The 72089-nt window shown below is 40.8% G+C and overlaps 1 protein-coding gene, 1 long non-coding RNA gene and 1 other non-coding gene across 3 annotated transcripts; all 3 read left to right on the top strand.

Moving 5' to 3' along the window:
• The first annotated feature begins 25908 nt into the window (after nt 1-25908).
• BHLH093 (beta HLH protein 93) lies at nt 25909-28249 on the top strand. The gene is made up of 4 exons (XM_088982926.1): nt 25909-26975; nt 27272-27439; nt 27536-27703; nt 27884-28249. The coding sequence occupies exons 1-4, from the start codon at nt 26373-26375 to the stop codon at nt 27968-27970; spliced, it is 1026 nt and encodes a 341-aa protein (XP_088839052.1). The 5' UTR covers nt 25909-26372; the 3' UTR covers nt 27971-28249.
• A 7429-nt stretch (nt 28250-35678) lies between these two features.
• LOC148876506 (uncharacterized) lies at nt 35679-51148 on the top strand. The gene is made up of 3 exons (XR_016105822.1): nt 35679-35843; nt 35940-36055; nt 50287-51148. It is a non-coding gene; the product is annotated as an uncharacterized LOC148876506 (long non-coding RNA).
• On the top strand, nt 47223-47323 carry LOC148876507 (U6 spliceosomal RNA). The gene has a single exon (XR_016106383.1). It is a non-coding gene; the product is annotated as a U6 spliceosomal RNA (small nuclear RNA).
• Nucleotides 51149-72089: the final 20941 nt, after the last annotated feature.

Below are 72089 nucleotides of genomic sequence, written 5' to 3'. Positions count from 1 at the left end.
TCAGATGTAACAAATGAGAGTGGCCACTTTTTTCAACTTCTTTGGATGACAAGTGCAAGAATGAGGTTTGCGTCTAAGAATGGCAATCTTTTACAAAAAAAAAAGGACACAGTAATGGGGTGAGATCGACAAACAAGACATTAACAGTGGTGCCGCTTGTACGAATCACTGTTTTTTTAACTCTGGATTCAGTTATGTAATGTCTTATTTGTAGCAGATCTGGAGTCCATGGTCACCATTGTCTCTTTTTTATGGATTTTATTAGTAAGAGGGGGAGTGTGCAGAGATGTGTTTTTCCCTCTCCCTCACCCATGATGAGCATTTTTTGGCAGCATTCTCCATTTCTGTACATCTTCTGGAAGTAATGTGGAGTAGTAATTACTTTGTTTCTTGAAATGTTAATATATTTGCCTATATTTTCTGTTGTCATTGTTTTATAGGTATTATCCACATCCAACGATTAGATGTTCCTAAAAATTGGAAGGAAACAACTTTTGGTTTTCCAGTTCAATCAGCTTAACCAATCCAAATTCAAGAATTATGTCAGAGAAATGAGGATAAGATCCAATTAGAAGCTATCTACTTGATCACCTCATCCGTCTTGATATAATAAAATACAACTCCTCCTTGGACAACATGCAGTAAGTGAAAGCAATTAAAGCAATAAGAATTCCACTTAGCAAAAAGAAATATGTATCCAAGTATAGGTTTCAGAAAAATTCTAGAATTCTAAGTTCAGCTTCCATTTTCCCATTCATCCAGACATAAACATCAATCACTTGCTTCCAAAGCAAGACAGCAGAATGCTGAGCACAAAAAAAAAAAAACTTTCCTGTTAATTGATCTTATTTTTGAATTCCGTGGCCTTCTTTCTACAATTCAAGTGTATGACACAATAAGGTACCAAATTTAACATGGAATTTTGTTAATTGTTTATTCAGCTATTATGGTATAAGAATTCCAAATTTTCTGGACTTGCCTGGAGCTTTAGGCATTGTTGTGGAGGAAAGGCCTTAATTAATTCAGAGCTAACAGTTAAATTTTATGGATAGAAACTTGGTCTTTTCTTGCCAATATATCTACTGTTAGACATTTCCCCAAAGTTGCAGCCCACATCAGAAAAGCAACTTCGGGAGGGGCTACGAAATTCCTGTTTATCACTTACTTATCTAATGTATTAACCAGACTATTGCCCAATCTTTGGATCCACCAAAATGTTACCAGGAACTACCTTGCTAGCAATTATGTTTCTCTCAACATATACCTATAAATCCAAGAACCATTACTGTTATTTTCGAGCCAGCCCACAACTACCATTTACTCCCCTTCCACCACAAAAACTCTATAATCAAGAACTTTTACTAGTCTCAGTCCATGAAACAGCCAACAATTTAGCCCTTGTGATATTCCTGTAGCCTATAGGGCTAGAGAAAATGTGCCATTATATTTCCTTAACTGTTTTTGAAGACTCCACTTATACCAGATGGCTTTGGATTGCATAAATAACACCCATGGAGTGAGGTACTGGTGGAAGCAAAAAGGGTAAATAACGCAAGTGTTCTGGATTTCTAGTGAAAGAGGAGAATGTCACTGCCTGTCCATACCAAATGATATCAACTCAAAATCCAAATGAGTTGTCAGGGAATGTGACTGTGATCAGATAGAGGAACAGATCTGATTTCAGAATTTCTTAGATCAGAATAATTCAAATTCAAAACCAGAAAAATGTCTGTTACCTGATCAGTGATCTCTGGACCCCACTCCAAATAACACGTTCACAAAATAAAGATACATGACATTGGCTATTAAACAAGACAAATTGCAATGAGAGGATGAAGGCACGTCAAGCTACAGATCAAAATTTACATTCTGATAAATTCATTATGCTAGAAATCTATGCATCGGTACCAGTTCAAACCCTAATGCATCAATGGAATTTGAAAAAATAAATGAGAGATGTTGGTTGGTTATACCTGAATACGGTGAAGAACAACAAACATTAATGAGAAAGGAAAGGAGAAAAAGTGAACAGCTAGTTATGATTAGTTATTGTGAGGAGGAGAACATACCTTTTGTCAAAAGTATCGGGAAGCTGAGATGCACAAATTGACCATAAGCTTGGCTTGGAGCTTCTCAGATCCAGATCATTTTGGTCAAAAGTATCTGTTAGTCTTCACTAGTCCTCTCTAGTGTGGCATATAAAGCTGGAAAGATGTTAGATTCACCTTACAGCTTCTTACATCCGTACCATCCTGAATCTTCTTTAACATTAAATCTGGTTAGTGTTTTTTCTAACATCTAAAGCTCTTCCCTGAGAATGTAATCCATCACTTCGAAGTTCCAACAAAATGAAGGCTTATTAAGATCAACTTTGCATTGAACAATTGGGAACCCCCCCCCCCCCCAGTCCCAAGTCAGGGGTCGTATCAGGGTGTGACCTGGTTCAGGGTGTAGACCAGCCTTAAACCGGCCCCTCTGAACCAGTTTTAAAGAAGAAAAAAAGGTGGGCAAGCTTCGATACAGGCGTATCAGCCTGTATTTTCCAGCAATATAGACAGAATTTATTCCAATGTATTTTGTATATGGGAGTGAGCATTTATACTAAGATTCTATATATGCTTCCCAGAGAGCTTAAGATATAAAATCCTTTAAATAATTGTTTCCAATTTCTGATAGGAAGAAAAAGAGGAAAACATGAGAGGTGGTGTAGCCAGGTAGATCTTAAACATTTATTGTGGTATCATTATCTATCAACCTATCTGTCAAAAAAAAATTATATCATTAGAGAACAACACCAGGTACCTTTTCTTTTCCTTCATTTTCTGGTTGTGTTGATGGTATGGTTTCTTGTTTTGTTTTCTTACACAGTACACTAAAACTGTAAGGATCTTCGAGCACCTCTCCATGTATGACATTTTCCATAATTGGCAATTGGCGGTTGTGTCCTCTTCAGTTAAACAGGTGGTGAGGTGACATCGGAATACACCTAATCCAAACTACATGTGACATTAGATTACACCATGGCCTGACAGAGTCAGCTTCAAGGAGCTTGATTGAAATTTTGGACGTATGGGGCTGTGCCAGTGATTGATTGCAATGTAAAACGGGTGAGGCCAGATCAAGATCAGTTTAGGTTTAGGGCAATGTAGATACTTGAGTTAACTGTTAACCCAACTCAGCTTAGACCACTCTTCCCAAACCTAGGCCACAGTGGGTTTTATGGGTTCATGCTAACCTGAAATTCACACACCCATGATGGAGATGATAACTGATAAGATGGATGAGTGGTAAAACAAGAAATGATAAAATAAAAACAAGAATATATAAATAATGCATAGAAAAGGACCTTGATTGGGCCCAAAATGTGACAAGATACAGAAAACTAATTTAGAACAATGATCACATGGATCAGGAATAATAAAAGGCGAGATGCTAACTTGCTGTAAATTGAACAGCCTAAAAGACAAAGGAAAGACCAAAAACTGCAATTGCATTATCCACCTAAACAATGAATAAACCAAGATGTTCGTGGAAGCAAGGCATTTTTCATGTTCTTGGATTCAATTAAGGAATGTTATGAGGCTATAGTGATTGCTAAGTTTTTGTCTTTGATGTACAGTTACATGAAGAAAATTCGCATGGTATGATTGATACTACGATTCCCTTGATAACTTGCACTATGATGCATACAGAGGAGCTTTGCAAAAGGGAAAACTTGGTTTGGCAAAGGAAGTTGGTTTACCTATTTGATGACGATGAAGCTTAGACGACGAGTGGTTGCCACCGGCTTCAAGACTTTTGAGTTCGAAACAAAGTTGACTGAATCAGAGAGGAGCAGGAGAGCTTGGATGAGAGTTACAGGAAGAGGTGAACTGAACTGGAAAGTCTCTCCAAGAGATGAGAAGAAAAGACTGAAGACCTAGCTAGGGTTGGGCATTCCGGAGGAGGAGAAAAGCTCCGGTTGGGCAATCTTCCAGGAGGCCTTAACCGTTCTTGATCTTGATCTTTCTACCTCTGCAGGCGGGGAAGAGCAGAGTGGTGGTATCTGGAGGCTTCGCCCACATTTCTATAGTCCATCAAACTGGCCCGTTCGGTTCTTGGAAACGTTCGTTTGCATAAGGACTGAAGACCTAGATATCTTAGATTGGAAGAGAAAATCTTTTCGAATCTAAACGAACATGATCAAATCTTATATGACCGTTGGCCGTTGCAATGGAAATGCGCGCTAACCCAATTCCGGGTGAAGATGGTAATTATAACGGTTCGGATATCGGGTATTCCGACCCACACATGTTTTCGCATCCAATCCTTTCCCATTTTGTAGTTTTATACTTTTACTAAATGAATCTGATTCCGATTTTGGGTATTTCGGCCCATACCATTTCCACATCCAATCCTTTCCCAATTTTTAGTTTTATTAATATTGTTTTATCATTTATTTCATTAAGTCAAATAATTAAAATTAATCTCCCTCAAATAAATTTGGTCTCAAATAATTTCCATCATTCAATAATGTTAAAAAAATAATAATGGAAAAACTGTAATAATAATAATAATAATAATAATAATAATAATAATAATAATAATACTAATTTCGATTACGTATTCATTACAATATTGTAATTATTGCATAATGGAAAATTATTAATATTAGATTACAATGAAATTATTGCAATGTTTATTATTATTTGTGTTACAATAATTATTGCACTAAAACTTCCTCATTATTTAATAAATTGTTATTAAATAATTATTCACATAATATTTTACCTTACTTATTAAATAACTATAATTATTTAATAATTTTTAAATCCATTGTTTTAAATAATGAATTCGAGAATATATTGAAAACTATTTCACAATATAGTTAAATCATTGAATTATCCAATAATTATTTTGAAAATTATTTAAATAATAGTCAATTAGTCCATCTTTACTATTAAAAAATAATTACTAAATAATATTATTTACAAAAAAATTTCACCTCATTATTTAATAATTATTAAAACCATTATTTAAATAATAGATTACGGAATATACTGAAAATTATTTCAAAATATATTTAAGTTATTAAATTTCAATTTCTTGGAAGAAATTATTAAATTATAATAAATTAATTTTCAGAAAATTAATTTCCCCAACTTATAAAATTTTAATTTCTTAAATAAATTATTTAATTATTTATAAGTATTTCAGAAATTATTTACATAATAGTCCATCTTTATTGTTTAATTACTTACATAATATTTTACCTCACTTAATTATATTTCATAAATTATTTGAGTTATTAACTTTTAATTTCTTGGAATGAATTATTAATTTATAATAAATTAATTTTCAGGAAATTAATTTCCCAAGTTATAAAATTGTAATTTCTTGGGGTAAATTATTTAATTAATTAATAATTATTTCAGAAACTATACATAATAGTTCATCTTTATTGTTTAAAAAAATAATTATTAAATAAAAAATTATTTACATAATATTTTACCTCACTTTTTTAGTAATTATTTATTCAACAATTACAGGAAATTATTTAATAATTATTAAATCCATTATTTAAATAATGGATTCAGGAACATAATTAAGTTTTAATTTCTTGGAAATTATTAAATTGGAATAAATTCGTTTTACCTCACTTATTTTATAATTAGTTATTAAATAAGTATTGAAAGTTATTTTATAAGTATTAAATACATTATTTAAATCATGTATTAGTCAATATATTGAAAACATTTCAAAATATATTTATATTATTAAATTTTAATTTATTCAAAGAAACTATCACTTTCCCTTGACAAATCCCATCCATTGCATTGGTCCCGCTAGTGTGATATATGCCTTAGAAAACACATAAACCACCTCAAAGGATTGTTCTAGATTTCTGGTCATTTTGGGCTTCTTTGAGTTTTTTAGGCATGTCTTTTTGGATTCCTGTCTTTAATTGTTAAACGAAGAAAGACCAAAAAATCTAAAACGGAAAAAAACCACAAGAAAAGACTTGTCAAATGCCCTCCATCAATCCCATTTCCAAAAATCTAAAACTAATCAAGCCAAAAAAATGGGATTGTGTCAATTGGGTTTTGGGTTGTTCATGCCAATTTGACCAAAAAAAAAAAAAAAACAACAACAAAAATGGAGTAAAGTTGGTTTTCGTCTGGGTACGTGATCAGCCAATGTTTGAATCTTAATCCCCCCGCCAAGTTCTCAATGACCCAGGCCGGCCCTAATGCGTTCATTTGGCCAAGCCTATATCAAGGTCTTAACAGCTGATTTTCGCATGGGACATGGGCCAAAAGCTGTACTTAAATTTGTCCAGTTAGAATTCCCAATACCCATAGGCCATAGGGTGAGCCAGCCTGATCAATCTCTCTCACACACACACTTGGAATTTGACTCTTTTATATTGTTTTAATAATTATTGGCCACGTGAACTTGGTAATATCAAACAGAGAGTTTGCGTAATAGAATTGGGTTTACAACCAAGTCTTCACATCAATCAGCTAACTACTATCCCTTCTCAAGTGAAAATGTATCATGTATATGTGAAGAAGATGCGATCTAGAGAGGACAAAGACGACCCCTGATAGCCATTTTTCTTCTCATTTTGCTAAAGTTTTCTGATTTCATCAAGTTCGGTGATACACAATTCATTGCTTGACAAGTTTTGTTGGTATTATATATAGTTTAAAGATTTTGATTTCCGGTGGGACATCCTTTTCTTCCACAATGGAAGTTCGGGTTCAAACCGCGGATAGGCAGTCTCTCCAGGTTGTGCCAGTGGACCCCCTCATTAACCCATTAATTAGGCCTCTCAGTGGGCCCCTATACATCCCGTCACTGATCCATTAATCCATTAACGAGGCATCTAGCGTATAGCACTTGTCCCCTATGGACTATGGCTATGGGGGCTAAGGCTGCCTGGAATAACGGGAAATTCTGCTGACTTCACTAGTCAAGACTCAAGACTTGGCAAAACAAAAGAAAGAATTAATCCTAAATTTTAGGCCCATCTCGCTGACAGACCAATGACCCATTAAATTATTGGAGTCCATCTCAAAGTGGGCCGTTATTCAAATCTGTTGAGTTGGACCTGCCTTTTTGAAATCTTATCAAATTATGCTCCGCCCGCGGAATCCAAAATCCCCAGCTGTTTGGACTTTGGCGTCTTCTGGGGTTGCGTTGATTTCGTGAACAGTCGAAGAAGAACAAGATTGACGCAAGGGTCCAAATTCCTAAGCGTGGTTCAACTGCCTTAGGATGGGCCTTCAGTGTTAGTTCGGGTACCCAATTGGCCATCCGTTTGGCCCTAAATCCAAATACCTAACTGGGCCGAGGCTTGGCATTACAGAAGCTGATAGCCCGACCCATCCATTTGGCCCAAAATCTTTTGGGTAGTTGCAAGAACTATGTTTGTTTGTGTTGCAAATTTAAACCAGACACAAATTTTGCACCCGGTTCAGTCTTTCATTCGCTTGCTTATAACTATGAAATTCGTACCTTTTATTTCATTCATACCAACCAGCAATGCAAATTTTATGTCTCAAAAAGTGATGAAAAATTTGCACCACCTCCCTCCTAAATCAATTGACTCTCATATAAAGTGGGGACCATATTGTCTTGTTTCTTTTTATCTCACTGCCAAATAGATAATCCTTCCTTATCTCCACTCTCTTTCTTTTTTATAAGGTGGGGATATACATTATTTACTTCCGATTTTACTTCTCCCAAACAAAAAAGACAATTGAAGTGGGAAAGAACAAACAAATAAGACAAAGTCCAATGTGAAGCAAAAGCAAACCAAAATTTACACTCAGTCTATGTTTTCCCATGCATTTAAATCAGTACAAATATAATTCATACTTCATACAGAGCCCAAACAACAAAAATATAGTCGCTTAAGATTAAAAAAAAAAAAAAAAAAAGAAAATGTGTCGAGATGATTTTTTAACCACAAATCGGGATACGGTGTGAGTTTCAGGGAACCCAAAACTCTAGGGACCAGGGACATGATAGGGTATTTGAGTTCGGGTTCAGGGATGGGCATGCAAAACCCGGCCCCACCCCGTCCCGTTGCAATTCCTATAAATGTGAACCTTCACAGAAAAAAACTAAAACCTATGGCATAACTCCACAAGGAAGGGCAGTGTGTAAGGTAGAACAGCACTCACATGTGAGAAGAGACGTGTACTGTCCATGGATGTTAAACAAGATTCCAATCTGTACTAGAGAAAAGACTCCCTCATTTGATGGGATCTGTCAACAGTGGGCTCTGTTTCTTTGATTTGGTTGGGACTTGGGACTTGGGACTTGGGATATAAGATGATAATACAGTAGTAGTTCGGGTTGGGCCTGGCGTGGCTTCTGACCCAACCCAACCCAGCGGCCAGAGGGAGGGGGAGTTGGAAGTTGGAGCCCTGTTTGCAGTTTGGATTGAAGTGGTAGTCGGTATTGATATTTGTTTGCGTTTCCATCAATTTCCCTTTGTCTAGCTTTGGACAAACTGGAACTGAAAATGATGCAAAAGATTACTAAGGGAATTGCGAGGCAAAACCAAACTCAGCTGAGAAACACAGCAAGGGAAGAATTTCAGTTTATTCTCATGAGTGTTATGTTATTTGTCCAGCTTTCAATCAATCAGGGGAGATTGCTTCACTACACAAGCAATCATGGGTTTGTCGCCCCAGTGACAACCAACCAACCAACTAACAAAACATCCTTGTTACAATAAGATTTCTCATTTCTTTTAGATGCTCAAAACAGTGAAACGCGTAAGTTAACAATATCCTAATAGGCTAATTTAAGGCTCCTTATTTGAGCTGCGGAAAAACACATTGATTTAACAAGTAATTTGTAAAAATTGCTTTTAAAAATACTTTCAAACCCCAAATATGATCCGAAAATATCGATAAAGGATAAATTCTCATGTGTTGAATGGGATGTATCCACACTTTAAACTTATTTGGGCTGCCGAAAAAGAATGATTAAATACCTTAAAAAATATCAATAAACCAAAGATATGACATATGCCTGATACTTCGAATAGAACCTTGCACCAAAATACAAATTTAAAGTTCCAAACGTAACCTTAATTAATGATGTCCGAATAATTTCAGGCAGAATATAGCTTACACACGATGACACGACTTAAAAAAAAAAAAAAAAAAAAAAACAACAAAAAAGCTTACAGAACACAAGGAGAGTCAAGTAGAATATCTCAGACACGCCATCTCAGATGTATGTACCCTATCAACTAAGCGCGTTGCATGTCAGAGACTCAGAGTCACGCAACCCGTATAGTCACCATCCAGTGATGAAGCATATTGCAGTATACTGATTTGTTCACACTTACCAATAGTCTTAATTGATCCTAAATCTCAAACCGATCTGAGATCTCTAAACTAGTTTGACCGAAAGCCAATGTATTCACACTCCCAGAGGCTACAGATGAGAAGAAATCTACAAGAACGAAATAGGTTCAGTCATGGAGGTCTTCCTGTGATCCAGGGAGGAAAACAATAGGTTGAGCCAGCTACAATCACTCTATAATTGGGGTTTAACTAATTAACAATGGGATATTCAGTTGTGCTGTTTTAATTTAGATCCATTGTCTCCGCTCTGGATTTTGCAAAGCTGAAACCCGGGAAACTCTTTTTTAAATTCAGTTGATTCTCAAGAGTACAGTGGTTAGTGGTAGTTGGGAAATAGTTTATGCTTGTATAATCTTTGAGAAAATCAACTTTCACAGTAGATTTTCTAGTGGGATTTGTTCCACTTTTTTCCATACCATTTATGTTCTCAAGAAGACTGAGATTTAATTTTATGTTCATTGACCATGTAGGAAAAGATAATGGGCTTGGGTTTGACAAAAGAGTATGGGTAGAGATCAGGATTAATTTTCTAAATATAGATCAAACAGTACTCTCTTGGTGGAGAGAAGATCATGAGCGATGGTTTGAAAGATTGTGAATGAAGCAAATGAACTTGTTTAAGCTGGGCTTAATTTTCTATTAGGGGCTTCGTATGAGGATTAGCGACAGTCACGGTGGTCCTGGAGGACACATCTCAAGTCAACAGTCAACGTGATTTGTGATCTCAACCAACCATTCAAGTTATTTCGGTAGTCCAGCAAGTATTGTATACGCGTGGCTGACTAGCTGTAAAGGAAATATCTACTTCCGCTTCTAAATATTTGCACGAGAAGAGCTAAGACATGTCCCCACCCCGAAGTCAAGATATTTTGCCCCGTTTTCAACCTGTTTTTGGTGGCTGGGCATTCATTCTCGTTAAGGATGGATAATCTTTTAATTTTTTTTTTTCTGTTCTAAAGCAATTTTTTAAAAATTATTTATTTTATGAATAATTTATATATATAAAATATAAAAGTTTGGGGTATTTTAGAAATTAAATTATAATATTTATGAAAGTATTTGAAATTTAGGATTTTAAAAATTTAGAAAAAACTTAAAAATATTTTATTAATTTTACGTTAGGATTCAAAACGGATTCAAGAAAATTATATACAAAACTCGAGGGGGGAATTGCCATCTCTAGGCCCAATGTGATTAGTGGACTCGCCCATTTTATTTGGGAATTAACATACGTTGTTAAAAGATTTAGACTGTCTGTAATCTGTATACCTTCTAGGTCGGTGGGCCTGGGCCAAATGACCGATCATGGATGGTGCTTAGCTTAACTGTCGAATCAATTCCTGTTGAGTGGTAGCATGAGCAGTAATAATTGACAGATTTTTATTTATGGATCTGATACTAAAAGTCGTCGTCTTGATTTGACGAGCCTCTTCTAGGTAGTGGATGCATGCAGAAAGCGATCGATTGCGTGGGTAATCTTGATGAGTCCGGATTTTCTGTTCATACAAATTTTGCCTACATCTATCCACGTAACATTACAGCCATATATAGAGAATATCTTATCCTCTTTATAATATTATTTAAGAGAGATATTCTCAATTCAAGAAGGGATAATGTGTTGTGGATAGACGTGGTCAGGACATCAAGAATCAATTTTATTTTATGCTTTTTTTAGTGCATTACTTAACGTTGATGGACTAGCATCTGACACTATTTGATCAATAATGAGTTACAGCCCCACCAATTTCCGAAGCAAGCGGAGACTATGGCCCCTATCCTCCGTGTTCCGGCAGAGTTATTTGCTTAAAGGATAGATTTTGAGGTGGTAATGGGATTTGGGATTTTACAACCAGTATGGGTATGGATAGAATATTCTATTAGGTTAAATCTAATTCTCTCTGACCTATATTGTTGGAAAGCATATAAATGTTATGTATTAATTATTGAATTTAATTATTTTTTGAATTTTATGTGAAGGATAATTTATAGTTTATGTATTTTTTTATATCTTAATCAAATAATTGAAAATTTTGTTGTTCATGTAATTTTACCTATTATTTATATATAATTAGAAATATTTAGATATGTGGATTTTATATCCAACCCGTTTTACCTTTGAATGCAGGGAGGGTTTGGAAAACATATGAATTTTATGTATTAGGTGTTGAATTTAATTATACTTTGAATTTTATGTGAAGAATAATTGATAGTTAATGTGTTTTTAAATGTTTTAATCAAATAATTGAAAATTTTGTTGTTCATGTCATTTTACCAATTACTTATATATAATTAGAAATATTTGAATATGTGAGTTTTATATCCAATCCATTTTAGTCTTGAATGCAGGGAGGGTTTTATATTTTCATGTGGAGGGAGAGTTTGAATTCTCAAAATTCAACCCTCTACAGATTTGGAGAGGATAGGATTGGGGAAAGTTTTACATTTTCATGTACAGAGAGGGTTTGGGTTCTCAAAATCCATTCTGCTATGGGTTTTGGGGCAGGTAGAATCTAGAATTTACACCCTCCCGAACAGGCTCGGATATTCCCACATCCCTACCCGCACGTTATAACATCTGTGTATTGAGAATATCTTCATATGGAGATATTCCTAATACACAACAATGGTATTCCGTGGATAGAGATGTGAGAACATTTTGTGGGTAGCAAATCTGGAGTGCCCCCAAACCTGCTTTGTTGCCATCCATACTCCTGGTCTTCCTTCCGTAGCAAGCTAGGTCATAGCATGTGGGTGTTTGGGCGATGAATCATTTGATCCGTTCACATCATTACAGGATTTCAACTGTTGATTTTTCCTTCCTCTCAACTTGGACGCAGTTAGCTCGAACTCAATTTTAACCCTGTTTGAAAAATTGAACCTAACTTAATTGAGTTAACGTTGAGGCTTGGCCAACCCATCCAACTTGAATTTGACTTCATATTTACATTTATAAATATTATCAAAATATGTGTTTTTGTAAGCAAGTATCTATATATTATATGTGTATTCATGCATTTATGTATATATGCAACATGCATTCATAAATGTATATATCTTTATATTTATGTTTATTTTTTCATTTGTAGAAAAATCGAGCCAATCTGATTACAACTCGAATTCAACCCAAGTCTGACTTAAACCCAACTCGATTTTAAGCCAAACTTTTGGATTGGCTTAGAGTTAAAAGGTTGAGGGTCCAACAACTCGAGCTGGGTTATCGTTGAACACAATCCTGACATAACCCGCCCCAACTTGCATCCCTAGCCTGAGTGCTTGTTCTCTGGGAATGGAACCCCACTCCCAATCTCATGCTACGTCTTACAATGGCCTAGACCCATTCATACGTCCCGTTTGGTTTAACAATTAAATCCCAGTCTTAATGTGAGTCTGGATCATCTGTCAATAAAACATGTTCTAAGGTTGCATTTGGAAAGTGGTGTAAAACATCATCACAGTGAAAGTCCACTGATGATATTTTACACCAAACTATTTGAAAATGTGAACAATTAAGCATAGAAAAGTGTACTTATTGATGTAGTGTTACATTGATTTAATTAATGTAGTTTTTATATCGATAATCGATGTAAAACCTCATCATAAGTAACATTTTACATTGATATAAAACTACATTCCATCCAAACGCTAACAAATCAGAACTGGAATAGAGTTTTACATTGATCTTGATTTATACTCCAAATAAATACGGACAAAACTAAATTAGTGGTGAGGTTTTACACCTCTTCCAAACACAGCCTAAGAGGTAGGAACGTGTTTTGTTGGCAGAGATCCCAACCCTCGTAATGCAACATGATCTATATCGAATTGATCAATCGCATGCCTCAGACAACCCGACCAGCCGGTCTAGCGTGAGTTTTGAAAATTGAAACTTGAATGTACCAATTTGCACTATATTTGTCTTTATATTTGCACTCTTCCCTAACTAACACTAAGCCTAAAATATCTCGCTTCGACAGTTGGAATTTCGTCGTCGGCGGTGACAGCCTTGCCTTTCGGTACCAACTTGATGATTTGCCTTTTAGGGACCAGCGGATTAATTACATGTAAATCCCGACACTAATTATAAATAAACAATTAAATATAAACGGATGACTGATCAATAAGAGGACGCTTAGTCATCAAAAATTGCTTATCTCATTGTTGATACGGCTTTACCCACTTGATCATTAATTATGTGAATACTTTTCCAATCTAATCAATACAATTGGAGTCTGTCTATATTTTATACTTTATTTTGGAAGGATGGAGTCTATGTATGTATTACCTACCATACGTGCCTCCAAAATTGGAGCCCCTAACAAAACTTGCTGAAACCGAGAAACCCTAATCTCTGTACATGCAATGGAACTAATTATCAAATAATAATACAAATACATGATACATTCCAAGGTGATAAGGAATATATTATTTATTTATTTATTTTATTTTTGTTTAACCAACAATTCTACTGTGCTTAGGCACAGTAACGTGTGTTGTACTCCAATTTGCTCTTGGTAGTACAAGCTAGTGAAGCATCACTCCCATTTTAGTACAGCCACTGATGCAAATCCCAGTCATTTGTACACCTACGTTACGTGGGATAAAACTTCTCTAATCAACCCTTTAATCTCCCTCAGCGTTACATTCCCTCCACCCAGAAATAGAAAAATAAAAATAGAAAGAAAAAACCTAATCAGTAGCTAGCATGTTGCGTTTCTAACAGTAGGTAACAAAATGCAAGTCATTTCAGCAGGTTGGATTACTTTTTTTCTTCTTTTGATAATCAAGTGGGATTGTTTTCAGCCACATATTCAATTCTGACCCATTTCAAATCAAACTGTTGCTGATTCAAAAGTGTTTCTTAATTGATTTCCTAGTATTCAAAATTTTCCCCCAAATAAGAAAAAAAAATTTGCTTATACCCTCATTCTTAACAATGATTTAAATGGTGTTTGGTATTGACGTAGCTTTTAGAAGAAATGGTGCCAGTTCAGCATTGGAGATGTATTTAACAAAAAAAAAAAAAAACCCTAAAAAGTTATTTGGTTGAGTCATTTATCTGATAAATGGCTCTCTCGAAAATTGTGTGAATTGATTATTAAAAAAACGCTAATTTTGACGTTTTTCATTTTCAAGACCGATTTTTCACTCTTTGGCTTATATGGCACCTAATGGCGATGAGATGTAAAAAAATCATACAAAACATTTAAAGCAAATTTTGTCTCGTTTTTCAAGACAAAATCATACAAAACGTTTGTCTTATAAACGTCATCAATACCAAACAACCTCTTAAAAATTAACACAAAAACAGAACCGGTTAGTCTTTAGATCAACGGTTTGTCTGTCTAATCCGAATGGGTCAGACCATGAAATTTTAAAACAATAAAATAAAAAATGACTCTAAAAACTATTTTTTGGGCCTAGTAAGTTGACGGTTAAACTGCCCTGATCAGTAGGTCATTGATTAATTTAACGTTTTATGAAAAAAAACACACAAACTAACAATTTGGGTTGAAACATAATGGGATAAGCTAAGCTGATGTGCATTCTTCAACTTTGATATTTAATATAAAAGCACATGGGCCAATAATTTTGTAAGAAGTTGCTTTTCCACTTTAAAATCGAAGGCGTTGCAGTTGCACCTTTTTCACTCCCATAGTTGTTGTGGTCGTAGTCGTACACTACGTGCTTCACTTGCCGCACCACAACCCAATCCAGCAATGTTCACTTGATTCACAGATTCTGTCATCGTTACCACTAACTAGGCTAGGGGCTGTACTAAGCATACAGGTACTCCATCAGAGATCAGACCAGCTACAAGCTACGGGCTCAGACTATGTAACAAGTAGATACAATATAACCTAAACATCATTTCTTGTTCTCGACCCAGGCCCGGCCCATCTCGTATCGGTATTGTGAACTATGATAGCTAGGGTCCTATATAAAGGTTGGCAAGCGTGGGCCGTGACTGAGCGTGGCCCCTAAACGGCGAGGGAAAAAGGAAGGGAAGCAGCCCTGCTGTAAGGTCAAAATCCGGTTTTGTCCAAACAGCACTAGAAACAAGCAAGTCCATTATTAATTTCGTCTCATGCACCAAAAACCCAATACCCATTATTTCATTAATTCATAACTCCATCTAGTCGCAATCAAAAGCTTGTTAATCTAAAAAGCTTCAACTAGAGTTCAAACTTCGAAAGGGCTGTGACCTGTGGGTTCCAGCCTTCCAGGTTACTGACCAGAAAGCACAAGCAGCAATAAGAAAGAGAAACCGAGAAACAATTGTCTAATAGTTGATGCTCACGGCTTTTCTTTTGGCTGCAGATGATCACGGCTTTTTATGGCGTTCGAGTTTCCCTCGTTTTCTTGTGCTGATTTGACGCATGAGAGACGCCATGACGCCTTTTTATTTTTTTTCTTCCCGGCCAAAGACTACCGACGTTTACGGAGGTCGTAGTCACCCCCTTCCTTCAGTATCTCGCTTTCGCTCCGTCTCTTTCCATTTTTCCTTTGTAAAATATGAAAAATAAAAAGTTGGGTGAAAAGGGTAAAGATCTCGTAGAGGAAATGACACAGTGTAACCACCACATCAACATTGTTTTGTTCGTATTATTTTTTTATTAACCCTAACAACATCAAGACTCGCCACGTGTACAGTTAATGGATCCCACCTAGATTTGCACAAGTACTCTTAGCAACATTACTCAAATAAAAATAAAATTACAAAACAAAACTAAAAAAGTACGCTTATGTGTAGGTGTACTCTTCTGTGTAAAGCCGGTTTCCTCCTTTATGTTATTGTTGTTAACCAAGCGCGAGAGAGACGAGACAGTGAAAAGCAGTTTTAAGGGATGACTCAGCGTATGAAAACCACTCTGGAGGGGAGAAACCGCTCCATTAGAGTGTTGAACGAAACCACCATTATCCTCTCGTGGTCTTGTCTGGACTCACAATATTTTATTAATTAATTTATTTGCGAAAGGGAGAGGCCTTCTAGTCGGTCGTTTATGTACCATCGCTAGACGACAGGTTTTGTTGGATGTTCGAGCCACGTGGAGGTGGTTTAATATTGCCAAATCAAACCGGTCCAGCAGGGTCCGGATTTTTAAGTCGTACAATTATTTTCAATTTTATATTTCCAGTAGCCAAACACCATTTGTGCGATCCTTGGAATCAGAATAGATCAATCAAATTCTGATGGTCTTCTGACTAGATTTGTCGCGTCTCCTTTTAGTCACTCCTGATATATATCTTCTTAGGGTAAGGTATAGTCTAGCTCAGTTCCGTAGAAGGATACGGTCTTGTTTCGTACCCGGATCATGTCTATTGCTGCTAGCGTGCCACGTAGTTGTTTGCATAAAGGTTAGGGTATTTTGGTCATAAAAGATAATTACCACTAATCCCCTTTTGGGTTAATGAACCTCCCCCTCCCAAAAAATAAATAAATAAATAAATAATAAAAAGCCTTTCTTGAGTCCCAGCTCTTGTTAGGTCAAATAGAAGGTACTCGGACTTTCTATAGCCACACATTCATAGTTTCCCGACAAAGACCCTCACAACAACCTCGTGATGTACATCCATTGGGCTAAAACTAAATGGAGCGGACCCTTTCCGTATATCCATTCAATTATTTAATTGTTAATTAACATCTCAAACTTATTTGTTTTTTTCAAGGATAAATTTATTAAAGTTTCCCTTAAATTTTTACGAAATTAACTTATTCATCTCTACTCTTAGAAAGTAGGGGCGCTCACGGTTAGGTTGATTGTTTTTTAAATCAAATTGAGGTTATCGGTTTTTGGAAAATTCGTAACTGAAATCAATCGGTTAATTGGTTGATTGGTTTGATTAATTGTTAGTTTGGTTCACCAATTTTTTGGTTTTTAATTATTTATAATATATATAAAGAAAAATAAATAAATATATAATAAAACACTAGAAATATATATATAATATTATTTTTTAAATAGTATATTATAAATATATATATTTATATATAATGAATATTTATTAATTTATAATGTATATATATATATATATATATATATATATATATAATATACATAAAATATATATAAATATATGTATACCAGTCGGTTTGGTTAAATGTCGATTTTCTATTTTGGTTAAACAAAACAAAACCGATACTAATGGTGCATGATCTAGATGCTCCTAGCTGTAAAGCAGTTCGAACGTCAATTGCCAAGTGGACCAGTCGAACTACAAGAAAGAGGGATCAGAGAACTTGGGGTGGCTAACCCAACGAGGTCACTTTGATGCTTAAGTTAGTACTTAGTAGAGAATGCACTTAATCACGCGTACCTTGTGCCATGGAGGTTAAGCTCCTTATATAGTTGAACTGCCGTGATTCCCAAGGAGTCTCTTCGGGATCTTTGGATCGGGTAATAGGAGTTCATTCTGTTTCGGAAGGTGGTCGATGTGCTAGCTGATAAGGCTTATCGTATCCATCCGATTCGAGCGGGATGAGGATAAGTCCTACGGTTACATAGTATGATCCCGAAAGGCTCGAGGATAGCTGGTGAACTTCTAGAATCCACTACGTGTCACCTCAGTACATGCGGTTATCGAGGTCCCTTGGCCCCGGTTCTATCCGAAGTGACGGAAGTACCTAAGGTCCCCTGGTTGCCAAGGTGGTGGGAAGCACTGAGTCATTGTGTAGTTGGCAGATTGTGCACGTCCACATGTCCTCTATTCATTAGGTCGGGCCAAATCATCCCTCATCAGGTACCTTTGGTTTTTTAAATACTGAATTGACCAATTCAGTTTTTTAGTTTTTCTCGCTCACCCCTACTTAAAAGCATTCTCATTTTTTTTTTACAATTGATTAAAGGAAAATTTTATGTTGCTGAAAAAACATGATACTGGAAAAGGCTTTTGACTAATCACAATATTTTGATGAAAATTTACCTAATTGGTTCCTACTTTTATATATAATGTCAGTTTATTGGTTGTAAGTTTTTCTAGTATCATGTCTTTTTGGTATCGTAGTCTAACCCTTGATTAAATCCTCCCCAATCATTAGTATCCATTAACATAAAGGATGGAAAAGCCTATTTTGTTCATCATTCTTCTTTTAAGTTTTCAAAATGAAACATTTGAATAAACATTTGTTGCAAAGATATATTAATAGGTGAATAGGAGGGATCATCTCCCATCCAAAAACTAGATTTTGAGAATGTCATCTTAGTTGTAGGTATCTCGTTATCCATCTACTTTACTATTACAAGAAACGATGGAAAAATTCCCTTTTGTTTTCTTGTCCTTCAAATGTGTAAAGTTTGAAGGCTATATTCTTATCTACAAGGTGAATGTTGAATTTTATTTTAAAAATTTGAAGAACAATGGAGGGAAAAATCGACCACAAAAGGGTTATATTGGTTTTTCAAAAAAAAAAATTCATGTCATATGGTAGTGAATGGATTGTGATGGAATGCTAACATGCACTAATGGTAGGGGATGATTTAGTCAATTATAGAAAAATTTAGGGGTACTTTAAGACAATTTCTAAACAGTAGGAGTAGAGTTGGTCAATTTCCTAAAATTTACGAATATTTAGAGATTTGTACTTTTTAAAATGAAAATGCTTTTGGAATTTGGTTGTTGTGTTTAAATAACGACAATAATCAGAAGTAATATTATAAAAGAAACCTTAATTTGAATGTTTGATTGATTGAGGGAGAGTTCCTTCGATGTGGTACGTTGAAAAATGAAAAAGCAGAATAAAATTTTGCCAGTTGTCAAAAAAAAAAAAAAATAGACCATTAATTTAAAAGCCTAATTAACACATGCCTCTACTAAGAAAAGAAAACTTACAGTAGGGAATGACAAATAAATACAATGCCAAACACAAAACTAATAAACAATGAATTTGTGCAATTCTTGGAAGCTTTGTCTCACAGACATGGTAGGACCTAAGAAAAGATGCGTAAAAGAAAGTTGAACATGTCTTTTCGTGAAAAAGAAATTTGAGAGTTGCATAAGCCCATTGTTTGCAGGCGTTCCTTATTTGCCACCGAAGACTGAACAGTTGGTTAAAAGTTTTGCTGCAGAAAAAAGCGAGTAAGAAACTCGTGAACACCTTGTCCTTAAGAGGCATGAACTGCCAATTCTGAGATTTCAGTGTTTAGACTAATTAAATTTTTTGCTTACTGGGTTTGACCCTTAATTAAGGATTTTGGTTATTATGTGAACAAAAAAATGGAATTTCCATAGGCGTCTCAGGTACATGCATGCATTGTAGCGAGTTTGATGCTTGATTAACTAAATGGAATACTAGGGGTGAGTGTGGGTCAGTCAATTTTAAGGTAGTACTTGAGACCTACCCTATGGGGGTTGGTTTTAGGTTTTGGAAGTAGAACTTACTTTGTTTAAATTGATTACAGGGTCAGTTCTATCTTTGGTGGTTGTAGGGTCTAACCAAGGACAATCGATGAATTTATTATTTCTTTACCAAAATATTGAATATTTTCTTTTTTTAGAATATAAACATTTCATAATATTAAGAATCCAATTAGATAGCTAATTTGAGTTTAATATAGCGCTATATATTAAGCTATGCATTTTTTTTTATCATTAAGAATTATAAATGTTACATAGTTTATGTAATCGAAAATTGTATCATTGATGATGGTACTATCAATATATATATGATTGATTAGAAATCACAATAATAAAATATATAAACTTGATTTTTCAATAATAATAATAATAATAATTTTGTTATTATAATTTAAATTTTGTAAATACTATTTTTTTACATTACTTATTATAGAGATTCAAATATTAAATTCAAGAAAAATGATCAGTTCACTTAAGAGGCAAAATGGTCGAGTGAGACCATGGTCTTTGCAACCCTATGCTCAGGCAAATGTTCACATTTTCAAAGTATTTTATGATTCATTTTAAGGAAAATTTGTTTCCACCATGTCCGTTTCATTCAATCAAACCAAGGCTGGTTCTCTAGATTAGTTTGGGTCCTTTGGTAGGGTAAAACCATCATGCCCTGAAATAGATTTGGGTGAAAATCAGTTTCAAGAATTTAGAGCCCTTTGTCCCATTGAGTTTCGGGTAGAATCGATCCATTTGCTCAAGAAAGCTTTTCTAAGTTCTTGTCCTTTAATAGCCACATCCCACATGTCGCCATCTCGGGATCTCTTGGTTTCCAGTACGTGAATGGCCGGCCATGTGATTAACTCAAACATTTGTTCTATATATGCATATCGTAAATAGTCTTGATATTGAATTTTTCTGTTTTACAGTTGGACACGTGGATCGGCAAGACCGTGCAGTGCCACTGGAAGTGAATGAGGAGGAGGGGGTCACGTGTTTCTTGGGGTTGGTTGTTGGTTGTGGGATCATATATAACGTCCTTGCAAATGCAAGTCGTGATGCTCCTTGTTTCTGACATGTTCTCCCTCGTCTTCCTCAATTAGTGTCCATACCATATAAATAACAAGATTGTGATTAGTGGAGAAGCCTGCTAATCCCAGTACTGTCGTCACGAGTAGAATACTAAGCAGAGATGTACCCTCAGAATTGTCTTTTCACGTGTCCATGTCAAGGTCGCTTTTGTCTTTTTACATTTGGGGGTGTTTTGGTAATTTCCATTGTGTTGTGTTAACATAGATGGAAAGGGTCTGGTCTGATCAGTGTTGTTCTACAACACTACACTTCTACTTGTACAACTTTGGTTTCCAAGTTAACTTTTTCTATGTATCAAGTGTTCAAAATTCAAAATAATAAATGGAGATAAAAGGGTGAGAGTAGTTACGTTATGACTTAGAGCGTGAAGCAAAGAAGGTAATGTATGTAGGATTCTGTTGTGTGTCTTGATGAACACGACTACTGCAGGTAGTGTGCAGGCAGACTGCAGACAGGGTCAGGGAATGGCGTAAACATGAAAATCACAATATATCATGGGGAGGGGAGGGGCTTGTCGTCGTCGTTGGGGCTTGGGCTAAAATTGAATCAGCCGTTATACTGGATTTCTGAGCTGGCTGGACGACAGTCCAGGTGCCTTTAAATTTGTTAGGTAGACTTGTCTATGGTCGGAAGCTTGCAATGCTGCAGCGTTTCACCCACACGGAAGCAAAGACATACATGATCAGAGATTCAGTTCAGTTAAGCATAACTGCTACGCATATACATTCAGTTCAGCCGCAGAGGATGACGATGATGACACCATATATATACATTCATTCACTCATTTACATAATAATTAACACCACCTCTCTCCCTCTGTCTCTCTCACAAAGAAAGAAAGAAAATTTGTCTGCTGTGTGTCCCCGCTGACTGCCGGGCTGATCAGCTCTTACTTGGTGGGTGCAAACTACAACACTCTTCCCTAGCTAGTTGCCAGACCGACCCTGAGGCTGAATCTGATGTGATCAAGGAGAAATGCTAATGGACAAGTGTTGAGAAAAGAACCGACTCCTTGTATCATATGGCAGAAAGGTTGTGACCTCATGGGGGGCACCCCGCACCCCCATGACCCAACTTGTGGCCAGGGGCCAGGAGCCAGGGCTGACACTGGCTAATTGGAAACGGGGCTCCCCAAATACGTAGAACTGTCAAATCCGGCCAGCATCAAAATCATGGATGAAATGAAACCACAAACCGGACACGGAGACGGAACCTATTTGTATTTGGGAATTGGGATCATCATTATAACTGATCAGGATCAGCTGAAAACTGCAATCTACAAAGGGGAGGGAGGGGGGCCCACAGATCACTTGCTCGGAATTGAATGAGATGGTGGGCCACTCAGGATTCATTACCCTAGATATATGCTATACATATACCAGCATCGAGGGCCTATATATCCGCGTAGACCAATTATGTCCGAGCTAGTCCCACTGTATTCCAGTAAGTATTGTGTTCGTACTGTAGTTGTAGCAGCAGCTTAGGTTAGGCTGCTCGCATTTTATTCATGAGTTACAGTGAACTACATTTACGTACCTATTACTTACTTGCAAGAGACATTCCCCATGATGATCAATTGTAAATTTAGGTGCACCGAACTTCGATGCAAAGAATATGTACGTGATTATTCTTCTTTTATTTTATTTTTCCCTTCAATTCTGGATAAAATCGCTCACAGCTATTGAGCTACAAACCCTAATAACCGAAAGAGCCTTGCAAGCTCAATTAGCCCATGTTTCTGCCATATTTCTTTTATATACTATATTATTTCACTAAACAATTTATTATTTTTTAAGCCTCCCATGTAGCAACCATGTGGCTCAGATTCGATGCCCTCGTTCTGTTTTATCAAAGCTTTTTGATTAAATTGACAAAAGTAGCAGGGAGGAATCCATGGGTTCAGAAAGAGAGATGGTTGAGCTTGTATGATATGGTTCAGTACTTGTTTGGAATCCTAGGAGGAGAAAAGAAATTAGATTTGTTCTTAAGGGCGCAACCAACGTAAGCAATAGCAGACTGCTGGCAACCGTAGATCTGTTTACTTGTTTTTCTATATTTTTTTTAACAGAATTTGACATTAAAAAAGTATTAAAGGTCAATTAGATTTTCTTCCAAGATTATTGCAACAGTTATTTCCTGTAATTTATTAATTACCAATAAGAATGAGAATAAGAAGACGGATTGGGAAGAAGATGACAACGATTAAATTCTTCAGCTACAATAGCTAGCCTAATGTAGTCTTTCTACTGTCTCTAGTCTCCATAGCTGAGCTATCAGCTATCAATTCCTATTCTCCTTATATCTACTCTGATCCTATAACTAATCAAACGGCTATTCTATCCATCACCAGGCCCGGTTGACAAACAAGAAATGTGCTGGGCTAAGCTGGGTGAATCTAATATAAATATATAATTCTTTCTCCTACGAAAATACTAGTCCCCTACACTGGATGCATAATCTTTGATTAAATTAACGTTTTCATTGCTAAATTTTGGTTTCTCCATGCAAGTTTATATTGTTTATTAATCATAAACTAATTGTAATAAAAAATCTCAGCTGATTTCCGTGCAGGTTCGAGTCTGAACTAGCCACCTAGCACTCCGGGTCTCCTACCCACAAACAGTTTCTACACCACATACCCAGAAGACACTAAAGCCATGCATTGGAAACATCTCCCCATAAATGGTAATAAGGGATATATATATATATATATATATATATATATATATATATATATATATATATATATATATATATATATATCTATATTCATTTTAGGCCTCGTTCATTTTCGGGTACCTGGGTAATGTATTTATTTAAGCAAAAGTTGCTTGAATAACTTTGATGCAAGGCTTTCACTTACCCGGATAAGGAGGGAAATAGGAGAGGATTAACGTTCTTGGCAAATGGATAAGCAACTTACCCACCCTCCAGGTAACCGATACTCTTCGAAAATTTACTTTCAACGGGACCCATTACAGTGGCACCAGAACATGAAAAGTTTGTTAATTACCCGATTAACCAACATATCCCCATGAGATGCCATCAAACAAACGAGGCCTTAATGTGTGCTAGTAGTGTCATGTGGGCATGAATGTGAGAATGGTTTGTGGGTAGATGCGAGTTTGCCACCTTTGTGCACGCCCACGCATGCACACACACACACAAAAGGGTACCCTAGATATAGCCGGTGGGAGCCAGCATGCAACCTTGGGTAACGGCCCTTTTTTCAAGTATGGTTTCAAGGTTAGTACTCAATTAGCAGAGGGGGATGTCGTGTCTTGGTTTTCAGCTGGTTTGGTACAAAAAAAAAAGTGGCCCAATTGATCCGGGCTATTTTAAGGGGATGGTGCAAGGGCGAAAGCAACAAGATTGAACAGTAGGATAGGGTGGGGAAGTGGCAGGATTAGGAAGGTAATGACCAAAAGAAAAAAAAAGGGGGCAATGAACAGTGGGTTGATAGCACAGTTGGTAATAATGGCAAGCAGTAGCAAACGTGAATGGACTAAGCAAGTGCAGCTGCAACAGCAACAGTGTTAGAGGACCATGGATGACAAATATTGTGGCATGTCATCTTGTTTTTATTAGTGATATAGCGTGGATCATCTAGGCCCACGTTGCTTCCCTCTTATTATACATGTAATGTAGTAGCTCTGCAATTTCAAGGACATCTCCCCCCCATGTCCCATGGGGAACCCATAGAGATTCCCAATCACCCATAATAATGCTAGCTGCTAGCTCCTCTTCCTGTAGCCCGATTGGACCTGCTTGCCTTAAGGCCCCAACACCTTGAAATTTGTCCATTCCTTCATCCGGATTATTAATAGCTTACTCATTTGATTGATCCCCTTATTAGTTTAATAATACCAGTGATTAGAATAATTAAATGAGAATTACAAGGTAAATAAAGACAACAAACAGTACCCAATGAACTGGCAGTGTTAGCATTTGCAGTGGTTACTGGTACAATTATCCTGAATATTCCCCTCGATAATCATTTCATGTCCTAAATACAACAAATAAATTATTCTACTCATACAAATTTATACCATGACATCCCGGATCCATCGACCCTGTAGCTCGACAGGACGGTACTCAGTATCCCAACCCTCTAGCCTACGGGCCTTGATGATCCCAACTCAGTTTAACAAAAAGTTGGTTGGTGGGGCTGACCATCAAGAACAGTGGAACCGAACCCGACTGGATTTTGAATTCTTTTCTTACTTAAAAAAAAAAAAAAAACTTCCTTTCTTTTCTTGCTCACACGGCTTCCAAGAAAACCCTATACTGAGTTGGGTCGGATGACTTATTAACGGGTATGGAGGGTTATATTCATAAAAAGAAAATCAAATCAGGACCATCTGATTCATTTCATGTTTCAATCTTCATTGATTTTAAGGGTGCTCATTCTCAAGCCTTGACAAGAAAGAATAAAGAAAACGGGTTGGCCGGTTGACCCGAAAGTTGCCACCCTTTACAGTAAAAAGAAAAGGTGTTAATCATATACGAGAGTAAAAACAAGTATACAATTGTAGGTCCTTGACAACATTATTGAAGATGGGATGTGCACAAACTAGAAACACTGTGTGGACAAGTGCCCCTTATCATACGGCCAATTGCCTTATCGACCGCATCCGCCAAAGCTTTGCCTCAGATTAAAAACTAAAAAATAATGGTGAAGGATTAGAATGTACGTAATACGTATTTGTTTGGTGGTGATGGTGAAGTAATTCAAAGAGAGAGAGAGAGATCTAGAGATCAACCACAAGTATTTTCACAATAAAAAAGGATATAAAAAGGACAAACATGTCATTATTCATTAATGAGAGTAATTAATTAATTAGAAAAGAATTATACAAATTATTATTCTTAATTAAGATCAAAAAGTTTGGGAAACAACAAAACGAGCCACCCACCATTTGAAATTGTGAGCTAAGCCAAAGGTGAGAAGCATGGAGAATGGGACCCAACTCAGCACTTCTCCATGTCCAAGACGGAAGAGAGAGAGAGAGATGGGGTGGGGATGTTTTGAGTTCTGTTCATTGCTAATTAATATTTCAGAGGTTGTATATACAAAGAACCTGACAGGGTCTACGATGCTAACTCCATCCTTTTCGGTTCAGACAGATGTGTGGGTCAAAGTTCTCAGAGGATGGGAATTAAATATTAAGTCTGTTGGATTGCAGATTTCGGTGAAAAAGACACGAAATCACCTTAGAGAGAGACTGAGGGCAAGAGCAAGAGATGGAGAGAGAGACAAGAAAACAAAAGGGGGAGAAAGAGAGAGAGTAGAAGAAAAAGCAGATTCCGTTTCAATTTTAGGGTCTAGGTGCTAATGCATATAACAGACCATATTACAAACTATAATCAATTTGTTTATGAGCGACGCTCGTCTTATTATGTGTTTATATATATTCCTTCAACTTGGTGCAACTTCAGTTTATCAAGGTTTCTTCCTGGATTAGCATCCCTGTGAGGTTCCTTTTTTTTATGTTGAGTGAGCGACTGAGTAATAACAGCACCTTGTGTTAGTAGAGAGAGAAAGAGAACAGAGAGCAGAGAGAGATGGAAGTTAACGAACATGGTTTCTTAGAAGAGCTATTAGCTTTTAGAAGAGAGACATGGGAGACTTTCCCTGCTACAGGAGGTATGAGTGAGTTGTTCACTAATGGGTGGAGCTTTGACTGTTTTGATGAGAACCCAGGTCTGGTCGTCGGACCAAATTCTTCCTTCGGAGGACTCGCGGCCGCCGTATCTACTTCTGCCGTGCCTGGTTTCAATGGTCCCTTCAATGAAACCTACTGCCCCTATGCAGATGGATTATGGGTACCAGAGATGGAAGATTCATCATCATACAAGAAACAACACGATACCCCATCGTTCCCGTCTCAAGAAGACTATCCCTCCTCGCTCATGGAGGATGAAGAACACGGTCTGCTCGGCGATGAGCTTCGCAATTTGGAGGAGAGGCCGACTACCTGTAAGATGGAGCCCGTCCAAGCTCCCGAAATCCCAGTTTTCAACATGGGCATGTGCTTAGAGAGGAAGAACCGATCAAAGAAAGTGGAGGGTCAGCCATCCAAGAATCTAATGGCCGAGAGAAGGAGAAGGAAGCGATTGAACGACCGCCTTTCGATGCTCCGATCAGTGGTTCCTAAGATAAGCAAGGTTTATATCATCATTCAATCTCATTTCTTCGATCGGTTTCTTTTCTCAGTTTTCTTCTTTTTATCACAATATAGTTTAGGGTTTTTTTTTTCTCGGTCCATATCGATCGAACCACTTCTCACTGTCTTCTGGTTGGGGGTTGGAATTTTATGCCTCAAACCGGTGGTTTTGGCCAAAATGCTTTCATCCGCTCAGTTTTTTGTTTGTCTTCTTGGTAATGAAGTTTTTTATTCCTCATCAGTCAAGATATAGAAGTTGTGGTTCTGACCACCTAAGTGGGTATTTACGATTACCAGATGGACAGAACGTCTATACTTGGAGACACCATAGATTACATGAAAGAGCTGCTGGAGAGAATCAAGAATTTGCAAGATGAGATTGATGTGGATTCAGATCAGTTGAACCTGATGAGCATCTTCAAGGAGCTAAAACCAAATGAAATCCTGGTTAGAAACTCACCTAAGGTATGGTTCTCTATGAACTCATGAGATCCTTGGAAGAAACAACCCAACAACCCAGTTTTACTAGCGAATTACTGAATCGGGATTTTCCTTTTGCAGTTTGATGTGGAGAGAAGGAACATGGACACCCGGATCGAGATTTGCTGTGCAGGAAAGCCGGGATTATTGCTATCGACAGTAACTACACTGGAGGCACTGGGCCTTGAGATCCAGCAGTGTGTCATAAGCTGTTTCAATGATTTTGCAATGCAAGCTTCTTGCTCGGAGGTACAGTTTAATCAACCCAGCACTAGCAGTTCCTTTGCTTTCTTGTCGTCATCTCTTAGATACCTTAGTGGCAGCTCTATCAGTATTTTCCTTTGTGTTTGTTTTTCGTTCTTTCATGGTTGCCATTAATGATCATCAATTCATGTTTCCTCCCATATGATCGATCTTTCATGGTCTTAGGAAATGGAGCAGAGAACAGTAATAAGTTCCGAAGACATAAAGCAAGCATTATTCAGAAATGCAGGCTATGGAGGGCGGTGTCTGTAGAAATAAAGGGAGCAAGTGAGGAAGAAACAAAATGATCGTTGAAAATGGTCATTCCAAGAAGACTGAAGCCAGAAGGGCTGGAAGGGAATCGACAAATCTCTGTATTTTTTATTTTAATTGAGAGATGGTGTTTGTAGGAATTCTTTTTCTTTTCAATAAGTAGTTGCTACTCATCAGAAACCATCTCATCACGCCCTATTTTATGGTTTTTATTTTAATATTCTGGTTCAATTGGAGACCTTATTATTAATGTAATGAATATATTGCTTGGTTCCTCCATATACCAACTATAGAAAGTCTTTTAGTTTAATTTTGTTCTAATGGCATCGGAATGTTTTGAAATTCTGTGGGACAATTTTATCAGATGAACAATGCCTTGTAAAAGCCTAACCTAGGAAAACAGTGCTTACCCTACCTCAGCTCAGTCCTCTCATCTGTAACCAACCCACTAAATCCTGTCGATCGATCGAGAGAGAGAGAGAGAGAGAGAGAGAGAGAGAGAGAGAGAGAGAGCAAGTGACAACAATAGGCTGAATGTGTCACCATGAAAGCAAATTAAGTTGTTTCTAGCTGGATTTCTACATGTTTGTTTTGAGGAGCATAGAGTTTCATGATTTATGGCATCAATTAAGAAACTTGTACACGGACTTTGTTAACAGAGATGGGCAGCAATGATTTCTAGCTTGTTTGCATATATACCACGTCAATAAACGGAATTATTTCTTTTTCGATTTTGAATAGCCTTTGAACCAAACTGTCATAATCTAATTAAATGGGTTGATTTCAGGTTGTTTGTGAAGAAATAGAAATGAATATATTCCTTTGGAAACCCCTGAGGTTATGTTTGGTTTGATAGCAATAATAAGAGAGAAACAGATAGTTGAGGGAAGTTCTTAACAAATTTTGTGAAATTCCCTAATTAAAGAACTTCCTCAACCTTCCATTTCTATCTTATTTTCTATCAAAGGAAACACAGCCTAAATGACCTCAGATGGTAGCCTTCCTCTAATATAATATGGCATTCAAACAATTACAACTAAATCATTTTGGTACGGCAATCTCAAAGAGATTATTAATCTTCAAATTTAAAATTACTAAATTCTTTTAATGCTAAACCATTGAAACCTTTTCAAGCTTCAAAATTATCACATTTATGATTTTCACTTAACATTCTAATAGAATGCAATATGTGATTAAAATTCTAATCTTCTATTTTCAGTACTTACTGATAATCACCAAGCCAGGATAAACGATCGAAAATGCCATTACTCATATAAGCAGGTAAGTCACTGAAATTTTGAATGAGGCATTTTAACTTTGAAATCTTTTTTTAGCATTCTATGATTTCAGAGCCTATTTCATCATTAATCAAAACCCACCTTTATTAGTTCACCTCATACCAAGGGATTAGTAGACTTGGCAATAGGCTGAGTGGAATGGGCGAGCAAGGTAAGTTTTCTGAAAACATTAAGTACTTCTTAGTTGTTTACAACTAAGCAAAATGAAGGTCCATAAATATCAACGACAAACTTTAGGAGGTAGGCCTGTGAAATGAAGATCATCTGCCAAATTATAACTAGATCAAATAGCTAGGTTCTTACAACAAAATATGCAGATATTAACACCCAGATAATAACTATATATGCAAGGTCAAAGCATGTATACTATTTAGTAGAGTTGTTTTAATGAAAAGAAGATTTTTAGGCTCAATTAAGTCTAATGAAAATCAGTTTTACCAGTTGATTTTGTCAGAGAAACGTAAGTTCCGAATCTCATTCTCATCCCGGAACAATTAGTTGCTGACAGTCCTCTTTGCTATTAGCTAGGTTGGAAATGGAGGGAGTTCACGAGTTGCAAGCACTTTTCGAAACTTAGGTACCCATAATCTTGAATGATACTCTTGTCGAATAAGGTGGCAGTGTTGGCCTTAAAAAGCTGCCTCCCTGCCTACAGAGATCTTAGCTTGGAACTATCAAAAGCTTGGCCAGCCACTGGTAGTCTGGCTAACTCGTATTATTTGTCCGAAAGGGAAAATCTGATATCTTCTTTTATCTTTTCAAAAAATAAGTAAGACAAGAGAATTATAGAATTATTTACCACTTATGAATAACGAAAATCCCCCAACTATGACTACTTTTGGATAACCTAAGAGAAAACCCTAGCCCCATTTTTTAAAAAATCATCAAAATAGTCCCTTGGTCAAATGAAATCCTATTGTGATTTTTTTTCCTCCATTTTTCCACGTGTCTGATCAATATAAATCAATATTCCTGGCTCTCCCCTATAAGGGCATGGAGCTAGTCTCATAAATACGGCAAGCCTCATGGAATATCCAATCTGCTATTTCTTTAGTCAGTCAAGCTGTCGGGACTTCAATGAGATTCTCCAGCCTGTGACAAATGGAATGGTCTAACTGATCTCAAACAGCTGAAAAACTAGGTGGGTTGTGCCTGTATTTGGTCATTGATATGGAGTAAAATACTCAGAGAAACAATCCCTAGAAGGGCACAACACCCATAAGGAGAGGCTGTAATATGGGCAGTGCTGATGACTTACTTAGAATGCATAATTATTTTATCAGAGCTCAGCCTTTATTGGAGCCAAAGGCCATAGATAGTCCACCAAATATATGCAGAAGACAGCCTCTGCCAAGAACAAGATGGATCACTCAGCTTGCAAGCGATGTGGGTCTGTGACGTCTAATACACGGGTAGATTGGGCCGTCCAGTTGGTAACCCTTCAAGCTTGTAAAGAAACAACCAAATGTACATTGCAAGAGACCATCCAAGAAGCAGGAATAAAATTTTGTGTTGGAATTTGGTGAGGTGGACAAAAAGATCCAACAAAGAGAACACATCTATCACTGAAAGCATGGCCTGACAAGGGGTTTGATTAGAGAAGAGAGGTCACTTTAGATGGAATAAACTAGGTGAAGTTTGTTGCCACCTGGGAATGGTCCCAATACAGGAAGCTTGATTGCCTGATTGGTGAGGAGAAATCACCTCGATGGGAATTTTTATAAACCGTGTCTAGCCTGTAAGAAAAGTCAACAGAGGTCTACGTTAATGCTCTCTCTTTCTCTCTCTGCTTGATCAATAGGAGTTCAAATCATGGATTCCTTTTCTTGAGCACGATTTTAATTTATTGCCCAGAGAAAAAACACAAGACAGATCACTGGTTCTGGGGCCGTCCATTCTTTTTGTTTAGCTATGTTTACAACAATACATTACAGCTTTTCTCTTATTTTATTAGGGTTTAGTTAAGAAAAAACAATTTCCATTTCAGACAAAAGTTTTTAGAATCCAGAAAATCTTGTAATGGGCCCGACGCCTCCCAGCGTATTTTTCAATCCAAGAAAACGCATCTGGGTTCCTTCTTTTTCTAGAGAAAATTTGACAACTTTCTCTCAATTCCTCACATATTCTTATGCAACTTAATGGAGTATGGTAAAAATTGACCCATGTAAAAAAAAAAAAAAAAAGGGTTTGCTGGAAGGAGTAGGCTCAAATCCTATCGCAGTTCCCCTAAACTCACTGTCGATGACAACGGGCTAATCATGTAGATGCCTTTTCAAGAAGAAGCTTTTCTAATTCCTTAGCTCAGATAAAACTCATATAAAGGTCCCATTCCAGAAATATGGCCAGCACTCTTTTATCAACTTTTTCTTCTGATCCTCCAGGCAATATAGAGCCAGCAGGCGACAGCTAACGTAAAGCTTTCTCCAAACCCATCTGAATATGATTCCAACTCCTTGTTTCAAGCTCATACGGACGCTTGGAAGTTGAAACAACGTGGCCACTGTTCATTTTATATGCTTGGGTGGAGCTTTACTTACAGGCTTGTTCATGATTATTTCAACTCCGGAGGAAATTTTACGAGCAAATTAATTTGGACCCACCATATGACGGGCATCCACGATTGCTTCGTCCTGCTGCAACGCCCAGGGCTTAGTCATGCATGTTTACAGAGAGAGAGAGAGAGAGAGAGTAGCAAAGAGATTTTTCTTTCTTTTGTGGACCCCCGGGTTGGCTTTATCCAAGCTTCTTTGGCTTTAACTCTGTAGCTGCACTGATGCATACGTCGTGATGGTGGTCTGTTTTGGATGATATCTTCAACCTTTTGACCCAAGATGGAAAGCGAGGCTCATTAGACGGAGCGGAACGGCGGGGCTAGGTTCTAGTAAGCAGCGTCAAACAGGTTGTGGTTGAACTGGAATGTTCAGACTTTAGAAAGAATGAAAGAAAGCTATGAGATGATTACTTGAGTTGACTGTATGCACTGCTTCCATGGTTACGAAACGAAAGCTCAGTTTCTTTTCTTTATTTTTTTTATTTTAAATATCAAACTGATTCAGGAATCTGCTCAATCATCATCAGTGAGAGATAGGTTCTAAAGATTTGTGTGGTAGAGTAGAGGTAAGGTTGCATAGACAAGGAGAGGATAAACGACATATATCTGGGAAGAAGAGGAGTTCACGTGTGGCAAGCAAGCTCCTAAGGGAACTTGAGTTGGCACCCAAATCAGGAATGATACTTGAAGCAAACCCAACTCTTGTCCCATAAGGCGGTAGAGGTGTCGTTTAAAAGCTGCTGCCCCTCGTCGCCATGTCTATGTTTTTAAGCTTGAAAAGGATTGGCTACCGCATTGATATATATATGATCTTAGCCCTACATACTTCCATCCGACAGAGCTATACTGGTTTCTTTTTCACAAGTGAGACAAGTCCTCGGAAGATAAAACATCACTATTTACTGTTTATTTGATAACGAAAATACGCATACTAGGACATAGTCTCAGCTGGGTTGTTCATAGATTATCCTTCTTGACTGTGTTCAGATTTATGACATTTCACTTTATTTGTTGCCTCAAGCCTCCCTATGAACGTAGCTAGCTAGGCTCTTAAACATTCTTATATGGAAGTTTATCACTATCTTTCCATCTTCTGCATAAGTCAAGCTCCGCCGCTCTCATGGCGTGTTGGGGAACTACACTGAGATTAACTCTCCAGCCTGATATCAGAAGAGGGGTTTCCCATTGGAAAAAAAGAAAGAAAGAAATCTTAGAACTAACGCCGATGGTTATTCTTCAACTGACCTGAAAACTGAATGTTCAAAAACAGAATTTAATGGTCTTATCAACCAGAAATGCCTAGCAATGACAAGGGGAGGTTGGCTAGGTCAAAATCTAATCTAATGTAGACTGGAAATTTATGCTCCAGGTCGAGTCATACGTCATGGCACACACAGTTTTTTCCTTAAACCCTAGTCCACCAGAGCCAGGCATTCTGCGAGAACTGAAGACTTTGCCAATGTCACGATCGTTCACCACTTGCAATTGATGCGGCTGCCCATTGGTATTAACCAGTGCACAAGCATTGAATTCCAATTGATTCAGAAATTCCCATTGGTAAGGGATAATCTGGGGTGTAGGTGTATAATTAATCTTTAGAATTCCACCAGATGGGGAAAAAAAAGAAAACCCTAGGAGGAATATCCTGTTAAAGACTGTTATTCAAAAGATGGTCCCAGGAAATGGTTTGATCGGTGAAGAATAGTAATTCTAATTAGAGGAATTAGGTGAAATTTGTTGTCTCTCAGAGTATGGTCCAGGAAGAAGGTTTGATTCATGGGAGAAGCCATTTTAAAAGATTTGGAATTTCAAGTCCGTGAAGAAGAAAAAGTCAAAGACATTTATATAAATTGAAGGAATCAAAGCCCAGATTTCCTCCATTTATTTGTTGAATATATATATCATGGAAGAGAGAATAAAACTGAGTGGCTCAGATCAAGGATGTAAAAAATGTGTAGTTTACAGGTTTGTATACCAAGAAATATCTCGCTTGAGGCTGTTTTTGTCTCAAGTAAACCTAAAATCCTAAAAGCTTGTCACCCCATGCTTTTGAATGATGTCCTAATGGGTGGATTCAAGTCAAACGAGCCGAATAACGGACTATTTGAGTTCAACTTGGTAGAAAAACATGTGACTCCAGTTCGAGTTCGTGCTCTATTCAAACTAGAAGCATTAGCTCGAATTTGGCTTAACTCAAAAGCTCATAAGGTGGAGTTTCTCCCAAGTTTCATATAAAAAATAAGAAATTGTACATATAAAAAGATTATATATATTATACATAAAAATAATTGTCTTATTATATATAAAAATCATTTATTATTTATACATATAAAAACTTAGAAAAATATTATTTATAATATAAACTCAATTAGGTTCACAAACCTCACAAGCTAAGCTTAATTGGGCTCAAACTAGGCTCGAAGTTTGCTTTAGGCACAAAACTGAGTGAAGCTTTTCATAAGTTGAGCTTAGATAGTTTGTGGAAAGCTCGGTTCTTGTCCACCCCTATGCCCATTTGGGAGTGCTTCCACACAATGGCTTTTGGCATTACATGAGCAGACAAACCCAAAAAACCATGAAACCGTTTTTGGTAGAAGTTGGAATGTTAAAATAGGCTTGTAGAAGCCGCAAAATCAACTTTCCTATGAATTACGTTGGGTATCTTCTTCAAAGTGGCTCAATCAATGCAGCTCAACCAATGCAAAAGTCCTCCCTAATGGGGTCTAAATTTTTATTCTCTAATACATCTCCTCATGTGAAGGCTTATTAGGCTTGAAGCATGGACAAGCATATGCCCACCCTTACCTTGTGCTGAAATTTCTTAATTATAATGAATGCGTGATAGAACACTTGGTCAAACTAGCTCTAATATCATCTCAAGAAATCATTCAATTTAGAAGCTTAAACTGTTACGTGAGGTCCCTAAATATGCTTTTATTCCAACAATTTGCATTAAGGTAGAAATGGAATTTCTATTGCCAATACCACTCCAACATCTATAAGCTAAGGGATCTTGTTGTTTGGTTCTAGAGACAGTGCAGCTGAATTAATCTATAAACCCATGAAATTGGAGAGACCAACTCTGCCAATAAGATGGATTTCAAAATCATTGTTGACATGGGGGGGAGGTATTTATGTTAGTCTTTTGAATTTTGCAATTCTGGATCCAATTCAGCCTTCCAAAATCCAAATAGACAAACACAACCCAACAATTTGCATCTTCAACCAATCACACTAAAAGTCTGCTTACTTTTCATTAATTTACATTTCACAATCCCTACCACCACTAATCCATTAACCCCACTAATTGAGTCAAGCTTATACTTCCCCCTCCCTGTCCCTTTCGGGGGTCAATGGTGCATCACAAGTACTAAAACATATTTCACTACATGTTAGGAAATGTATGTTTAAGCTTCATTGTTATCACCACAAGCTTCATTGATAATTAGGAGGAAATACCCAAGGTGGTTTTGTTGAGCCAGTGTTTAGATTGGAGAAGTTGATGAGAATACGATTTCACTTGCTATACTAGTTAATCCAATCACTACATTTCTTCAAAATAGAGCTAAGATATTTTAAATAATTAGAAAGTGAATATAAAGGCTTTAGCTTTTTAGTTGAAGAATTTTTTAATGATATTAGAGATTGTTTGACCAAATGGTTTAGTGTTTTCGATCCACTACAACAAAATCAGTATATAGTGATGGATTTCTTAGCGGCACTAAGAAAGACGTCGCTATATATCCTTTTTTAAGCGGCGAGTGATGTAATCCGCTGCTGTAGGTGCGGTTGCATAATTGCTGCTATAGAACACACAAACTAAAAACATGAAAAATAGAATAGCCCCACTAAATCTTCTCTCCCACGCAAACAAAGTCTCCACCTTCTTTCGTCTTCCCCAAAACCTCACCAGCGAAAACCCCCTCTATTCTCTTTGCCCATTCCAAGTTTTCAACCTCTATTCATCATCTACCGCCTCTCCTTCCTTCGGCACCTGAGAAGAAACAACTGAAACTCCGGTGAGGTAAGTCACCAATTTCTCTCTCCCCCTTTCATCATATTTTCCTCTCATGCTCTCTCTCACAATTTTTCTTTTTGTTTGTTCCCTATTTCACTACAGCAGACCAGATGAAACTCTTCTCTTTGCCGATCAGACCATCAAAGTGAACTCCCTCATCTCTTGCCATTCCCCCTTCGGTAGATGAGAACAACCAAACCGAAGTAAACTCCGGCGAGGTATGTCACCGATTTCTCTCTCTCCCCCTTTCATCTTCTTTTTTTCTCTCATTCTCTCTCTTACACATTTTTTTCTTTTTTCGTTCGTCCCGATTTTTTATGCAACAAATCAGACAATCGAAGGAACCATTTTCAAATATACACTCTCATCCCTCCTTGTAACATCAATGTATGGTTTGTGATGGTGCGCAATCCGGTTGGTCTTACCTGTCAACGACCTTGCCTCCGACTGGAGCCACAGGGAGCCTGAAACGGAGAAGATGAAGGAACTTCGGGGGAACCCGGTGAGATTGCTCCGAAGCTCAAGTTAGTATTCTCTCAAAGGCAAGATAAAACCAGATGGTGCAAAGTTCACATACCTTGTTCTTAGGGGGTAGGGAGCCTTTTATAACCACTTTGTGCACTCACTCCGAGGATTCTGTCAGGTCGGGTATGATTACTTCTGTGCTCTGTCAGTTCGGGTGCCATCCCCTCTACTGGGACATAAACACCACTGTTCCTTATCGGAGCCGTCTCTGTAACTGGAGATGGTGGTGGCAGGTGGCCGTTTGAAGTGCGGCTGTCAAGCGTCAGATCCCAAGTCAGTCAGGTGCGCTGCCCCTGGATACGAACTTCCTCGGTGTTAGGCATGGTACGGTTGTTTAGTTCGACGTCGTGGAGGCGAAGTGCTTGGAGTGGTGAGCGAGGTGAAGTCTTGAGTTCGGATGGAGGTGTGTCTCGAACTGCCATGGGGCAGGCCAGTTCGGGTTATTGCCCTTTGTGTTTGGCTTGGGGCCTAAGGGAGAGTTCAGGCCCCTTATAGGGAGTTCGGGCTCCTAGTAGGGAGCTCAAACCGCTGGTTCCTCCCTGTGGTGCTCGTGCTTTGGGCACACTGTTGTGTCGAGTTGTTGCCTTTGCCACGTGTTGCATAATTATGAGGTCAGGCCAAATCTTCCTTCATCAATTTCCCCCCACTCCTCGTGCTAAGGGTCTTGCCCTGGCACGGGGAGTTCGCGAGGTGGCAGGTGGATTTGTCCCGTACTTTGAATTTCAATAGCACGAGGTGTGTTGTCAGGGTTCTTTGGGTTTCTCGAGCGCCCAAAAGGCGGGAAACTCGCCGGCCTGTGACAAACGTGGCGCCGCACGCTTATTTCAAATTTCAAAAAAGCGTGCCACTGGGAGACGTGACAACGGGTCTTTTCGAATTTTGAAAAAATGTGTCACTGTCGTTTTTAATGCGAGGAGACATGGGCTGGCATTCTGTCAGTTTCAGAAAGACGTGCGTTGGCGTTCTATCAGTTTCGGGAAGACGTGCATCGGTGTTTTGTCAGTTTCAAAAAGACGTGCACCAATCATGTCTCGGTCTCAGAGGACGTGCGATCAGCGCGACTGTGGGCCGTCCGATTGGCTTTGATCTACATTGTTGGTTCTCGGTCACTGTGGGTATAAATAGTGGGGGACCCCAGTCGCTTTGTCACTTCTGTGCTTTGCTTCTTGAGCTCGCGTCCAGGCTTTTAGTTCGCGCCCAGGCTTTTAGTTCGACTTCAAGTTTATTGCTCGTGTTCTAGTTCCCGTAGTTTGTTCAAAGCTTTTTCTGGGTGAGTACTTTCCTGGAATCCATCTTTTCTCCTCGATGTCTACCTCAGATAGCTCATACGGTTCTTCAAGTGGGTCTAATGCAGGTTCTACGAACCGAGTTGCATCCCCTGACGAACTTAGCGAACATAAGGTAGAGCTTGAGGAAGAGTTTGAGCCCGTAGACCGAGCCGCTTTGGGCAGTCTGGCGTCTACCTCTTGTCGAGGTCGGATGTTAGACAGGTTTGGTCCCTCGACTATGACGCTTGAGGGGCTCCAATCCCTTATTACCTATTACAACTTGCCTAGGGAGTACACCTATTTCATACCTTCAGGTAGCTTTCCATGGGAACATGGTCTTGAAAAGATCGTGATATTCCGGGAGTAGCTCCCTGCGGGGTTGCGACTGCCCTTCCACCCCCTTCTTGTCGAGGTCATGAATCACTTCGGCGTTACTATCGTCCAGCTTCACCCGAACTCCATTCGTAACTTGGTGGGGACAATCTCCCTATTTTGCGAGCAGGGCTTTCCTTTAAAGTTGGAGATATTTTCTTCTATTTTAATGCTTAAGAAACAAGCGGGTCCCCTTCCGGGCGTAGGCGGAAGTATTACCTGTCTACTCGCCCGAGTTTTAAGCTCTTGCACGAACTTCCCAACAAGGTCCTAGTGTGGAAGCGGGACTACTTCGGGGTGCGAAGTGTACTAGGGTGGCCGTTTCAGACCGGGTGGGGGATGGTCGCCCCTGACTCCAATGTCACACTTGATAAAGAGATGGTAAAGGGCCTCCGGCAATGGGCACGGCTAGGGCTAAAATACCATTAGTATCTGACGGAGGCCAAGCTCATTGTGGTCGGTCTGAGTTTGGTAGGTTCCTTGCTCAGAGGTTTCTTGTTTTGCTTTGTTCTTTCATTTTTTTTTGATGATGAACTCTCTTTTTTTGTAGGTGTGATGGACTCAGAGAGGACTCGCGGTGGGCACATGTTTCAAGGCATGAAGAGGAGGAAGCGAGTCGCCAAGAGAACTCGTGCCGAGCTGCCCCAGGATGCAGATATTTTCTCAAGGCATCAAAGATGCCGAGAAGAAGGCCGTCGATGAGTACATCACCTCGCCGCGCTTTGATGACCTAATGGTGGACTCGTACAGAAGGGGTTTTAAACTAAGCCGGTGGATGATCTGGTACACGTACCCCAAGCTCGATATCAGTGCCATATCCACTTCGCACATAACTTAGGAGATGGCCAATGCTGCAGATGGTGATCCAGATTCCAAGGGTGAGGCAGGACCTTCGGGTGTCGTTAAAGTGCCCTCTGATAATGAAGAAGTGGCTCCGGGCCTATAAATTTTTTATTTTTTTTCTAAATGTACACTCCCTTATATTGAAATGGAATGACTTTTCTTTTGGTTAAGTGTTGGTTGTTCTCTCCCAAGTTGACCGTATTTTCTGAACTGATCATATGCCCGATCTGTTTCTTGCCCGGGTTACTACACTTGCACGACCTGTTTTGATGTTTAATAGTTAAGTCTCCGCTTCACCTGAGCCTTTGGCCAACTTTTCTTTGCTTGCCTATGCCGAGGTTCCTTCATTAGCTCGACATCCTAGCCCTTGGGCTCTACAAGCGATTTCGTCCACTTCGCTTGGCGGTCTATAGGTAATATCACCTTAAGTTGACGATGTTCCACGCTCGGGGTACTTGTTTGCCCTCTAAAGTTTCGAGCTCGTATGCCTCCTCGAGCGCTCTCTTTACTCTGTAGGGCCCTTCCCAATTTGGTCCAAGTTTGCCCACGCCGGGTTCGGGCGCCATGATCTTACGGAGAACCTGGTCGCCGACTCGGAAGCTACACTTCTTTACTCTGGCATTGTAGTACTGAGCTACTTTTTGCTAGTAGGCGGCTGTCCGGATGTGCGCGAGGTCTCTTACCTCATCCAGTAGGTCAAGGTTGGTACGTAACTCGTCTCCGTTTGTCTGATCGTCATATGCTTCTAGTCGTAGTGTAGGTATTTCGGTTTCCGTTGGGATTACCGCTTCAGTGCCGTAGGTGAGGTTAAAGGGGGTCTCTCCCATGGCGGTTTTTTCTGTAGTTCGGTGAGCCCATAGAACACTTGGTAGCTCATCCGCCCACAACCCTTTAGCTCGGTCTAACCGTTTGCTTGCGGGTGTGCGACCGATGTGAAGTTCTGACAAATTCCCATATTTTGGCACCATTCTTGGAACTTGATATCCTCGAACTGTTTACCGTTGTCAGAGATCAGTACCCGAGGTAGCCCGAAGCGGCATTCTATCCATTTTGTGAAGTAATCTATTGCCACCACTAGGAACTTTCCCCCACCTGTTGCTGGCGGGAATGGCCCCAGGAGATCGATGCCCCATTGTGCAAAGGGTCATGGGCTGGTGATGTATTTGAGGTCGGAAGCAGGTTGATGGTGGATATTGGCATGCTTTTGATACTTGTCGCATTTTCTGACGAGCTCGACAGCTTCTGCCTTCATCATTGGCCAGTAGTATCCTTGTCGAAGTGCCTTTTGGGCGAGGGTTCTGCCCCCAGGTGTCTGCCACACAGTCCTTCATGAGTGTTGCGGAGTACGAGCTCGACTTTGGCAGGTCGCAAGCAACGTAGGTAGGGGAGTGTGTAGGACCGTCGGTACAACCGTTCATCTATCATGACGTATTTGGCTGCCTAGCGCAGCATCCTCTTGGCTGCATTGCGGTCCGCAGGGAGGGTTCCATCTAGCAAGAAGCTCGCGAGTGGGTCGATCCAGCTAGGCTCTGCTTCAAGGACGGGAGCGGCCTCCTCTGCTCCACCGAGAATGCTAGGCCGAGGTAAGTCTTCTACCTACACGGTTCTCATGGTGTTGTGACTCGTGCTGGCTAACCGGGACAGGGCGTCGGCCTTAGTGTTCTCTGACCTCGGGATTTGCCTGATAAAGTGTGACTGGAAGTTGAGCAGAGCCTCCTTTACTTTCGCCAAGTATGCGATCATAGAGAGCTCGCGTGCTTCGTATTCGCTTGTAACCTGGTTAACCACGAGCTGGGAATCACTACAGATAACTATGTGCTTTGCTCTTACTTTTTGCGCTAGGTTCAGCCCGGCTATCAGTGCCTCGTACTCTGCCTCGTTGTTGGATGCCACGAACTCAAAGCATAGTGCATATTCCATTTTCGTGCCACCTGGGCCGCATAGGACTATTCCGGCCCTGCTGCCCTGCTGGTTCGAGGAGCCATTTATGTGAAGGATTCAGGGCTCCTCATCCCAGTTCGCGCTTGGCCTAACCAAGAGAGATGCCACACTAGCTGCTACTTCACGGGGTTCAGACTCTATTGGCTTGGGAGCTCCGGGTTCATCTGAACTAGGGATCTCGGGCTCAACTGGCCCAGGGGCTTCGAGGCTGAATGTGCCCTCGGTGATAAAATCTGCTAAGGCTTGGGCCTTAATGGCAGTTCATGGCTTGTACTGGAGGTCATACTCGCTGAGCTCGATGGCCTACTTCGTCAGACGACTGGACACCTTGGGCTTGAGTAAGACTTGCCACAGATGTTTGTCAATCAAGACGATGACGGTGTGAGCCTGGAAATATGGGCAGAGTTTCTGAGCTGCAATTGTCAGTGCGTATGCTAATTCTAAGACCTCGCCCTCCTCGGGCTTGGCTAAGGTTGGCATAGTGGCGATGTAGCTCTTTAGCTCGTTGAACGCGAGCTGGTAGTCTTGGGTCCATTTGAACCCTTTGCCTTTGATTGCCTTAAAGAAAGGCAGACAGCGGTCTACCGATTTGGACATGAAGCAGCTCAGAGCGGCTATGCGGCCGTTTAGCCTCTGAACCTCTTTTACTTTTCGGGGTGGTCTCATATCTAGGATGGCCTTTATCTTGTCTGGGTTGGCCTCAATACCGCGCCGGTTGACAATGTACCCCAGGAACTTACCCGAGGTGACACCGAAGACACATTTGTTGGGGTTCAATTTCATGCTAAATTGACGCAAAATTTAGAAGATAGAATCTAAGTTTGTATTAATTCATGTGAGAACTGCGTCTTGACGACCACGTCGTCTACATAACATTCTATTTTCGTGCCAATTAAGGGCCGAAACAACTTATTTACAAGTCTTTAGAAGGTCGCCCCAGCATTCTTCAGTCCAAAGGGCATGACCTTGTAGTAGTACAAGCCGAACTCGGTTATGAAGCTGGTTTTTTCCTCATCGGACTGGTCCATCCTGATTTGGTTGTAGCCTGAGTAGGCATCCAAGAAGCTTAGCAACTCATGTCCCGAGGTCGCATCCACTAGGAGGTCAATTCTGGAGAGGGGGAAGCAATCTTTTGGGCAAGCTTGGTTCAGGTCGGTGTAGTCGACGCACATGCGCCACTGCGAGTAATGAACTTCTCTTATGAAGTCCACTGCGAGGAGCTTTTCGACCTCCTCGTTGACCGCCCTCCAGCACTCCGGTGCTAAGTTGCGTTTCTTCTGTCTAATGGGTCTGACTACAGGGTCAATGTTAAGTTTGTGAGTTATAAGGCCAGGGTCAATACCGGGCATAACGGCCGCGGACCATGCAAAAATATCTAAATTTTGAAGTAAGAAACTCACCAGTTCGGTTCGTAGAGGCTCCTTGACGGAAGCACCGATCTGTAGCGTTCGAGCCGGATCTGTAGTCGAGGTCGGGATCATGATCATTTCCTCTATGGGCGAAGCTCGTTCCTCGCCCTGCTCCGTAGGCTGCTCCAGTTCGAGGTCGTCGGCTACCTTGGTTTTTCCCTTTAGAGCGGCAACATAACACTTGCAAGACTCAAGCTAGTTGCCCCGCGCTACCCCCACATCGAAGTCTGTGGGGAACTTCATTGCCAGATAGTAGGTGGAGACCACTACTCGCAAAATATGCGTAATTGGCCGCCCTATTATGGCATTGTATGAGGAAGGGGTCGCGACCACCAAGAAATCATGGTTGAGCCTGACCACGCAAGGCAATGTGCTGACTTCCACAGGTACTGTTATTTTCCCGAGGGGCCTGACTTCCTCTCCGCTGAAGCCCACCAGAGGAGTGTTTGCAGGCTTCAGCTTGCTTCTCTACAACTGTAGCTGGTCAAATGCTGACTTGAAGAGGATGTCCGCTGGACTACCGGAATCCACAAGTACGCGCCTGACTTCGAAGTCGCTGATCCTTAGTGTTTTGACAAGCGCGTCATCGTGGGGGTAGTGGACACCTCGCGCGTCGTTTTCCATGAAAAAGATCGGTTCTTCTATCTTCGGCCTCTTTGGAGGGTTCTGTTCTTCTCGGGCTGCCTCGCGAACTGACGTTCGAGCTGCTGCCGAAGCACACCCTGCTACCACCGAGCCTTCCACTATCACATGGATGGTTCCCCGAACTGGCCTTTCTTCTTGAGGTCGTTGCAACGCTTCGGCCAGTCTACTGCTGGATTCGGGGGAATCCTTTCCGTGCTCCCCTTGCCGATCTGCCTTATTATTATTATCATTATGCTGTACAAAATTTGTCAAGTATCCGCGACAGATGAGTCCCTCTATCTCATCCCGGAGATTATTACACTGTTCGGTACTATGACCGTGATCTCTATGAAAACTACAACACAAATTTTTATTTCTCTCGTTTGGATTACTCTTTAGGCGAGGTGGCCACTTTATGTATGGGGCGTCCTTGATCATCATCCTGATCTCGGCCCGCCTTGTGTTTAATGGAGTGTAATCCGTCCGAACTGGTAAGGGAGTTCGGGACGGCTGCCTTGGCTTCGCCTCCCAGGCCTGGTTTCTTCTATCACCTGGGTTGGAAGGCTCACCTTCTCTTTTTCTTTTCTCGACCCCACCTTCGGTTCTTTGGTTGATTTCTTTCTCTATTCTCATGAACTTGTCCGTGAGCTTGAGGAAATCGGCCACGGTCGTGGGCTGGCTAGCTACCATGTGCCATTTGAACTCCTTGTGCGTTACTCCTCTCTTGGTTGCCACGAGCTGTACTCCAGGGTCTAATCGCGGTATCTGCAAGCATGCTTCATTGAACCACTTGATGTAGCCCCAGATGGATTCTCCTTCCCTCTGGACTACTCCGAAGATGCTTTCCTCGGTTCTGGGTTACCGCTTGCTGGTAACGAAGTGTGCGGTGAAGACCTGCACGAATTGGGTCCAGCTTCTTATTGACCCAGGGGCTAGGTTCCTGTACCAGGAGTTCTGATGTGAGGGGGGAAGGAACTGAGAGAATTGGGGCAACTTTTACCTAATCCAAGCTCATATCTTCCTTACCTCTGAGCTCCGGCAGGACACGGGTGGCAGATCGGCAACTTTGTCGGCGCCTTCGTTGTTGAGCGGGCCTGGTACTGGCTCTGCTGGCCTCTATGTTGCCGAGCTCGATGGGCCCGGAATGTTGGTAGTCTGCTTCTAGGGCGCTGAACCAGTTCTCCGTGAGCGGGAACTCAGGCTTGGAGCGCCGAGGTGCTGACTTTGCGGGCAGGGTTCCCGACCCGCCTGCGAGCTGCGAGGCGAGGGTGATTTTCCTTTCCTTTCAGCCATGGGATGAGACCTGGCTATTAGGGGGGTTTTGGAGTTGAGAGGCTTCTCCTCGGTGAGGGCGTCCACCTTGAGGGGAGGCCTTAACCGGCTTCAGAATAGGGTGCTAAGGTGGAAGTAGTGGCTGGTTCAGGGGTAACTGAGGGAACCGTTGTTGATAATGGTGTTGAGAGAGGTGGTGTAGTACTTGGGGCTGCTGGAGTTGATGCTGCTGAAATTGTTGCATTTGGGCTTGCATTGCCCGCATGCATTGCATTAGGTCATCCAACTGGTTCTGGCGGGTCGCTAGTGGGACAACAGTTGGTTCAATAAAAGTTGTTTCTATAGGGAGTGGAAGAGGGATGTTCAGGGCAGGAAGGTTTAGGGGCGCCACTGCTTGTGGTGCATTCAAACTGGGGATCCCATCCACTGAAAGGGGGATGGTGAACTGTCCGATGCACACCACGGGGACCTGGAGTTGTTCCCCAGTGGTGTTCGTCTATGTGCCACATTCGGCATTGCTGGAAGAGGTCATGAGTGTTGGAGTTTTTGGAAGAAGAGGAGGTTATGAGAGTTTTAGAGGGAGGCTTTTAAAAGCGTTCCCACAGACGGCGCCAATTGATGGTGCATAATCCGGCCGGTCTTAACTGTCAACGACCTTGCCTCCGACTGGAGCCACAGGGAGCCTGAAACGGAGAAGATGAGAGAACTCCAGGGGGAACCCGATGAGATTGCTCCGAAACTCATGTTAGTATTCTCTTAAAGGCAAGATAAAACCAGATGGCGCAAAGTTCACATACCTTGTTCTTGTGGGGTAGGAAGCTTTTTATAACCACTTCGCGCACTCACTCCGAGGCTTTTGTCAGGTCGGGTATGATTAGTTCTATGCTCTGCCAGTTTGGGTGACATCCCCTCTGTTGGGACAGAACTACCATTGTTCCTTGTTGGAGCCATCTCTGTAACTGGAGATGGCAGTGGCAGGTGGCCGTTTGAAGTGCGGTTGTCAAGTGTCAGATCCCAAGTCAGTCAGGTGCGCTGCCCTTGAATACGAACTTCCTCGGTGTCAGGCATGGTACGGTTGTTCAGTTTGATGTCCTAGAGGCGAAATGCTTGGAGTGGTGAGCAAGGTGAAGTCTTGAGTTCGGATGGAGGTGTGTCCCGAAATGCCATGGGGTAGGCCAGTTTGGGTTATTGCCCTTTGTGTTTGGCTCGGGGCCTAAGGGAGAGTTCAGGCTCCTTGTAGGGAGTTCGGGCTCCTAGTAGGGAGTTCGGACTACTGGTAGGGAGTTCGGACCGCTGGTTCTTCCCTTTGGTGCTCGTGTTTTGGGTGCACTGTTGTGCCGAGCTGTTGCCTTTGCCACGTGTTGCATAATTATGAGGTCGGGCCAAATCTTCCTTCATCAGTTTGATTAAATCATTTGTGAAAAGAAAGACATAACCAAGAAGAAATAGGAAAGAAAAAATAAGCAAGACTTAACCAAATTTTTTGTTATTAGATTAATTCATTGTGGTTAAAATCATGAGTTTCATGAAGAATTGAATCATTTGCCTGTTTGGTTACCATGTGAACATGGTGTGTTTTGGTATCATTTCTTTCTTCATTTTCCATTGACTGCTCCTTTATGCTTTAAGGTTTTATTTCTCTTGATAATTTTATTTGGCTTCTTCTCACTTAGCAAAAAAGAGTTGTTTATATCAACCCAAATTATGAAAACTGCCGTGTCCTCTAAAGCATTTTATACAATAAATTTAAGACTTAGGGGTTTAAGGATTTAACCTTTGGGGTTAAGGGTTTAGACTTTAGATTATAGGGTAAGGTTTAGGGCTAAAGCTTTTATTATGGTTAATTTATATATTGATTTGTTTAGGGAGTGATGAAGGGTTTTTTGGCAGCACCCTATTGTTCGGACTACTTCCAGGTGGCCGATGACTCAGAGGCCGAAGTGGAAGATTTTTTATGGATGAGGATTCGGATGACGAGCTGACTAGGCCGAGCTAGGGCTAGATTGGGTGTCGAGCTGGGTTGATTGCTAAACTAGGTAGCTCTTCAAAAAAACTTGCAAGGAATAAATGTCAGAGGACCCACGGTGGCTAACCCGGCAAGGTTGCTCTAATGATTAAGTTAGTACCTCGTAGTAGATCACGAGCTAAAAAATCATAAAGTATGAGAGCTAGAATGTGCTTATTTGCCTCTCTCTTGTGTTATTGGGGTTGGTGCCTTTATATAGGCATTGTTTGGTTTGGGCCTCACGCACTACATCCGAGATTTCTAAGAGGTTGTGCCTAACTGGTCCGAGATCCTCGGAGGTAACCGCCATGCATGTTGGCCATCCTCCGAAACATTTGATATGTGGGCCAACTTTCGAGAAACCTGGGAGCGTCGGGATATGCATGCTGAATTTATCGACAAGCACATCTCGCAGGTCACCGCTTGGTCCCCAGTTAGGTCGGCAAGCCCTTGAGGGAGGTCGTCATTGCGTCGAGGTCACTTTGGCTAGTGACAAGGTGCTACAGGCTGACCCTGGATGAGGTGCTACAAGCCGACCTAAGTTGTGGTCGAGGTCGCTAGGTCGGCATAAAGGCAGGTTGCCAGGACGACGGTGAACGTAGGTTGCCAGGTCGGCGGTAAAAGCAGGTCATTAGGTTGGGGTAAAGATGAGCCGTGATCTAGGACTCCAAATCATCACTTAGGTGGTCTAGGTGTCATCTAGCTATTATGAGATGCTATGTATCACAATGTTATTGGAGGGCTAAATCCGCCCTCATCATGGAGCATTCACATATTTTTGCAAATCCAAACATAGGGACCTTTTGAATGGGTATGCAAGTCGAATCAAAGCATAGTTGTAGTCAGTCAAGCTTGTTGTTTTCTTGAGAAACGGGGGTATTTTTCTTTAATGAAATTTAATGTTGCCTATCAAAAAAAATCTTTGTCAAGTCATAGGTCTACAATTTGTTGATAAACCTGTGTGGCACCATAGTGAGACCAACCATCTATATTCAGAAACCTTAAAACTAAAAGAAAATAAATAAATAAAAATTGATCCCTTAAGGAGGTGGATCTATGTATGACAAAATTTGCAAAAGATAGGCTAGACCATTTGATATGTATACTTTTGTTATCAATCCTCAAAGACTAGACATGTAGTCATAACAAACTGAAAAAATAAAGAGAACATTAGCATGGTTGCTGCACAATGATGACATGCACAAGAGATGAGTTGTCCTATTGATCATATACAAGAGACCTGTGAAAGTGCTTTCTCAAACTTTCTTTGTTTCCAATAAGTTCTACTGATTGTATGCAAGAAATGAAACAACTCTATCAACATTATCACAATTCAGGAAATTGTAGGGTTATAAAAGAGATGAGTAGTCCTTTGATTAGCCTGGTTATAACTGTGTAGACTTTGGGTCTTTGTAATTAGTACACACTTTGCTGAACCAATCACATCTAAGTTTGGCTTAGGCTTCTTTAAGCTGAATGAGTTCAATTATAAACTTAGGCTTGGCTCGGCTCCAGAGACCCAAAGTTGAATTAGCTCATAAGGTGACTGATCTAAACCAACATATGAGCCAGTTAACGTAGCTTTGTTGGTAGCAAAAGATAAAGCTTCAAACATGATAAGACCAGAACATGAAAGAAAAGTAGAATGCTGAAACTGGACTAGTGTAGTTAACTAGCTTGACCACATATGAGTTGGAGATAGCCATTTGGTTTGATAGATTTCAAATTTCAGATTTGAGCATGTTTTGTAGCATTGTCAAATGGTTTGACAGATTTCAGATTAAATCTGTCATATACCCATTTGGTTTGATAGATTTCAGATTAAATCCATAATACAATGTTCTTGCAAAGTCCTTGGGCAGAGTTGGAGATAGCTTTTGGATAGATCTCTTTCAAATAGTATGACATGTAGTCTGGGTTAAGAGGTAGAGAAGGGAGAAAAAGCAGTAGTACCTCTGCAGCAGACATTAGTTGTTTCTCTAAGTACATGCAATGCTTGGAGGAATCAATCATTTTTAATAGATGTTACGCTCCTACTGTACATTAGTTGTTTCTCTAATTCAAACACACACTTCTCAAATATCCCAACTCCTGTAGCCAAAACTAACTTAAACCACCCAAACAAATAAAACTAAATCAGAAACCAGATGAAAGGTGATAACTACATACTTGTGGGCCCATGCACGAGCTCTCAACAAATGGACTCTAGGTCCAGTCCTCTCAAGAGACCAAATCTTGTGGATTCCTCTAGATAAGTTTCTTATCTAGGATAACTCTAACTCTCATCTAGGATAAACTTCTCCTAGATAACTCTCATCTAACCTAGATAATGTAAACCTCTATTCTTATCTCTTGTAAATCCTATTGCAATTTGAACTCTTTCACTATAAATAGAGTGGCAATCGGCCATAACCAAAATAGGTTAGCCGATTTATTTTTTATTATTAGTGTCTGTTATTCTTGCTTTCAGTATTATTGTTTTTGTTTCCCTGTTGTTTTAACTAAAGGAAAATATTTACAATGAAAAAGTTACTCTGCTTGTGGATTTGGTAAAGATTGAAGCTAGACTTTTTTTGGGAAAAGGGTAAATTTTATTTAAGAACTAGCAAGAGCATGATACAACAAGCTCCTGGCTAGGCAAAATAAAACACAAATTACAACAAGATTACAACTCCTAGATGCTTCTAAATCTCAACAAGGCCACTGGATAATTAAGAACCTGGATCTACACATAATTAAGAACTCACATGTTTCAACTTTCTCTCAGTCTTCATACTTCAATCCAACTATTACTGGGATTAGACCTAAGAATAATCAAATAATTCATGTCTTCTAATCAAATCTAACCTAAACTATCCAATTAAAAAGATAAAGCAAAAACAGAGAATAACCATGTGACTTGGGCCAAATAGTAGTTTCATGGTTAAGATGTGCTATGTTTTTCTTTTTTTTGGTTGGTTGGACAATGCACCTAGGCCATGAATTTGGGGTCCAAATATACCCAAAAAATTGTTTGTCTTTATGCCAATTATCATTTAAGCCTTGTCCCATCTATATGGGGTCGGCTACATGAATCTTGTTTCACCATTCCATTCTTTCTCATGCCAATGGTGTTGTTAAATGAGATCCTCACTATTGACCATTACTAGGAGTGAGAGTGTGGTACATATAAAATGCATATTCTTTTTGCCATGTCTACAAGGAATTGGTCTCTCATTTACTAGTTACTCAATTGCACATTCTTTTTTAAGATATGGTGCCATTTTACCAACTTCTTTGGAGGTGTATGGTCCATCCTTGCTGATATGAGGTATCTTATTTGGTTATAGTTGTCAATTCCTCCTCCCAGCAAAGAGAGGGAGCATACTATGGAATAATCAAACCAAATAGTTGAATCAATGAACCAATGAGCTCTCCAGGTCCATTTTTCTTCACAATTTCATGGGTTCAATGACTGAACCACCAGTTGAACTGGTCAACCCATGAATCAATCAACTTTCAGTTTTATGTCCTATCTGTTTCTAACAACATTGATCTATCTTCTTGTCCATTTATTGGAGTTTATAGGAGTTTAAATGAAAGAATATTTAAAAATAAGTGCAACTTGGTGGAAGAATTTTTAGAAAACATGGGAAGAGATATTTTCAGGGTCTTTTTCATTTTATTGGGATTTGGTGATGTATCTCTAACATAATTTTGTAATGATTGGCAAACAAATATCTTTCAATCAAGAGATGATGTAGTGGCTGTGTACACACATATTGGGAAATAATATTTTTGTTAGTAAATAGTGCAAACACTGTATATGAGATGATGTATAGAAGAAAGATCAGAAAAATTAGTGAAAGTTAGAGTTGTTGTTCTACTAAAAAATTGGCAACCAAATTTTGATTCCTATAAATCCATTTAACTAAAGTAGGAAAAAAAATTTCTAATCTCCATGAAAATGTTGCTAATCTTCATGAAAAAGAGAATTCTCATAGAGACCATCTGATAGCATTTGCTGAATCTTTACAAACTAAAAGTGAAGTGGGACACATTCTCTTGGCAATTCTTATCCCAGCTAGCAATGACATATCCTCAGCTTTAACAACATCTTCATCCCTTTTGTGGCATCTGTCAGACCAATTGAATTTGTGTGGATTGCCCATTTAACCTGTTCAATTGACATATCTAATTTTGCTTCATAGGCATGGCAGGATGAATGAAGAGGAGATTTTGGATTAGCTGAATTTGATAGCTGTTTTATTGGCTGCTGAACCAATCAGTTTGTTCCACACCAGCCAGTAAATGCAAGTGAGAGATTGAATGGTTATGGGCCACATGCAATTGGTGTGAGAATTTGTATTGATTTCATGCAGAGCTGATGAAATTTTGGCTGCCTTCTTTGCCATGTTGTTTTTTGTGCTTCTAATATCATCCTATTTGACACTTTACTTCATACACTTCAATCTTGTGGTTTTCATTATATTTCTTTGTATTCTTCTTCCCTTATCTTTGAAGGTTTCTAGACATAGAAGTTCACTTAGAAAAAGGAGAGAAGAATGTTATTACCACTTTCTATGCGACAATTCCTACAAGTTGATGTTTTGCTTTCCTTCTATTCTTGTTAATTGTATCAGAGCACCTACGAGGTTGGAAACTAGTGGTAGCCTATTAGGGGTTGGCTCTTTGCTAACAGTTAAAGTGGTTGAACCAAACGACTTATTGCTTTGTCCCTTAATTGATTAAATTGTTAACCCAACTTCAGCTTCATCCATTAAGGAGCTCATGACCCTCTTAATAACTTATTCACCAATAGACAAAGCAACAAGTCATTCAGTTCTAGCACTTTAGATTAGTCATTTGGTTCAGTCTTTTGTACAAGTTCTATGTGTTGGTGGGTCCCAAATATTTATTTTTTATAGGATTTATGTTAAGGAGACCCACATATCCATTTGTATAAGTTCTATGTATTGGTGGAGCCCATACAGTTGCATATTTACATATGTGTCTTCATTTATATGTATTTTGACTTTATATTATCTTAAAACAAAATTCTTAGGTTCTTTTCATATCTTTAATTAGCCTTTATATGATGAAATGATACATTTATAGCAGCGGATATATGAATTGATGACAATTAAACAATCTTTTAGCAGTAGATATATATGCCGCAATAACCAATGTTCCACTGCTATTGATGACTTATTGCGTAGGTTTTCGTAGATGCCACTAGAACCTATAGCGACGGTGCATACAGCAGTGGAACGGGACCCGTCACTAATCCGCCACTAAATATCTATAGTGGCGGTATTTTAAATGTATAGCGGCAGATCCTTCCACCACTATAAGACAATTTTATTATAGTGATTCTTAATTGTCGCCTCCATTATAATTAAATTTCAATACAAAGTATGAGTGAGCTTGTGCTTGTTTACGGTTCAAACGCAATAGACTTTAATATGAGGGGTATCTTAGAGAATAAATAAGTGTTCAATGACCCCATCTAACAACTTAAGATTTTAGGTTGAATGGTTTCCTGAGATAAATATTAGGAAAATACGAAAAAACACATTATTATAGAGAAAATATAATGAACAATCTAGATGCTTTCTACATAGAACTTGGTAAAGTAAGGGCCCCAATCAATGTCCTAAATGAGAACGATGGAAATGATATTACTATGTTTTTTTTATTTAAAATTTATGCTTTTATCTACTTTGTTATCCTCGTACTTCAAATTCAAGTTTATCACTTCTTGATAAAGTACACATTTAAGATGACAATTTCTATGGTGCCCTAATGATATAATACTTGAAATTTTTAACCAACCAAAAATCTATGTAATTTTGAAAGAATACCAATTGAGTGGTGATCGGTTTGATAGGTACCAAACTATAGATGGTTCTTATAGCTTAGATCTATGTAGTTCATTTTACAAAGATGTCTCAAGTTTCTCTCAATAGATGTAATACAACTACATATAAGCGCTTTTTTTTTGGTATTACAATGCAAGTATATCTATATCTATATATAAATGTGTGTGTATGCATGCTTGAAATTCCTCAAAGGTTTTATTACAAGGCTCAGTTTGGAAGGAGTACAAATATAAAAATGTAGAGTGCAAAAGCTTGTATTTTGTATATATTTGTACTGTACATATTTATCCTCTTTTCAGTTCATGAATACAAACACGGTTCAGATTTTAAACCATTTTTGTACTCATCTTATTTGTTTGAAATCGGTGCTAAATGTAAACCCCATTATTAAATGCTTCAATGCATTAACTTTGATTAAAAAGTTGATTATCAAAACAAAACAAAATTGTATCCAAAACATAGGTATAGTAATATTCTCTTTTCAAAGTACAAAAATGTCAGAAAATGTATTTTTAATCTAATAACCATTACTCTTTTACATGTTAAATAAATACTCACAAACACGAACCATATTACATAAATACCCTAATTTGACATTTGTATTACAAACAAATCGGAGCCTAGGTTTCTGTTTGAAATCGATGCAAAAGCCTACCGACAGCACTACCATCACCTTGAATGTTTTCAGTTGTAAGTCAACACTTTTCCACCAAGATTGAAGTTGGCACCAAGATGATTTTTGTCTTGTAGACTGCCCAAAGCCCACCTTGGGATTTATTGCGCAATGGAAGCTAATTTTGTCGTTTTCCATTGTAATGTGTCAATTTTGTGCTTTAGTTGTTCAATAATTAATTTTTGTCTTGTAGACTGCCCAAAGCCCACCTTGAGATTTATTGCGTAATGGAAGCTAATTTTGTGCTTTAGTTGTTCAATAATTAATCCAATGACCACTAATTAATTGTAGTAGATCTCCTCGATGGCTGTTTTAAATGATGTGAGACCAATCATATATATATGAGATCGAATAGGATATCCAATCATATATTTATATGATGAAAATAATTAAAAAGTATTTATATTTTTTATTTTTTATTTAAATTGGAATATTATTTTTAAAAATCAAATCAGATAGGATCATTTCCGAATGTTCAACTTTTCAATCAGATTCAAATTCAAATTCATGCTTATCAAATCTGATTAAACCTTTGAATCGGAATTATAATTAACAGTGTTGGATCAAATTCAAATATATCCTAATTCAAATCCAATCTAATCCATTTACATCACTAAATCTGAATCCAAAATAATATATGAGATAGGTGAAAAGAATTGAGAACTAGAAAAATCAAGAGGATTGGGCGAATCGTGTTATTTTTGAAGACACCCACAAAAGAAAATAGAGAGCCTCAAGGTGTATTCCCGGGGTAAGTTGTCTGATATTTAAGTCAGTAAATAGGTGAAGAGTCATTGGACTAAGCCAAGATGGCTGACCAGATAAGAAAGCGATGAGTGAGGTGTGGAAGCTGGGAATAGGCTATATTGCGTCCCTTTTTCGGATCCAAGGCTTTTGATGGCTTATCCTTAATCTGGGCATGCCATGTGGGATTGAGTTGACCGATTAATTGGCTCGGTAGTAGGACTGGTTTGGAGAGTTTACATCTCCGCCCCACAACACCTTACAGCATATTTCCGCCATGTAGTGGGAGCATCTTCCGATGATAATATAAAAACCAACAATATCATCATCAGGAGATGCTCTCAATACACGGCGGGAATGTATTGTGGGGCGAAGATATGAACTCTGATTTGGATCATCAACAAGTTTTTTGGCCTAATCTGAGACCACATGGTGGCTCAGATTTGGACCACGCATATGGGTCCCATCATGTAGTATACAAGATAAAGTCATCTGGTGGTGATGAAGGAAAAGAAAACCAATTTTATCTTGGTTATTTATTGTTTATCTTTGAGCACTACTTGTCCTTTAGTACTAGTTTTAGAGGATAGAGGATTTTTATATTATTTTGTGGTGAGCCTCCTACTAATGTTAGTATTGCCATTATATGAAAACAAAATTTAATACATTTATTGTGTTAATCTATACTATAAATATAATTGTATGTAAATATATTCATTAAGATATTTGTTTTAATTTCGGTATAAGCTAGTCATAAAAGTTAAATCTAAATACTACACATGATTAATGATTGATGCTTACTTGTAATCGTAGGTAGAACATATTCATATACTAGTTTATATAATATGGTAAAGGGTTTCTAATCTGTTGATGGTCACGGTTCTTAGCATATGAACTGTCATATTTCTGTCTACTTTCTGTATTGGTTGTGTTTAAACACAGAATCTATCATTTTTAATTCATGAAATTGCTCGGGAGATTTATTTTGAACCGATGAAAAGAGTGCTTGGGTTGAAATTTGCTCCATTGATAAAAAGGAGGCCGGGTTCAGTCCTTACAAAATTTGTTCTCACACCATCCTTACATCACTTACAGCCGCATGCACTTAGAACAACTCATATACGAGGACTGACTCAGGATTCTGATCGAAGATGGATAAAAGAACATGTGGGGTCCTTTAGGGCCTCCATTTACAAACTGGATTTCCTATCAACTTTCCTACCCACACTCTATCCATCATGAATTGTAGCTACACATCTCTATTATAAATTGAGAGATGTGTGACTGCAATTCACAGCAGGTAGAGAGTGTGTAGAAAAAGCAAATAGAAAATGTAGTACTGTGAAACAAGAGACATGGGTCCTTTAGGGCCTCCATTTACAAATGGGATTTTCTATTCATTTTTCTTGCCTACACTCTACCCATCCCGTCATGAATTGCAGCCACATATCTCTATTATGAATTGAGAGATATGTGTTGCAATTCACGGCAAGTAGAGAGTGGGTAGGAAAAGTGAATAGGAAATTGGACACCATTAAACGAGAGAAATGGCTCAGTTATACATGTGTTGAACATGCTTTCTGTATTTTATGTCCAAGTATTTGGGTTCAAGATCTGAACTCAATAATTTGTCCCTGATTTGAGTTTGATTTTTGCCCCCTTAAAAATGTCCGGCCCTACTTTCATACTGGATATGGTTGTGGCCTTGTGGGTTAGGCTGATTGTACAGATTGCAGCCCTATTTTTAACCCTTTCAGCCTTAGCGCCTGTTCGTTTGCTCTGAAATTTGACATCTAAAAGTGCAATAATTACATTAAAAGGTATATTGGTATTGGTGAACTTTTGTTTCCTTTGAACTCTGAATGCAGAGAATGATTTTTTGAACTTTGACTTTTGAATTCTAAAAATTATCAATTATCTATTTTGACCCCATATATTAGAGTTTTTCTTTGTCTTTTTGGGAGTATCATTGAAAAACAAAAATTTGTATGATTGTACTTTAAGAGATAAAAGATAAGAGGAAATGAACAACTATTTTTCTCTTAAAGTTAAAAGATTCCTCTTAAGAGATAAAAGTTAAGAGGAAGAAACTTCTTGCCAAGTTCTTAGATGTCTTTTCTGATTTTTGATCATTGATGTGATGTCTTAGATAGAAATAATCTGAACATAATTACCGACAGATACAACATATTCATAAAAAACATATATGATATAATTTTAAGTATAAACACAATATTCATATTCAATCCAATTATAAATATATAAAATTCAGATTATTCTTAACCAAAAAATTAAAATGCCATTTGTAGCCTTGTGAGAGAAGGGCTTTCTCATTCAAACACATGACTGGTGGTTAGTCTCCCCTGGTCGAAAAACTGGGGTAATAGATTTAATTCAGATTAAAAAGTTATCTTTTATCTTTCAGTGATAAATTAAACCTAGTTTAGCTTTTAGACTAAAACAAGAATCTCAACACAAAGGATTTCAAATTTTCAATATTTAGATAGAATTGGTGATAACATGAATCGTTAATTACAAATAAACTTAATTAAGTAGTCGATCTCCTAGATAAAATAAAAAACCTGACCTTAGTTTACTACTGTATAGTGGGTCTCAAACAAAATATGTAAAATTGCCCATTGCTTAAACCTAGAGAAAGCTAAATTATATGGGGCCTGAAATTAAGATGCACAACATATTGTTGGGGCCACAACAATCACCTACAAAAAGGGACCACACCAACTTGTTAGATTAAAAATAATTCACTCGTTGAAAAAATAAGACACCCAACACATATTGCCACAAATATATACATAACCAATTCATATATGTATAACTTATTCTTATGTCTGACTAGTAAAAGTAAGTATGATTGTACTTGGAAGAGGAAGCGGAATACTTTGAATGAGTGAAGGTGTCTGATTGCCAAAAACATCCATGATACACTGTTTAATTCCATGTCATATTCCTCATGGTCTATGAGTTGAGCAACTCTATTCATATTTGTTTGTGAACGATTAGGGATGGAAATTTTCCCCATTTCCCTGATTCCCATGGGGATTCGCCCCGAATAGGGCAGGGATGGGGATGATTTTCCCCCGTGGGGACAGGGATGGAGAAATTTTCGTCCCCGTTAGCGGGGACAGGGTGGGGATAGAGAGAGCATTCCCCGCCCCGTGGGATCCTCACTAATATATATATATATATATATATATATATATATATATATATTTGATATTTTTAAAAATATGGTTGAGTATGTTTGAATCTTTTATAATAGGATTATAAATTTTAATTATTTTGATTTTATTTTTTTTAATAAAATAAAAACAAAAAACAAAATGTTTAACATTATAAAAAATCATGAGGAATGAGGATCCCTGCGGGGATGGAGATAACCTTGTCCCCGTTAGCGGGAACAGGGATGGGGAAAGGCTCCCCGCCCCCACCCGCCCCGTTGCCATTCCTATGAATGAATTTGTTGATTTGCTTGACCCAACATCGGGATCCAATTATCACAAAATGCCTGAGTGCCCCATCCATCGCCAACAATTCACTTACACAAGGGATTTCACCCTTTCTTCCCTTTCTCTCATCTACTGCCCAAAAGGATCTGTAGTGCAGATACTTGGCATTCGAAATTGTAGCCCAAAGTGAATCTGGCTGGGTGCAGAAGCGCCAATAAAGCTTCATTAGTAGAGCTGTATTTCTTTGTTCAACATCAACTGAACCCAAACCTCCCATTTCTTTGGGTTTTAGAAAATTGCTCCAGCCTTCACATATACCCCGGCCCTTGCCTTGCTCATTCTTGCCCCACTAGAAATCACAACATAGGCCATTAAACTCCTTGCAAATGGTTTTTGGTAACATTGCTAGTTTGCATGTAGTATAACGACATTGACTCAAGGTTGGTTTTAATAAGTGTACTTGGGCCAGCCCATGACAGGCTCGTGTGGACCCTCACCCCACATGGATGCTACACAACACATGGTTTTGATAAGTCCACTTTTTATCTCTGTTAACAGTCCCAACACAGGTGGCTGAAAGGATGGAAAAGCTAGAAAGGAAGTTCTTATGGTAAGGGAAGGATGGTGAACAAAAGATCCATCAGGTTAAGTGGGACTCCATATGCAAACCTATCTCGGCAGGGTGTTTAGGAGTAAGAAATTTTAGGCAGGTAAATACTGCTCTCCTAAGTAGATGGTGGTGGCTCTTTAATTGTAGTCCCCAAGCTCTCTAGAGGCGGATAATTGCGGAAAATTTTGGAACTAGAAACTGTGGATGGGATCCTGGACCTGCACCCTCACCTGCTGGATGCTCAGTTTGAAAAGGAATTGAGAAGGTTTATCCTATTTTTATCCAAGGGATTAGGCTAAATTTAGGGGATGGCAAGGGGATTAGTTTCTGACGAGACACCTGGTGCAATGGTGTTCCCCTAATGGAGACCGTCCCGTCGCTATTCCTTATAGCAGAAGATAGGAAAGTGGTGGTGGCAGATCAGTTTGAGCGGCGGGGACATGCAGGACACTGGTGTCCAAAATTTAGGAGGCATCTCAACGATTGGGAATTCTCTGATCTGTTAGAGCTGCTACAAGCGATTCAGGAATATCAACTGAACCCAAATCAGCAAGATAACAGAATTTGAAAATGGATAAGGATGGGATTTTCTCAGTGAAGTCATTTTATTCAAATCTGATTGCTGGTTCCTCACATTCCTACTAAAGTCTCTTTCTTGGTCTGGACTGCAGTGCATGGTAAATGTCTCTCCAAGGAGCAGTTAATCAGGAGGGGTCTGGTGCTGCCCTCCACAAGTTGTGTGATGTGCAATGGAGAAGTTGAATCGGTGGATCACCTATTTATTCATTGTGAGGCTGCCCATCTGCTGCTCTGTCATTTTTGCTCCCTGCTAAATGTGAGGTGGTGCTGCCTCAAGTCTTTAGGTGAACTGCTTTTCTCTTGGAAGTTGACAGGCTTAAGTAACAGGGGTAAGGTGTTATGGTGTATGATCCCTCATGTAGTGTGTTGGGTCCTATGGAAAGAAAGAAATAGTAGGATTTTTGAAGGTCAAAGGTGCTCCTTGGATGAGTTGGTGGTTCGGGCATTGGCTACTTTACATTCCTGGCTGTCAGCCAAGGACTCGTTTAAGCATATCCCCCACCATCACTACTTTAATTTGGATTTTTTGTTTACTTGATTTAGTTGGGGTCTCTTGTATGTATTTGGGAGAGAACGGTTTTTGGTAACTTTTTGTATAGTTGCTAGCTGTACATGGAGTTTTGTGGACCGAAGGCTGTAATATGTTACAATTATACGCATTAATACAATTACCTTACTTTCTCTCAAAAAATAAAAATGCTACACACAACATGCATGAAAGTTCATAACTGCCCATCATCCAAGTAATTAGGCTTTGTTTGGTGTGTATTTTTGTACGGTCTGCCATTATTTATAAGTTCACAGACCACGATTCGCTCTTTTCTCATTTGGTTCACGGTAAATTTAACTGCCAAAAGTTGACACTTCAAAAAGACGCGAGAAGTTTAAAATGGGCAATTTTCTGGAAAGTCCAAATGGAGGTTTTGTGTTTTTTTCTTCTATTCGTCTTCATGTAGAAAAATATATGAAAAGACACCTTAGCCAAACAGACTTTAGGCTGTTCAGATTTTAATAGAAAAGTTCAATGCATCTTTTGACTATTAAGAGTTAGTACATGATCATCATGGCCACACCTATTCTCTTGATCAATGTTTTTACCACCATTCACTCCAGCTGAAGCTCACGCTCAAGCTTTCCTCCATGGCATAAAGTTTGCTATTGAGCTTTCCCTACAACATAGTTTTTAAAAAATGACCCGGAAACGGAACCTTTCTGGCCATCAGTTTCCAGGTCAATGGTTCGACCGTTTATTTTGAATGGATGGTCTGTTCTGACAACAAAAATTAAAAAATAATTAAAAATAAAAACGGCCAAAAGCATTGAACGGGTTGACAATTCAACCACCCAAGTCAACGGTTTTGACCAGGGACTGCGTTTGGAGTAAAACGGAACCGGTTGGTGGGACAGTTCCTGGGCAGAATGGTCTGATCGTCTAGGTCAATGGTGGTTTAAGAACCATGCCCTACAACCAGACATTCTCAAAGGCGATGCATCAACTATTGTTCAACTTTTGTTGGTGGAATCTTTGGAACTATTGTGCCTTTTTAGTACAACCAAGACCGGACCAAATAGTCGGACCAAAAAACCGGGAAGTGATCAAGTGACTAATTCCGTTTTACCCCATAACCATTATTTCACCAAAATCATTGATTTGATCAGCAAACCGTTGATCCAGGCGATCAAACTGTTCAAACAGTTCAATGGTTTTGCCATGTTTTACTTTTTTTTTTCTTGTTAGAATGGGCCATCCGTTGAATTTGTACGGTTAGACCATTCGACCCGATAACCGGACCCTGACTGGCTGATTCGTTATCCGTTTTAAAAGCTTTGAGTAGAACTGTTGAAGATGGCAGAAGTTTATTTTGACATCTTCCCTTCGTCTCAGTTCAAACAATTCGTCGTGCGGCTAATAAATCTGCGCACCATCAAGCTAAAATGGCTACTTTCCTTTCTAAAATCTGTACGTTGTCGGTGTGCCCACATTTTCTTATATCCATTGTGGATAATGATGTACTGGATCTGAGATGAATGAATGAATTTGTGATTTGCACCTAAAAAACACTAAAAGTAAGAGTAAAATTATTTAATAAAAAGAAATGACCATTCTCTTCTTTATTATATGGTAACAGAGATACGCATTGATTTAGCAAAAATATGACTATTCTCGTCCAATGCATCACTTAAGATGCCATGTGTTAAGATAAGAAAATAATAGATATTATATTGAAGAATAATTATATTATAATTAGGGGTGCAACTGGAGCAGATTGGGCTGGATTTATGGTCAATCCCATGGTTTTCAAACTCGGACTGGACCGGACAGTCTGATCAGAAAAATCGGGAGTGACCGGTTCTGTTTTATCTCAGAACCGTTATTTCCACAAAAACTGTTGATTTAGTCAGCAAATCGTTGATCTAGGCGGTTGAATTGTTCGAACCGTTCAACGGTTTGGCTAGTTTTTATTTTTTAAAATTTTTTTGTCAGAATTGCCCATTTGTTCAGTTCGAATGATCAAACCATTCAACCCGAAAACCAGATCCTTGACCGGTTCATTGTCCGGTTCGATTTTAAAAACCTTGGTCAATCCAAGCCCAATCCTAAGATCTCAGCACAAGAATATATGAACTCAATAATATTTCTGGAAATTTTTTTAGCACAAAATTTACCCTTCTATATTTGAATTTATTGATAAAAAATAAGGACAAATAGGGTTATCGGTTATTGATATTAAATGTGTTGAAAAAAGGTAATTTTAAGATATTCAAGCATTCAATTCCCTCTCATTAAATCTAACATTTAAGTTATTAACTTGCACTCATGGTCATTGTATCATATATTTAAGTTTTTTTTATTTCTCATCAATAAGTTCAATTAATTAAATCTATACTTAATAAATTAATAATTCCAATAATATAAAAGCTTATACTTTTAAAATCTACCTAGAAAAAAATAGTGCTTTCGTCTAGATGGTGGTAAGAAATTAAACCATTTTGAGTTAAATGGGTCAATCCATGTTGCCACGATTAAATAACAAAAGCATTTTCTTCCCTTCCAATGGTGGGCAAGCAATTCAACCATTTGGGGTCAAATGAATTAATAAATAATGTCATAAGTAAATAATAAAAAATTAAAATAAATAAGTACGAAATGTAAGAAGTATTTTTATTAATGATGAAAATGGAATGCCAAATTTAAAGTCTACCTAGAAATGAAATGATGACATAGTCAAATAATAAAATTTTTAAAAATAGAAAATACAAAGTGATGGTGTGCAATCTGGCCGGTCCTAGCTGTCAACGACCTTGCCTCTGACTGGAGCTACAGGGAGCCTGAAATGGGGAAGATGAGGAATCTCCGGGGGGAACCCGGTGAGATTGCTCTGAAGCTCAAGTTAGTATTCTCTCAAAGGCAAAATAAAACCAGATGGTGCAAAGTTCACATACCTTATTCTTGGGGGGTAGGGAGCCTTTTATAACCACTTCGCGCACTCACTCCTAGGCTTCTGACAGGTCGGGTATGATTACCTCTGCGCTCCTACCAGTTCGGGTGTCATTGCCTCTGCTGGGGACCGCCACTACTCTCTTTGTCGGAGCCATCTCTGTAACTGGAGATGGCGGTGGCAGGTCGCCGTTAAAGTGCGGCTGTCAAGCGTCAGATCCCGAGTCAGTCAGGTGCGCCGCCCTGGATATGGACTTCCTCGGTGTCAGGCATGGTACGGTTGTTCATTTCGGCGTTCTGGAGGTGAAGTGCTGGAGTGGTGAGCGAGGTGAAGTCTTGAGTTCGAATAAAGGCGTGTCCCGAACTGCCATGGGGCAGGCCAGTTCGGGTTATTGCCTTTGTTTTTGTAAGGCTTGGGGCCTAAGGGAGAGCTCGGGCTCCTTGAAGGAGTTCGGGCTCCTTATAGGGAGTTCGGACCACTGGTACCTCTTTTCAGAGCTCGCGCCTCGAGCATGCTGTTGTGCCGAGCTGTTGCCTTTGCCATGTGTTTAGTGATTACGAGGTCGGGCCAAATCTTCCTTCATCAATTGCCCCCCACTCCTCGCGCTAAGGGACTTGCCCTGGCGCGGGGAGTTCGCGAGGTGGAGGGTGGATTTGTCCCGTACTTCGAACAGGATTCTTCTGAGTTTTGACTGATAGCGCGAAGTGTGCGCTCGTCAGGATTCTTTCGGGTTTCTCGAGCGCCAAAAAGATGGGAGACGTGCCAATCTATCTACAAATGCTGAAAGACGTGACGGCACGCGTTTATTTCAAAATTCAAAATTCAAAAAGCACACTGCTGGGAGACGTGACAGCGGGCGTCTTTTCAAATTTGAAAAAACGCACCGCTGCCACCTTTAATGCAAGGAGACGTGCACTGGCGCTTTCAGTTTCAGAAAGTCATGTGGCCAATCACGTCTCGATCTCAGGAGACGTGTGGCCAGTCATGTCTCGGTCTCTGGAGACGTGCGGTCAATACGACTGCGGGCCATTGGATTATTTTTTGATCTGAGCCGTTGATTCTCAGTTACTGTGGGTATAAATAGTAGGGGACCCCAGTCGCTGTCACTATCTTGCGTTTTAGTTCTTGAGCTCGCGTCTCAGTTTCAATTCGCGTCCTAGTTTCTAGCTCGCGTTCATGTTCCCGTAGTCCGTTTGCTTTTTTTCAGGTGAATACTTTCTTATAATCCTTATTCTCCTTCCAATGTCTAGCTAGGATGGCTCAGACAGTTCTTCAAGGGAGTCAGATGCAAGTTCTACGAACCAAGTTGCATCCCCCGACAGTCCTAGTGAACCTGAAGTAGAACTCGAGGAGGAGTTCAAACCCGTAGGCTGAGTCACCTCGGGTAGTTTGGCGTCCTCCTCTCACCGAGGTCGGACGTTGGACAAGTTTGGTCCTTCGACCATGACGATTGAGGAGCTTCATTCCTTTATCACCCAGTTCAATTTGCCTAGGGAGTACACCTACTTCATACCTTCGGGCAGTTTCCCTTAGGAACACGGTCCTGATGAGACCGTGATTTTTCAGGAGCAGCTCATTGCTGGGTTGCGTCTTCCTTTCCACCCCCTCATTGTCGAGGTAATGAACCACTTCGGTGTTACAGTCGGCCAGCTTAACCTGAACTCTATTCGCAACTTGGTGGGGACAATCTCCCTATTTTGCGAACAGGTCTTGCCTTTAGACTTGGAGATCTTCTCCTCCATTTTAATGCTTAAGAAGCAAGCGGGTCCCCTTCCCGGGCGTAGGCGGGCATATTACCTGTCTCCTCACCCGGGTTTTAAGCTTCTACACGAACTTCCTAACAAGGTCCCGGCGTGGAAACGGGACTACTTCGGGGTGCAAAGTACATTGGGGTGGCCGTTCCAAACTGGGTGGGGAATGGCTACCCCTGACGCCGGTATTACGCTTGATAAGGAGACGGCGAAGGGCCTCCGACAATGGGCACAACTTGGGCTAAAATGCCATCATTATCTGACGGAGGCCAAGCTCATTGTGGCCGGTCTAAGTTCGGGTAGGTTCCTTACTCAGAGGTTTTTTGTTCTACTCCGTTCTTTCATTTTTTCTGATGCTGAGCTCTTTTTGCAGGTGTAATGGACTCAGAGAGGGCTCGTGGTGGGCACCTATTTCACGGCATGAAGAGGAGGAAGCGAGTCGCCAAATGAACTCGTGCCGAGCTGCCCGAGAGGTGGAGCCCGAGGTACCAGACTACCCGTCAGAGGATCCGCCTAGGGAGCCCGAGATGGCCCTTCCAATGCAAGAAGCGGCAGGGGCCCCTTATGCCGAGGCTACCCACATGGGGGCTCCCGCTTACTCCGGGTCTACTTATACACGAGCTGGGCCCTCAGGCTCTAGAGCTCAAGGGGAGTTCAGGAGTGTGTTGTCGCCGAACCATGCTCTTCAGAAGAGTAGGGAGGCCATTTACCCCGAGGAGGTTGCGGCATGGACCGATCTTCCTTTGAACCAGGTGGCTTGTCGTGCTGCCACTCATGCCATGGTGGTAAGTCAGATTTCTTGCCAGGCTCTTTGCTTTTATCTTTCTTGATGTCGTTCTTTTGATCACTTGTTCTTTCCTTTTGGTCGGTGAATTCTTCTATCCATGCCTTGGCGGCCCAAGTGGAAAGGAGCTCGAGGCAGGCATGAGCTGCTGAAGAGGCTTTCCGTGCTGCCGAGGTGACTTCCCGAGCTGTTAAGGCGGTTGCTCGCGCTGCACAGGGTAGGCAGGCAAGGTCTCAGAGAGACGCCAAGGCCATGAGAGTTGTGGTGAAGCACATGTCGAACCTGAGGCTGGATTTGCAGCATCAGGTTGAATACCTTCAAGAGGATATTGGGGAGAGGACAAAGATCTTTTCTCAAGGCATTGAGGATGCCAAGAAGAACGTCGTCGATGAATACATCACCTCATCGCACTTTGACGACCTGATGGTGGACTCGTACAGAAGGGGATTTAAACTAAGCCGGTGGATGATCCAGAATACATACCCCGAGCTCGATATTAGTGCTATATCCACTTCACGCATTACTCAAGAGATGGCCAACGCCGCTAATGTGAGTCGGATTCCTAGGGTGAGGTAGGACCTTCGGGTATCATTGAAGTGCCTTCTGATGATGAAGGAGTAGCTCCAGGCCTGTGAAATGTATTTTATTTTTTATTTTTTTTGAAATGTACACAAAGTATTTTGCAATGGATTGATTTTCTTTTGATTAAGTGTTGGTCGCTCTTTCCTCCGAACTGGTCATTTCGCCGAACTGACCATATGTCGATGCCCCTATTAGTTCATTGTTGGCGCTTTGTCTAAGCTTTTAATTTGCATCTTTTTCCTTCGTTCGTCCATGCTGAGGTCCTTGTTAGTTCGATGTCCTAGCCCTTTGGCTCTGGTAGTGACTTAATCCACTTCGCTTGGGGATCTATAGGTAGTATTGTCTCAAGTTAACAACATTCCAAGCTCGGGGTACTTGTTTGCCCTCTAAAGTTTCGAGCTCGTATGCCCCCCCGAGCGCTCTCTTTACTCGGTAGGGCCCTTCCCAATTCGGTCCAAGTTTGCCCACGCCGGGCTCGAGTGCCATGATCTTATGGAGAACCAGGTCGTCGACGCGGAAGTTCCGCTTTTTTACTCTGGCGTTGTAGTACCGAGCTACCTTTTGCTGGTAAGCCACAGTCCGGATGTACGCGAGGTCTCTTACCTTGTTCAGTAGGTTGAGGTTGGTGCGTAACTCATCTCCGTTTGTTTGATCGCCGTATGCTTCTAGTCGTAGTGTAGGTATTTCGATCTTCGCCGGGATTATCGCTTCAGTGCCATAGGTGAGGTTAAAGGGGGTTTCTCCTGTAGCGGTTTTTTCCGTGGTTCGGTGAGCCCATAGAACACTTGGTAGCTCATCCGCCCACAACCCCTTAGATTGGTCCAGTCGTGCTTTCAGTCCGCGGATGATAGCTCTATTCATTACTTTTGTCTGATCGTTTGCCTACGGGTGTGCGACCGATGTGAAGTTCTGCCGGATTCCCATATCTTGGCACCATTCTTGAAACTTGATATCCTCAAACTGCTTTCCATTATCGGAGATCAGTACCCGAGGTAACCCGAAGTGGCGTACTATGTTCTTCCAAAAGAAGTTCTGCACATTTCGGGTTGTAACTGTTGCCAGAGGTTCAGCTTCTATCCACTTTGTGAAATAATCTACTGCTACCACTAGGAACTTCCTCCCACTTGTTGCAGGCGAGAATGGCCCCAAGAGGTCAATGCCCCATTGCGTAAAGGGCCATGGACTGGTGAGGTACTTGAGGTCGGCGACGAGCTGATGGTGGATATTGGCATGCTTTTGACATTTGTCATATTTTCTGACGAGCTCAACGGCCTTTGCCTTCATCGTTGGCCAGTAGTACCCTTGTCGAAGTGCCTTTTGGGCAACGGCTCTGCCCCCTAAGTGTCCATCGCACAGACCTTCATGAGTGTCGCGGAGTACGAGCTCGGCTTCGGTAGGCCGCAGGCAACGGAAGTAGGGGAGCGTGTAGGACCATTGGTACAGCCGTTCATCTATTATGACGTATTTGGCTGCCTAGCACTGCACCCTCCTGGCTACATTACGGTCTACAGAGAGGGTTCCATCTAGCAAGAAACTCACGAGTGGGTCGATCCAGCTCGGCTCTGCTTCAAGGACGGGAGCGACCTCCTCTGCCCTACTGAGAATGGTGGGCCGAGGTAAGTCCTCTACGTACACGGTCCTCATGGTGTTGTGACTCGTGCTGGCTAACCGGGATAGGGCGTCGGCCTCAGTGTTCTTTGACCGCGGGATTTGCCTGATGAAGTGTGACTAGAAGTTGAGCAGAGCCACCTTTAATTTTGCCAAGTATGCGATCATAGTGAGCTCGCGTGCTTCGTATTCGCTCATAACCTGGTTAACCATGAGCTGGGAATCGCTACAAATAACTATGTGTTTTGCTTCTACCTTTTGCACTAGGTTCAGCCCGGCTATCAGTGCCTCGTACTCTGCCTCGTTGTTGGATGTCGCAAACTCAAAGCGTAGTGTGTATTCCAATTTCGTGCCACCTGGGTCGCATAGCACTATTCCAGCCCCGCTGCCCTACTGGTTCGAGGAGCCATCTACGTGAAGGATTCAGGGCTCCTCATCCCAGTTCGTGCTTGGTCTAACCAGGAGAGATGCCACACTGGCTGCTACTTCACGGGGTTCAGACTCTATTGGATTGGGAGCTTCGGTCTCACCCAAACTGGGGATCTCGGGCTCAACCGGCCTAGGGACTTCGAGGCTGAACGTGTACTCGGCAATAAAATATGCTAAGGCTTGGGCCTTAATAGCAGTTTGTGGCTTATACTAGAGGTTGTACTCGCTGAGATCGATGGCCTACTTCGTTAGCCAACCAAAAACCTCGGGCTTAAGTAAAACTTGCCTCAGAGGTTTGTCATTCAAAACAATGACAGTGTGGGCCTGGAAATATGGGCGGAGTTTCCAAGCTGCAATTACCAGTGCGTATGCTAGCTTTTCTATCTGCGGGTATCTCGTGTCTGCTCCCTATAGAATTTTACTAACATAATAGACGGGCCGCTAGACCCGATCTACTTCTTTTATTAGTACCGAACTGACCACCTCGTCGCTTGCTGAGAGGTACAGTTCTAAGACCCCGCCCTCCTCGGGCCTGGCTAAGATTGACACACTAGCGAGGTATCTTTTTAGCTCGTCGAACACAGGTTGGCAGTCTCGGGTCCATTCGAACCCTTTGCCTTTGATTGCCTTAAAGAAAGGCAGACAGCGGTCTGCCAATTTGGACATGAAGTGGCTTAGAGCAGCTCTGCAGTCGTTTAGCCTCTGAACCTCTTTTACTTTTTGGGGTGGTCTCATATCTAGGATGGCCTTTATCTTGTCTGGGTTGGTCTCAATATCGCGCCGGTTGACAATGTGCCCTAGGAACTTACCCGAGGTCACACCGAAGACACGTTTGTTTGGGTTCAGTTTCATGCTAAATTGACACAAAATTTGAAAGACATAATTTAAGTATTGTATTAATTCTTGTGAAAACGGCGTCTTGACGACCATGTCATCTATATAACATTCTATTTTTGTGCCAATTAAGGGCTGAAACAGCTTATTCACAAGTCTTTGGAAGGTCGCCCCAGCATTCTTCAGTCCGAAGGGCATGACCTTGTAGCAGTACAGGCCAAACTCGGTAATGAAGCTAGTTTTTTCCTCATCAGACTGGTCCATCCTGATTTGGTTGTAACCTGAGTAGGCGTCCATGAAGCTTAGAAGCTCATGTCCCGAGGTTGCATCCACTAGGCGGTCAATTCTAGGGAGGGGGAAGCAGTCTTTTGGGCAAAGCTCGGTTCAGGTCAGTGTAGTCAACGCACATGCGCCACTTTCCGTTTGCCTTTTTTACTAGCACTGGGTTGGCTACCCAGCTCGGGTAATGAACTTCCCTTATGAAGTCCGCTATGAGGAGCTTTTCGACCTCCTCGTCGACCACCCTCCAGCGCTCTGGGGCTAAGTTGCGTTTCTTCTGCCTAATGGGTCTGACTACAGGGTTAGTATTGAGTTTGTGAGTTATAAGGTTGGGGTCAATACCGTGCATATCGGCCGTGGACCATGCAAAAATATCTAAATTTTGAAGTAAGAAACTCACCAGTTCGGTTCGTAGCGGCTCCTTAAAGGAAGCACCGATCTGTAGTGTTCGAGCCGGGTCCATAACCGAAGTCGGGATTGTGACTGTTTCCTCTGTGGGCGAAGCTCGTTCCTCGCCCAGCTCCGTAGGTCACTCCAGCTCGAGGTCGTCGGTCGCCTTGGTTTTTCCCTTCAGGGCGGCAACATAACACTTGCAGGACTCAAGCTGATTGCCACGCACTACCCCTACACCAAAGTCTGTAGGGAACTTCATTGCCAAATAGTAGGTGGAGACCACTGCTCGTAGGACATGCATAATTGGTCACCCTATTATGGCATTGTATGGGGAGGGGGTTGCGACCACCAGGAAATCGTGGTTATGTCTCACTGCACAAGGCCATGTGCCGACTTCCACAGGCATTGTTATTTTCCCAAGGGGTCTGACTTCCTCTCCGCTGAAGCCCACTAGAGGAGTGTTCGCGGGCTTCAACTCGCTTCTCTGCAACTGAAGAGCTCATCAAATACCGACTTGAAGAGGATATCCGCCAAGCTACCTGAATCCACAAGTACGCGCCTGACTTCGAAATCGCCGATCCTTAGTTTTATGACAAGCGCATCATCGTGGGGGTAGTGGACACCTCACATGTTGTCTTCCGTGAAGAAGATTGGTTCTTCCATCTTCGGCCTCTTTGGAGGGTTATGTTCTTCCCGAGCTGCTTCGCGAACTGACGTCTGGGCCACCGCCGAAGTGCAACCTACTACCATCGAACCTCCCACTATTACGTGGATGGTTCCCCAAACTGGCCTCTCTTCCAGAGGCTATTCATGAGGGCAGATTTGGCCCTCCAGTGAAATTGCAACACGTGGCACCTCGTGACAACTAGGCAAACACCCAGGCACCGATCTGGCCAGCCTGTCGTGACCTGCACGCGGCCTGCACGCGGTCTACGAGCGACCTGCACGCGGCCTGGTACGGCCTACACGCGACCTGGTGCGGCCTGCCCGCGACCTGGCGTGGTCTGCGCGGCCTGGCCGACCTGGATCGGCCTAGCACATGATCCGACCTGGCCGACCTAACAACCCATAAGACGCCCACCGATGAACCATAACGGCATACCCCACGAGCTCGGTATCTCACCAAGGAGCTCGGTAGCTCACCAAAGAGCTCACCAAGGAGTCAAGTAGCTCGGCAGAGCTCGCCACAAGCAGCTCGGCATAGCTCCCCCGGGTAGATCACCACTTGTAGGGTAGCTCGGTACAGGAGTAGTTTGGCGTATTGCAGGAAGATCTCCTGCCTGACAACCTGGCCTAGACACCGACCCGCCGATTGACATAGGCGTCGACCTGACAACCTGGCCTAGACACTGACCCGCCGACTAACACAAGCTTCGACCTGACAACCTGGCCCAAACACCGATCTGCCGACTGACGCAGGCGCCGCCCTGACAACCTGGCCCAGGCGCCGACCTGGTCACCTAACACAAGCGCCAGCCTGACGACCTCGAGGAGTTCACCACAGTACCCCTGTTCTGACGGGATGTGACGAGTCTTACCATTTGGTGGCTTTTCACCCACCTAACCCGCGAGGACTCCGGTATATAAAGACCTCACCCTCCAAAGGGGAGGGAGAGGGAAAAAAGGATGGTAACCCCTTCTCTCTAGCTCTCTCATTTCTCTCCAAGCTCTCTGTAATTAGAACGCTAACTTAGGCATCAAAGAGTCCCCACCGGGAAAATACCCCCAGGTCCTCTGATTTAGTTCTCGCAGGTCCCTCAGCTTCCGCCACTTACAAAGGAGAGGAAATCACCTCATGCAGAGGGTAGTCGGGTTGTGTTGCACCAGGGAACTCCACCATCCTCTGAGTTGCAGGTCGCCTAGGAGCAGGTCAAATGATGAGTCCACCAGGCAATTCACCACCAGGCAGTTCGCAACCAGGCAGTTCGCCACCAAGCAGTTCGTCACCAAGTAGCTCTCCACCAGGGAGCTCGCCACCAGGCAGTCCTCCACCAGGGAGTTCGCCACAAAGTAGCTCATCACCAAGGAACGTCACCACCGGGTCAAATAATGAGGTACTTAGCCAAAAAAAAATTTATACATCACAAAAAAATGGTACATGACCAAAAACGGTTACATCAATTGGCGTTGTCTGTGGAAACACGCTATTAAAAGCTAAGTTCTCATCCTACAAAAACTAAGCTCTCATCTTACCAAAGCTAAGTCCTCACTTTTTAGAAATTGAAGCTATCGCTTTATAGTTTACATTTTTTATGAACTCAAAGACTATGCAGGGAGCTAACAGACTAAGTAGCTCTACCAACCTTACTTTCAATTCAGATAATGCCTCATCAGTCCTGTCCGCAAGGTCCCCTCTACAAAGATGAGCTCTTTGTGGCTTCCGCGGGAGTTGGTGGCCAACAGACTACATAGGCGCCCTTACTGGTCGAGCCTTCCAAGGCTCCCGTGTGAGCTGGCGACCTAAAGTTAGTAGTGCTGCCCCCGAAGGTCGAGCTCCTAGTAGCTTCTTGTAGGAGTGGGTGACCGGCATTATGAAGCTGATGCAGCACAATCATAGTTCAACACCTCACAGGCAAAGCCTACGGGCCACATTACTGCTTAAGACCCGGTCGCCTCTCCGGCACGAGCAAAGTCAAAAAAGAGTAGACTACGAGTCACTCCCAAAGCCAACGGGCCACACTATTGCTAAATATCCAGTCGCTTCCTTAGCATGAGCAAAATCAGCAAAAGTGAACTATAAATCGCCCCAGAATCAAGGGCTACACTACTGAACTGGTGGAGACCCCCTCGCCTTACTGGCAGCTCGCCACATATAGGCAGCTCCTGAAGCCTAAGGAATTGGATCAGCACTTACTAGCTCGTCGACTTATGAGCCAAAAGAAATCTACTCCCTTCGCTGAGTTACTCTCAGCTCGGGAGTGGGGGGCAATTGATGAGGGCAGATTTGGCCCTCCAGTGAAATTGCGACATGTGGCACCTCATGACAACTAGGCAAACACCCAGGCAACAACTTACCAAGTTGGTGTCCTACCCGGGCATCGGTCTGGCCGGCATGGCGCAACCTACACGCAGCCTGATGCGGCCTGCCGGCGACCTGGCACGGCTTGCGCGTAGCCTGGCTCGGCCTGCGCGACCTGACCGACATAGATCGGCCTGGCACATGATTCGACCTGGCCGACCTGACAACCCATAAGATGCCCACCGATGAACCATAATGGCATACCCTAGTAGCTCGGTATCTCACCAAGGAGCTCGCCAAGGAGCTTGGTAGCTCACCAAAGAGCTCACCAAGGAAACAGTTAGCTCGGTAGAGCTTGCCACAAGCAGCTCGGATAAATCCCCCGGGCAGCTCGCCACTTGTAGGGTAGCTCAGTATAGGAGTAGTTTGGCATATCGCAGGAAGATCTTCTGCCTGACAACCTGGCCTAGACACTGACCCGCTGACTGACACAAGCGCCGACTTGACAACCTGGCCTAGACACCGACCCGCCAACTGACACAGGTGCCGACCTGACAACCTGGCCCAAACACCGACCCGCCGACTGACGCAGGTGCTGCCCTGGCAACCTGGCCTAGACACCAACCCGTCGACTGACACAGGCGGTTGTTGATGAGGGCATATTTGGCCCTCCAGTGAAATTGTGACATGTGGCACCTCGTGACAACTAGGCAAACAGCCAGGCAACAACTTACCAAGTTGGTTTCCCACCCGGGCACTGGCCTGGCACGGCCAGCACGCAACCTGGTCCGGCCTGCCCGCGACCTGGCTGACTTGGATCGGCCTGGCACATGATCCAACCTGGCCGACCTAGCAACCCATAAGACGCCCACCGATGAACCATAACGACATACCCCACGAGCTCAGTATCTCACCAAGGAGCTCGGTAGCTCACCACTCGCCAAGGAGCCAGGTAGCTCGGCAGAGCTCGCCACAAGCAGCTCGGCATAGCTCCCCCGGG

Source organism: Nelumbo lutea, chromosome 1 (assembly GCF_056320005.1).
Source record: "Nelumbo lutea isolate HS-2025 chromosome 1, American lotus-T2T, whole genome shotgun sequence".
NCBI classification, from domain to species: Eukaryota; Viridiplantae; Streptophyta; class Magnoliopsida; order Proteales; family Nelumbonaceae; genus Nelumbo; species Nelumbo lutea.
The sequence above is the reverse complement of the archived record's forward strand: the minus strand, read 5'-3'. Positions and strand labels throughout refer to the sequence as shown.

Bases quoted from the DNA above. Each gene is read 5' to 3' on its own strand.
- BHLH093 (XM_088982926.1), top strand. From the start codon at position 26,373: ATGGAAGTTAACGAACATGGTTTCTTAGAAGAGCTATTAGCTTTTAGA. The intron at 26,976-27,271 runs GTTTATATCATC...TACGATTACCAG, and splicing joins TGGTTCCTAAGATAAGCAAG to ATGGACAGAACGTCTATACT. The intron at 27,440-27,535 runs GTATGGTTCTCT...TTCCTTTTGCAG, and splicing joins TGGTTAGAAACTCACCTAAG to TTTGATGTGGAGAGAAGGAA.